Below are 72,089 nucleotides of genomic sequence, written 5' to 3'. Positions count from 1 at the left end.
ATCGCTGGTCGCGAGCGAATGCGACGATCGTGTCGCCGTGCAGGTGAACGCGAACGACGAGAACGGCGTCCTCGTGGGGAAGTGGTCGGAGAAGAACGACTACTCAGGCGGCGCCTGCCCCGACGCCTGGAGCGGCAGCGTGGAAATTCTGCGACGCTTCAAGCGCAAGCGCAGACCGGTGTCCTACGCGCAGTGCTGGGTGTTCTCCGGCACCACCACCGCCGGTGAGGTCACCGTCACACCACCAACTCCGTCACCGACATCACCACTGTCGACCGCCGGCACCGCCGCCATTACCAACGTCACCACCACCACCATACGATGGTGGTCATGGTGGTATTTTATTTTTAATTTTACTTTTATTAATTTTAATTTTTTACCTACGTGACTTTACCTAAAAAAACCTACGAATATGTCACCACCACCACCAGCGTCTCCGCCGTCACCACCAACATCGCCACCACCGTGACCACCATTCGTATCTCCATGAAGCACCGCCTATGCTGAGGTCACCAGAAGCGGTGGTCACTACCGCCACCACCACCATTGTCACCATCGTCACCATCGTCACCATCATCACCCTCACCACCAACCCCACCCTGGCACATGCGCGTGCCTATGCTGAGGTCACCAGAAGTGGTGGTCACTACCTCCACCACCATCGTCACCATCGTCACCATCACCACCCTCACCACCAACCCCACCCTGGCACATGCGCGTGCCTATGCTGAGGTCACCAGAAGTGGTGGTCACTACCTCCACCACCACTATCACCATCGTCACCATCACCACCAACCCCACCCTGCGCGCCAGTGCTCCGCTGCCTGGGGATCCCGGCCCGGACGGTCACGAACTACGCGTCGGCGCACGACACGGACGGCAACATGACGACGGACATCATCGTCGACGAGAACATGGAGGCCATCGAGAAGCTCACCAAGGACTCCGTGTGGTAAGCGCCGCCCATTCCCATGTGATCGGTCATAGGGCACCCCCAGTGCCAGCCGCCCCTGTGCGGCGCAAGGCGACTCAACACGTGACCTGCAGGAGGGCATTAGTCTGCCAGTTGAGGGGTTGATGATTGCTGTGTGGTCTAGCTCCATACAAACCCACTACACATTTAACACCCACCCCCCTCCGCAGGAATTTCCACAGCTGGAGCGACTGTTGGCTCCAGCGCCCGGATCTGCCCCGGGGCTACGGGGGCTGGCAGGCGGTGGACGCCACCCCGCAGCAGCGCAGCGAAGGTGGGGGGAGCCCACGGGTCACACAGGGGCAGCTGCCACCGTGGGGGGGGGGGTCCCCTAGGCTAAAAATAAATTGATGCCAGCTACGGGACGAGGCGTTACGTGACGTTCGCAGGATAAATCCGAGTGTTCAGGGTCGTTATTGTTAATTAGTCACGGTGGCGAGATGTTAACTACCTCGCCCGGTATACAGGAGGTCGTGGGTTCGATCCCGACCTTGACCCTTGCTGTATATTTGGAGTCTGAGTCTCTCTATCGCATCATCATCACGGGGGCTAGGAGATGTTAACTACCTTGCCCGGTCTATAGGAGGTCGTGGGTTCGATCCCGACTCTGACGCCTGCTGTAAATTTTGAGTTTTCGTGTTTCTCACTCTCTCTCTCTCCGTGGTCGCGTTGATTCTTCTCCGGGTCCTGAGGTTTTTGTTTTCACTCCACATTTCGTGTCAACATCACCGCGCGTTTAAGAGCATCTGGCTGCAATGCATTTCCACGCGACGATGATAAGCCACGATAGTCGAGCTATCGTTTGTGATGACCAGGTCTCAGTTGGCCTTACCCGGTTAAAATATGTACATATGTTGCTTAGCTTAACAGTTTCGCTTTGTCCCACCCAGGAGTCTATCGCTGTGGCCCAGCCTCGCTCAAGGCCGTCAAGATGGGCCATGTCCATCTACCGTACGACACCAAGTTCGTTTTCGCAGAGGTACGGCCACAAGATGTCCTCCTCCTTCACCTCGTCGCTGTTAAGGCTGCTGTAGGTCGGAGAGTGACAAGCGGTGATGCCACAGGTGTGGCGAGAGAGGTGCTGGACGTGGTGTTCCGGGTTTCAGTCACCCATGTGATTGATTAAACTGGGTGCAGTGAGGTGATGGTCTCAGCCTGGTCACCGGTTTTATCTCATCACTTTATCTCTCATCACTTTATCTCTCATCACTGTATCTCTCATCACTTTATCTCTCATCACTTTATCTCTCTTCACTTTATCTCTCATCGCTTTATCTCTCATCACTTTATCTCTCTTCACTTTATCTCTCATCACTTTATCCCTCATCACTTTATCTCTCGTCACTTTATCTCTCGTCGCTTTATCTCTCATCACTTTATCTCTCGTCACTTTATCTCTCGTCACTTTATCTCTCATCAATTTATCTCTCATCGCTTTATCTCTCTTTCTCTCGATGCAGCAGTCGTGTAGGGGGGTTTCAGATGCGATCAGCGGATAGCCTAAATATCCGATAGCAAGTTCGCGAATAGCGACGGAATACTGCACATCAAACCGATTATACACTGGTCAACACACTTTTTCTGGCATAAGGTATTCCAACGGGTTTAATGTAATTTTGGGGTGCTGATTCCAAATCTGGCATCATTTTTTGTCTATCACATCAGGTTTTTGAGATATCAAATTTAGCATTAAAAAAAACGGCAGAAGAGAAATATTAAATAAATGTGGATATCTACATAAAATGATATTATAAACACACTATCCTAAAAATACAGCACCATATTTTAACACTAAAGCAGTCACTGACTCGCAACAACGTGCAATCATAAGTGACAGAGGAGTTAATTTCGGGTAAAATCAATGAAAATGGGGTATGCCGAAAGCATAAAAATGAGTTGCGATAGAGCAAATCTTTGATCAGATTTGGATCAACACCCTGAAATTAGTCTAGAACAGCTGCAAAAGTCCAGGCCAGAATTTTTTTTTTGTTGACCAGTGTTATCGTTAACGCAATGAACAGAGGCTATCTTAATGGACTGGCTCACCCCCCCCTCCCCCCCCCTCTTCGGTGTCTGCCGATGAACGCGCTCGCAGGTGAACAGCGACCGCATCTTCTGGCAGCGCGGGACTGACGGTGTCCTCCGCAAGGTGAACGTGGAGAGCGACAGCATCGGCCAGTTCATCAGCACCAAGGCGGTGGGCAGCGCCAGCCGCGAGGACATCACTCACCTCTACAAGTTCCCCGAGGGTAAGGCCAGCGCCTTGGCAAGGGCGGGGCTGGGGCAGGGTGGGGTGGGGCAGGGTGGGGTGGGGTGGGGTGGGGCGGGGTGGGGCGGGGTGGGGCAGGGTGGGGTGGGGCAGGGCTGGGGCAGGGTGGGGTGGGGCGGTGTGGGGCAGGGCTGGGGCAGGGTGGTATGGGGTGGGGTGGGGCAGTTTGGGGTGGGGTGGGGCGGTGTGGGGTGGGGCAGGGCTGGGGCAGTGTGGGTTGGGGTGAGGTGGGGTGGGGTGGGGCGGTGTGGGGTAGGGCGGGGCTGGGGCAGTGTGGGGTGGGGTGGGGTTGGGCGGTGTGGGGTGGGGTGCGGCGGTGTGGGGTGGGGTGGGGCGGTGTGGGGTGGGGCGGTGTGGGGTGGGGCGGTGTGGGGTGGGGCAGTTTGGGGTGGGGCGGTGTGGGGTGGGGTGGGGCGGGGTGGGGTGGGGCGGTTGCCCTGGGCACCCGGTCCTAGAGGGAGGTGCCACACTGCACGTGCAGCCGAATTGTCGGAGCAGCGGGGGCCTTGGCGTCGTGAGTGGGCGGAGGAACTCTCCGATTGACACGTTGCCCCCGGGTGACAGAGCATCTAGCGATGGTGTCCTGTGCCCATTATTATAAATTTAGCTTCCACGCTAATCCTGCAATGGGATGTGAGGTCTGGCACGCCTCGGCATCGCCCCAGCGCTGTAGAGATGACCGCTTAGAACGAGCGGCATCGCCCGTCTTGCCCCCCCCCCATCCCCGACACGCACAGGCTCGCGGGAGGAGAGGATGGCCGTGGAGCGAGCGTTGAGGTTCGGCTCCGGAGCAGCGCTGCACGGCGACCGGAGCAGCGACCAGGACACGGCCTCAGATGACGTGGGCCCGTGCAGCGAGTCCGACGTCAACGCAGCCCCCGCGCTCGACCCGGCGACGGCCGCCGTGGCCGGAACCGCCGCCGCCGCCGATGGAGACCACGGAACGATCGCGGCCGCGGTGGAGGAGAGCGCACGCGAGGTCGCGGCCTTCGTTCGCGACGCGGGGAGGCCGGCCGCGCGCTCCGCGCTGGAGGAGCCGTCCTCGCCGAGGGCCCAAGAGACGGACGAGTCGGTGGGAGGAGGAGCGGCGGCGGCCGGCGCGCGGCAAGCCCGGCGCCCGGCGCGCGAGCTGGAAGATCGGTCGAGCAGCGGAGAAGACAACACGGATGACGACGGCGGCGAGGTCGGTGACCGTGACGATGACGAGATGAAGACAATTCGGTGCCCGGAGCCGAGAGAATACCGCTACCGGAGGTGTCTACCCATCTCTGAGATCGGTGACACTGACGACGACGACGATGACGACGACGATGACGACTGGAACACCAGCAGTTACTTCAGCAGAGCCTTCGCAGCCACTCACGCCCACGGCTCCAGAAGCACCGTCCGACACTCGGCAGCCGCCCTCGGCAAAAAGGGGTCACCGGGACACGACAGACCGCCGTGGCGCGGCGGCGGCGGCGTTCGCCAGCCCGGGGCCTTCGCCAAAACGGCTGGAGGCGTCGCCCCCTACGCCACGTTCACCGCAAGCCGCCCCACGGGACGTTACCCCGTCAAGGGCGAGGACGTCCACGCGGTCGGGGGAGCCGACCGTGAACCGGGCGAGCCGGCCGGAGGCGCCGCTTGGACGAGCGGCTGTGGACCGGCCGACTCCGCCTCCGTTGCCGCCCGCAGGAGGGGGGCCCCGGTGCCGCCCGCGGCCGCCGCCGCGGTGAACGCTCGGAGCTCCGTCGGCACCGCCACCGAGCCGGCCGCTCGGCCGCCTTACCGGCCGCAAACCTTCAAGGCCATGGGCGCCGGGTCGGGGAAGAGCGAGCCGTGGACGGCAGAGCATCGAGGTGACGAGGTCGTCATCGGAGCAGGAAGAGGGGAATGGTGCGGATCGGCCACCAGCGACTTCCGCTTTGCCAGCGCCAGGGAGTTCGTGGCCACTGGCCCCGTGGATATTGCGCCGACGCCGCCCCGGGCGGTCGGCAATGCCGGCGCCGTGCTCCGGCTCCCGGCGGAGGCGGCGGTGGTGGCTCCGGCCTCCGTGGGATTTGGGGCGCGTTCTGCGTCAGCCGGCGGGCGCTGTTGGTCCAGCCCCTACACGGCGACGGCTGCCGCGGCCGTCTCGTGCGCCCCGGCGTGCTCGTGGCGTCCTCCGCTCGGCGTCGGTGGCATCGGCGGTCAGGCCCTCGTCGCGCCGGGGCAGTCGCCGTTCGCGCCGAACCTCACGACGCAGAGAGGCCAATTTCTCGGCGGCGTGCCTGGCGCGCACGATGGCAACGTGCCGCACCCGGGCGCGCCGCTCCGGCCGTCGGGGGTGGGCAGCGGCCTTCACGAGCGCGGGGCGGGCGGCCGCGTCGGGGAGCCGTCGGCGGGGCCGCTCGCCCACGGAGGCGTGGACGAGGGGTCGCGGGCTTCGCCGGGGGTTCGGAGACGACTGTGCGAGCAGCAGGAGGAGGAGGAGGGGCGCCGCGGGGATCGGTCGGCGTACGGCGGGTGGGGCGCGATCTCCGAGGCGGCTGCGGCCGTGGCGAATGAGCGGCATGCCGGTGCCAGGGGGCCGTTCCCAGAGCCGCGTGACGGCGCCCCGGCCGTGACCGTAGTCGGGGACCGGCGGTCCTTCCCGCGCGGCGTGGCGGCCAATCCGGCGGAGAGCGACGCCTCGGGCAGCGGCGGCGGCGGTGGCGGCGCCTACGGCAGCGCCGGGCGAGCCGCAGGCCCGACGTTTTACGCGGATCGGCTGCGGTGCCTGCTGGCGGAGAACGATCGGCGCCGAGCCGACGTTGCAGCGACCCGCAGGCTGCTCTTGCGCGGCGCGGCTTCGGGCGACGAGGCGATCGTCGGCATGGCCCCAGCGGCCCCGGCGGCGTCGGCGTGGGCCGGCGACCACGTGATCGGGGCCGGGCCCGATCGGGCGCCTCTGTCGGTCAAGGCCGCTGGATCTTTGGCGCCCGTCGCCGGTGCCGAATTCGCGAAGCTGCGCCGCCAGGAAGAGACGGAGCAAACGGAACATCGGAGTCTTCTTCAGCAACAGCAGCAGCAGCAGCAACAGCATTACCATCATCACCACCATCATTACTATCACCAGCATCTGCAGCAGCAGGCCGGACAAGATCATCTCCAACATCAGCAACAGCAGCAGCAAGATCATCATCAGCAGCAGCAGCTGCAGCAACATGACCAACATGAACATGGGCAGCAGCTTCAAGAGCAGTGCCATCATCAGCAAGACCATGAGAATCAGAATCATCATCATCAGCAGCAGCAACTTGAGAAGCATCATCATCATCATCAGCAGCGGCGATGCCGGGACGTGGCGGTGGCCGTGTTCCTGCAGGAGGGGATCGTGCTGGGATCGAACTTCGCGATGCTGGTTCGGGTGACGAGTCTGAGCGACGAGGTGCGGTCGGTGAGCGTGCAGCTGCGTGGCCACGTGGTCACGCTCATGGGCAAGACTCTGGGCGTCTTCAAGGAGGAGAGCTTCGCCATCGTGCTTTGCCCCTTCGACGGTGAGCCAGGGACGAGTGTCTTTGTGCGCGAGTGGCCTGGGGTGCAGAGAAAGATTGGGGGGGGGGGGGGGGTCTCTTTCTCTCGGTCAATCACCTGCACTCGTTGCCGACTCACTCCACTCGCTCAGCCATTCACTCGCTCCCACTCGACCACCCATTCAACCCTCTTGTGCACTCACCCACTCGCTCACCCACTCGATCGCACCCACTCGACCACCCACTCAACCATCTTGCGCACTCACCCACTCGCTCACCCACTCGCTCATCCGCTAACCTACTCAATCGCCCCCACTCGACCACCCACTCAACCCTCTTGCTCACTCACCTACTCTCTCACCCACTCGCTCACCCACTCGATCGCCCCCACTCGACCACCCACTCAACCCTCTTGCTCACTCACCCACTCGCTCACCCACTCGCTCACCCACTCGATCGCCCCCACTCGACCACCCACTCAACCCTCTTGCTCACTCACCCACTCGCTCACCCGCTCACCCACTCAATTGCCCCCACTCCACCACCCACTCAACCCTCTTGCGCACTCACCCACTCGCTCACCCGCTCGCTCACCCATTCGCTCGCGCTCACTCGATCGCCCACTCACCCTCCGGTGCCACCACCCACCCACTCACCCGATCACCCACCCGCTCGTCAACCCATTCGCTAGCCCACTCGATCACCCACTCAACCTCTCGCCCATGCACCCACTCGATCACCCACTCGATAACCCGCCCGCTCGACCGCCCGCCCGCACAGAGCAAGACGCCCTCATCACGGTCACCCCGGGCGAGTACATGGACCTGCTGGCCGATCGCTTCGCCATGATGGTGATGGTGAGCGCCAGCGTGGCCGAGACCGGCCGCTCGCTCCACAAGCTGCACACCTTCCGGCTGCGCGACCCGCACTTGCTTCGCTCACGCTGGGCCTCCAACCCCGCCAGCCTCGCCGCCGTCACCACCACCACCACCACCGCCACCGCCGCCGCCACAGCCACCACTGCCGCCGCCGTCACCGCTGCCACCGCCACCACGGCCGCTGCCAAAATCGCCCACGGCCCGGTACGCTCGTTCTCCTGTGGGCAGTGTTTGTCTGTGGGTAGTGTTAGTCTGTGGGTAGTGTTAGTCCATGGGCAGTGTTGAGCTATGGGTAGTGTTAGTCTATGGGTAGTGTTGGTCTATGGGTAGTGTTGAGTCTATGGGTAATGTTGAGTCTATGGGTAATGTTGAGTCTATGGGTAGTGTTTGTCTATGGGCAGTGTTGAGTCTATGGGCAGTGTTGGTCTATGGGTAGTGTTAGTCTATGGGTAGTGTTGAGTCTGTAGGTATTGTTGAGTCTATGGGTAGTGTTGGTCTATGGGTAATGTTGGTCTATGGGTAGTGTTAGTCCATGGGCAGTGTTGAGCTGTGGGTAGTGTTAGTCTATGGGTAGTGTTGGTCTATGGGTAGTGTTGAGTCTATGGGTATTGTTGAGTCTATGGGTAATGTTGAGTCTATGGGTAATGTTGAGTCTATGGGTAGTGTTTGTCTATGGGCAGTGTTGAGTCTATGGGCAGTGTTGGTCTATGGGTAGTGTTAGTCTATGGGTAGTGTTGAGTCTGTAGGTATTGTTGAGTCTATGGGTAGTGTTGGTCTATGGGTAATGTTGGTCTATGGGTAGTGTTAGTACATGGGCAGTGTTGAGCTGTGGGTAGTGTTAGTCTATGGGTAGTGTTGGTCTATGGGTAGTGTTGGTCTATGGGTAGTGTTGGTCTATGGGTAGTGTTGGTCTATGGGTAGTGTTGGTCTATGGGTAATGTTGAGTGTATGGGTCGTGTTGAGTGTATGGGTCGTGTTGAGTGTATGGGTGATGTTGGTCTATGGGTGATGTTGGTCTATGGGTAGTGTTGAGTCTATGGGTCGTGTTGAGTGTATGGGTCGTGTTGAGTGTATGGGTCGTGTTGAGTGTATGGGTGATGTTGGTCTATGGGTAGTGTTGGTATATGGGTAGTGTTGAGTGTATGGGTCGTGTTGAGTGTATGGGTCGTGTTGAGTGTATGGGTAATTTGGTCTATGGGTAGTGTTAGTCTATGGGTAGTGTTAGTCTATGGGTAGTGTTGAGTCTATGGGTAGTGTTGAGTCTATGGGTAGTGTTAGTCTATGGGTAGTGTTAGTCTATGGGTAGTGTTAGTCTATGGGTAGTGTTGAGTCTATGGGTAATTTGGTCTATGGGTAGTGTTAGTCTATGGGTAGTGTTGAGTCTATGGGTAGTGTTTGTCTATGGGCAGTGTTGAGTCTATGGGCAGTGTTGAGTCTATGGGCAGTGTTGGTCTATGGGTAGTGTTAGTCTATGGGTAGTGTTGAGTCTGTAGGTATTGTTGAGTCTATGGGTGGTGTTGGTCTATGGGTAATGTTGGTCTATGGGTAGTGTTAGTCCATGGGCAGTGTTGAGCTGTGGGTAGTGTTAGTCTATGGGTAGTGTTGGTCTATGGGTAGTGTTGGTCTATGGGTAGTGTTGGTCTATGGGTAGTGTTGGTCTATGGGTAATGTTGAGTGTATGGGTCGTGTTGAGTGTATGGGTGATGTTGAGTGTATGGGTGATGTTGGTCTATGGGTAGTGTTGAGTCTATGGGTAGTGTTGAGTGTATGGGTCGTGTTGAGTGTATGGGTGATGTTGGTCTATGGGTAGTGTTGAGTCTATGGGTAATGTTGAGTGTATGGGTCGTGTTGAGTGTATGGGTCGTGTTGAGTGTATGGGTCGTGTTGAGTGTATGGGTCGTGTTGAGTGTATGGGTCGTGTTGAGTGTATGGGTAGTGTTGAGTGTATGGGTAGTGTTGAGTGTATGGGTCGTGTTGAGTGTATGGGTAGTGTTGAGTGTATGGGTAATTTGGTCTATGGGTAGTGTTAGTCTATGGGTAGTGTTAGTCTATGGGTAGTGTTGAGTGTATGGGTAGTGTTGAGTGTATGGGTCGTGTTGAGTGTATGGGTCGTGTTGAGTGTATGGGTCGTGTTGAGTGTATGGGTAGTGTTGAGTGTATGGGTAGTGTTGAGTGTATGGGTAGTGTTGAGTGTATGGGTCGTGTTGAGTGTATGGGTGATGTTGGTCTATGGGTAGTGTTGAGTCTATGGGTAGTGTTAGTCTATGGGTAATTTGGTCTATGGGTAGTGTTAGTCTATGGGTAGTGTTAGTCTATGGGTAGTGTTAGTCTATGGGTAGTGTTAGTCTATGGGTAGTGTTGAGTCTATGGGTAGTGTTAGTCTATGGGTAGTGTGAGTCTATGGGTAGTGTTGAGTCTATGGGTAGTGTTGAGTCTATGGGTAGTGTTAGTCTATGGGTAGTGTTAGTCTATGGGTAGTGTTAGTCTATGGGTAGTGTTGAGTCTATGGGTAATTTGGTCTATGGGTAGTGTTAGTCTATGGGTAGTGTTGAGTCTATGGGTAGTGTTTGTCTATGGGCAGTGTTGAGTCTATGGGCAGTGTTGGTCTATGGGTAGTGTTAGTCTATGGGTAGTGTTGAGTCTGTAGGTATTGTTGAGTCTATGGGTGGTGCTGGTCTATGGGTAATGTTGGTATATGGGTAGTGTTAGTCCATGGGCAGTGTTGAGCTGTGGGTAGTGTTAGTCTATGGGTAGTGTTGGTCTATGGGTAGTGTTGGTCTATGGGTAGTGTTGGTCTATGGGTAGTGTTGGTCTATGGGTAGTGTTGGTCTATGGGTAATGTTGAGTGTATGGGTCGTGTTGAGTGTATGGGTCGTGTTGAGTGTATGGGTGATGTTGGTCTATGGGTAGTGTTGAGTCTATGGGTAGTGTTGAGTGTATGGGTCGTGTTGAGTGTATGGGTCGTGTTGAGTGTATGGGTCGTGTTGAGTGTATGGGTGATGTTGGTCTATGGGTAGTGTTGAGTCTATGGGTAGTGTTGAGTGTATGGGTCGTGTTGAGTGTATGGGTGATGTTGGTCTATGGGTAGTGTTGAGTCTATGGGTAGTGTTGAGTGTATGGGTCGTGTTGAGTGTATGGGTCGTGTTGAGTGTATGGGTCGTGTTGAGTGTATGGGTAGTGTTGAGTGTATGGGTCGTGTTGAGTGTATGGGTGATGTTGGTCTATGGGTAGTGTTGAGTCTATGGGTAGTGTTGAGTGTATGGGTCGTGTTGAGTGTATGGGTCGTGTTGAGTGTATGGGTGATGTTGGTCTATGGGTAGTGTTGAGTCTATGGGTAGTGTTGAGTGTATGGGTCGTGTTGAGTGTATGGGTCGTGTTGAGTGTATGGGTCGTGTTGAGTGTATGGGTGATGTTGGTCTATGGGTAGTGTTGAGTCTATGGGTAGTGTTGAGTGTATGGGTCGTGTTGAGTGTATGGGTGATGTTGGTCTATGGGTAGTGTTGAGTCTATGGGTAGTGTTGAGTGTATGGGTCGTGTTGAGTGTATGGGTCGTGTTGAGTGTATGGGTCGTGTTGAGTGTATGGGTAGTGTTGAGTGTATGGGTCGTGTTGAGTGTATGGGTGATGTTGGTCTATGGGTAGTGTTGAGTCTATGGGTAGTGTTGAGTGTATGGGACGTGTTGAGTGTATGGGTGATGTTGGTCTATGGGTAGTGTTGAGTCTATGGGTAGTGTTGAGTGTATGGGTCGTGTTGAGTGTATGGGTCGTGTTGAGTGTATGGGTCGTGTTGAGTGTATGGGTAGTGTTGAGTGTATGGGTCGTGTTGAGTGTATGGGTAATTTGGTCTATGGGTAGTGTTGGTCTATGGGTAGTGTTGGTCTATGGGTAATTTGGTCTATGGGTAGTGTTAGTCTATGGGTAGTGTTAGTCTATGGGTAGTGTTAGTCTATTGGTAGTGTTGAGTCTATGGGTAATTTGGTCTATGGGTAGTGTTAGTCTATGGGTAGTGTTGAGTCTATGGGTAATTTGGTCTATGGGTAGTGTTAGTCTATGGGTAATGTTGGTCTATGGGTAGTGTTGGTCTATGGGTAATGTTGGTCTATGGGTAGTGTTAGTCTATGGGTAATGTTGGTCTATGGGTAGTGTTAGTCTATGGGTAATGTTGGTCTATGGGTAGTGTTAGTCTATGGGTAGTGTTGGTCTATGGGTAGTGTTAGTCTATGGGTAATGTTGGTCTATGGGTAGTGTTGGTCTATGGGTAGTGTTAGTCTATGGGTAGTCATCTTCTTGGTTCTTTTGGTAAAGTCACGTAGAAGGGAAGTAATAAAATAATAAAAATAAAACATAATAAAATAATTATCACGACGTTTCGGCCACAACGCAAGCAGCCATCCTCAGGCTTGCGTTGTGGCCGAAACGTCGTGAGAATTATTTTATTTTGTTTTATTTTTATTATTTTATTACTTCCCTTCTACGTGACTTTACCGAAAGAACCAAGAAGATGAATCCCTGCAGTCACGAAAGCTTTAAATCGAAATCTATGGGTAGTGTTGAGTCTATGGGTAGTGTTGAGTGTATGGGCAATGTTAGTCTATGTGCAGTGTTGGTCTAGGTGTAGTGTTGAGTCTATGGGTAATGTTAGTCAATGGGTAGTGTTGGTCTATGGGTAGTGTTGGTCTATGGGTAGTGTTGGTCTATGGGTAGTGTTATTATACGGGCAATGTAAGTCTATGGGCAATGTAAGTCTATGGGCAATGTTAGTCTATGGCCAATGTTAGTCTATGGGCAATGTTATTCTATGGGCAATGTTAATCTATTTATACGTACTTGTGAGCCACGCCCATTCTCAACGTCGATCACGGCCTTCCTTCCACTCAGCGCTGGGCGTGATTATTACTCAAAAGCCCTCAAATACTCGTGGAATCGACGGCCAAACATTTCCCCAAACGCAGCAGCAGCAGTAGCAGCTCGCTTGCCGAACTCGTTAAAGAGCATAAGGCATCGTTGTGCGAACTCCGGTCATCCTTGTGTAGTAGGTTCAATGAGACGTGGGCGACGTAGTCGGAGACACACTTATTCATTAAACGTTTCACTCAATACAGGCCAAGGTATACAACACTCGAAGGGGTATCGGCCCCTTCACCCGTCTAACAGGGAGACTCCACTATCTCTATCCCGGCTAGCCTACTCCCAGGTCCTCCACTCGAGAGCTAGGGGAGGCTAGCTGATCCAGCTCTGGCCAAGCTGGGATCACGGCACCCTGAGTCCCCAGACCGGCTCTTACAAAAGCATCGGCTCTGAGCTCTCGGGGCCACGCCACTGGCTTGCCCCGGTCGCTCCTTAGAAGGACGGCGATCCAGGGGAGTCCCAGGGCCTATCTAGCCGGTCTTCCTTCTTCACTGGCTTAAGCTGAACACTGAACCCCCGAGCCCACCGGCTCACCGCCTTATATAGCAACTCCCCCCCCCCCGAGGGGTGGGGCCATGGGGGATCACAGCGCCGTTTCAGCCCCCCAGGGCTAACCGATGCGGACGTGGATGTAAGCATCCTTGCGGGCATAACCACCCCTGGTGTGTTTGTTCGCCCTCCCGTAACACCTCTACACTTGCAGCAGCAGCAGCAGCAGCGGCAGCGGATTTTGGCTCAACTGTCGAGCAAAGACGGTGGTCACCGCATCGCGCGACGCCTTCAGATGCCCTGTTTTCTGCGGTCGTCTGGAACGCTCTTTCTCCCGATGTTAGGAAGCCACTGTTGATATGCACTTTGAAATCATCAAAATTGACAAACTCGTTTCTTTACAACTGCATGTTGTGTTTAGTTTTGTTGTCCTTCACCAGCACCTCCAATTAGCACGGTTGGCTACGTACTGTGCGAAAGAAGTTCAACATACACTGCACTGCATACACCCTCCTGCGCTGGAGGCCCCTGCACCAGAGGTCGCAACCGGGTACCCGATACCCGTACCCTGCCCGATACCCGGCTACCCGTACCCGGCCGGGTACGGGTACCTGTTTGCGACCCTGGTGCGGCCGGGTACGGGTAGGCCGTGAGTCACTGGTGAGTAACCGTTTGTCACTCATTTCCTAACGTCTTGTCTCTTCTCACAATTCAAGATCCTAGAATAAACCCACCCGCGCCTGCAACATGGCTTCATCCCAGAGATCGCAATCGGTATGGTAGGGTACGGGTACGGGTACCCGTTTTCGACCCTGGTGCGGCCGGGTACGGGTACGGGTAAGGAATCAAAACCCGTTTGCGACCTCTGCCCTGCACGGGTCAAATGTCAACGTTCCCTTGGGCAGGTGGCTGACCAGAGCTGCCGTGGGGAAGACGCCGGCGCGGTGAACGTGGCCTCGGCAAGGGGACACGGCGATCGGGAGGAGTTCGGTGGAGTCAACGGGTACGAATAACTCCCTCGGCGCTTTTGTCCGACCTGCAGTGGATTGTGTATGAATGTAAAAATAAATTCCACCAGATCGTTTGCAATGTTGTGAAGAAGTAAAAAAAAAAAGTTGGTCACTATTTTGTGACGGCAGTGTTTGTGAAAGTTATCAATGCGTAATGTATCTTTTCAAGTGGTACAAAAACTGCCACCTTTATACAAGGCATCATGTTTGCAATAACCACAACACAAGCAGTCAAAATGCAAACAAAAAGAAACAACTCTGATGATGATAATGATATGCACTGTCCTTGAAGTTGATTGGTACACACCCGAGACAGCTTTTCTTAGAGCCTAGTCTCCATTGGTGTTGGACCAGATGATGCCAAAAGGCGTACAACTCAAAAACAGCGCACTATAAGAGTATTGAGAGCTCGGGGTAAGCATTTACACTATGAGACCTCCTTTACCAGTGGCAAAAAATATATAAAGGTGTCAGTTTTTGTACCAGTTGAAAGGGTAAAAACCTATTACTATATTTTGCCACTGGTAAAGGATGTCTCATAGCGTAATGTATCTATCGATGTGTGACATCAATCAGGAAATGTCTACTGATCGGAAGTAAGTTATCATTAAGCAATGACGATTGTTCAATCGTGGCTGTATGGACGCTGCTACACGATCAGAATATGTATTTATGCTGCAGGAGGAATCCGATGAGTGAAAAGCTATTTTTTCACAGTTGTCCAGTAGGGGGCACGCGATCAGAACGTTGCCACAAACAGTACAAAACAATTAACCCGTAAAAACAAAGTTTTTCACTATAAATCCTTTATATGCGTGGCATCGGTTTTATTTTATTATTCATTTCTGTTTTTCTTGAATAAGAGTTTCATTTTTATCACATTGGTATTTTAAATTAAATATAAAAAATAAATTTCCTAAAAAGTGGAAAATTTTGCAAATGTTTTTTCACGAAAATAAATTGTCACGCACAACGAGTCTGTGTGCAAAATGTCAGCTCGATTGGATCGCGGGAAGTGGGATAAAAAAAACGACCGAAAGATTTGCACGGTCGTAAGCGCGCAAGCAAGTGAACTTAATATAAAGGATTTAAAAATGCCTCTCAGCTATCACGGCAAACATGGCACTTGCAGACCAGAGGCTCGCGGGTTTGATTCCATCTCCTGGCACGGAAGTTGCAACAATGCGGGGGGGGGGGAGGGGAAAAGTTTATCAAATTAATCCCACCCTCAAGCTCTTACAATAATAACAACAACAACATCGACAACAATGATAACAACAACATCCTCGCCCAATTCAATAGACCAGTTTATAAACCACCTAATCTCTGATAATTGGTTTTTTACCCTTCTATCTGGCAACAAAACTGACACCATTTTTACAAGGAGTCATGTTTGCATAGACCACAATACCTGCAGTCATAATGCAAACAAAAAACATAACTCTGATAATGTATGCACTGTCCTTGAAAAAGGGGTAAGTTTTGTTGCCAGATAGAAGGGTAAATAAACAATTCTCATCTTTTTAACTGGCAAATGAGGTTCCAATGGTGTTTAAACACCGAATCTCTTTCAACACTCCGATTTAAAGCTTTCGTGACTGCAGGGATTCATCTTCTTGGTTCTTTCGGTAAAGTCACGTAGAATGGAAATAATAAAACATTAAAAATTAAACATTATAAAATAATTCTCACGACGTTTCGGCCACAACGCAAGCAGCCGTCCTTCAGACGCTGTCTTTCTGACAGACCTGTTCTTCACCTGAGGACGGCTGCTTGCGTTGTGGCCGAAACGTCGTGAGAATTATTTTATTATGTTTTATTTTTATTGTTTGATTATTTCCATTCTACGTGACTTTAGCGAAAGAACCAAGAAGATGACTCTTTCAACGCCTTCAACGTTTGGTGCTTGTGTGCGTTGCCGGCAAACCGTGCCATTATTTTGTCGGCTTTTTTTTCTGGTGGCCTTCACTGGGCCCCTTTCCTTACTCCCCAACCCGCGTTCATCGAACCCGTGGCGTAAAGTAGTAAATAAATCGCGTCTGTGCCGCAGGCCCGGGCGTCTCCTGCTGCCGGCGTACGCCCTCTACGTGCCCCTCGTGGTACAGGGCCGAGGCGGCGGCCTCTTCGCCAGCACGGACTGCCTGTGGCAGCCGGCAGCGGTGCCGGTACGAGCCGGGGATGAGTGCGGGCAGGATCGAGACGGAATCCTCGTGTAGGGAAGGACCTCCTACCCCCCCCCCCCCCCACGGCTGCAAGAGCTCACGCAGGGACCGTCACGAGAGAGAGAGAGAGAGACGGAGAGATGTGGGCCCCTACTCTTGTCACGAGCCACGGGGAGGATGTAGATGATATCCGACGTTTCGCACCGACCCACCCACCCACAACCCAACCGCCCACCCAGCCGGCAGCTGCTGGGCTGTGCTGCGCCTGTATAATTAAAACTGCTGCTACTAAACTGCTATTTTTATTTTGGCAGGTAAGACACACCGAGCTGTACAGCGACTTGGTCACAAATGATAGCTCAACTTAGTGGCTTGTCACGTCGCAATTTGTAGCAGCAGAATGTTTCTAAATGTGGACGGAAAAACCCGGAGGACCCAGAAGAAAATCCACGCACCCTCGGGGAGAACACGCAGACTCCACATATACAGCAGGCGTCAGGACCGGGATCCAACCCACAAACTCCTGTATACCAGGCGAGGGAGTCAACATCTCGCCACGGTGGCGAGGGAGTAAACGTCTCACTGCAGCGTGCAGCAAGTGAGGGTTGGCGGAGGCCCTCAACGGTACCGGCTCTGGGTTCGAATCCAGGTTCAGCCGCCCACTCTGATTTAAACCAAGTTCCCAAGTTGAGTTGATAATCTTCTTGGTTCTTTCGATAAAGTCACGTAGAATGGAAATAATAAAATAATAAAAATAAAACATAATGAAATAATTCTCACGACGTTTCGGCAACAACGCAAGCAGCCGTTCTCAGGTGGAGAACAGGTCTGTCGAGAAGACAGAGTCTGAATGACACACCCCAGGCTTGGAGTGACTATTTAAGCTGGGATAGAGGGGGGAAGAGCGCCTTGACAAAATAATTTGTATAGAATTATTTTTATTATTTTATTATTTCCATTCTAAGTGACTTTACCGAAAGAACCAAGAAGATGAATCCCTGCAGTCACGAAAGCTTTAAATCGAAATTGAGTTGATAAGTTTAAGTCGGGTCATCAATTGACTCGCATAGAGACCCCTAGACTCGCATGCGCACCCACATAGAGTTGCATCGAGATGCACAGACTCGCACAGAACTGAGGTTGTCATTAGAACTAGGTCCTTGATATTCACCCCCTCGTGACAGACGTGGGTTTCTCCGGATAGTCCAGCTTCCCTCCGTTCGTATAGCCACTCGTTATGAATGGAGTTGGCGATTCATCCACATGTAGGACCGCAGAGCTTGGGCAACCCTTGGCGCCGGTTGCGGCCGCCTTCCTTCCCCGCTTGTCTGTGGCTTCCCGCGAGCCTTTGAATCATTCCCTGTCTGAATCATTCCCTGGTGAACGAAAGCTGCGTGCGTTTACAATGTGTTATTTTTATTGTTGTTGTTGAGATGCTCCCAGCACATGGTGCGAAGAGTCTCTCAGGACACGGAGCGAAACGTGGGACATCGTGCCATTAAAGCACCCCACAGGGCGCGTTGTTAGCTTCGATTGGTGTGGAGCGGGCATGACACAAAGCTTTATATTAGTCCATTTATATCAAATATATATAAACACATTTAAACGAATATATTTATCTAGTATGGTCTCACTAGGCACTGAGACTCTTGTATGAAGAGCGTCCTATCTTAAGATGTTTGGTCAAATCATACCCCTATTATATATCATTTATGCTTAAAGTTTTCTGGGAGGCCAATAAATCACTGCAGTTGAGAACCCAGAGCCGGTACCGTTGAGGTTCTGGGTTCGAATCCCGGTTCATCCGCCCACTGTGATTAAACCAGGTTGATGGCATCAGCCCGGTCACCAATTGACTCGTACGGAGACCCCTAGACTCGCATGCCGACCCCACATAGAATCGCATTGAGATGCACAGACTTTGCACAGAATTGAGTTGTCATTGAAACCGGTCACCAATGACTGAAAAAAATAAAACACCCCAATCACGTTACTTGTATTCCTGCACCTAATTTATCAATCGTCTTGTTCACACACTCACACGGCAGCCGACACGCTCACACGGCAGCGTACATCATTTGGGAAATTCGTTTAAAAGATAAATGTATATAGGGGAATGGTGGTACGGGCTGCAACACATTGCCGAAGGGGAAAAGGAAGGGGGTTGGGGTGAGGGTCAGATGGTGCTGTTCTATACAATGAAACGCAAACATCAATGGCTCTTAGCCACAATCGAGATTAATAACCATGAACATAAAGTGCACGGACCATAAAGTGCTGGTCTCCTAGCAGAGACGTCTCGCGTGGTAAGAGGCGGGTACAAATGATGAGCTACTTCTAGATTTGAAGTTTTCGTGACTGCAAGGATCCATACTCTTTGGTTCTTTCGGTAAAGTCACGTAGGTAAAAATAAAAAATATAAAAGTTTAAAATAACTAAATTAAATCACGACGTTTCGGAGGCAACACAAATTGGGACAACCACAGCATAAAAAAATAGAATTACTGTAGTGGGCATCAGTAGTTCAGTTTTTTTGCCCACCAGTAACTCTGTTTTTTTAATGATGTGGTTGTCCCACCTGATGACGGAAACTTGTGTTGCCTCCGAAACGTCGTGATTTAATTTAGTTTATTTTTATTTTCACCTACGTGATTTTACCGAAAGAACCAAGAAAATGTAATCCTGCGTCAAAATGTATTTGCGACCTGAAAGTGAGAGGTTTGTGTGTGGTGTATAAGATAATGATGATGCTGCTGCTGCTGCTGCTGCAGCTGCTTGATTGCTGCTGTTCAAATAAAAAGGCCCATCTGATTCGCGTTCGTCTGCTGTGTTTTATTTGGGTTTATAGAGATATAGGTTTACATGGATTTTTTCAAAGTTATATATTGAATTATAGTTTAGACAATAACAACAACAACCATCACCGTTCGTCACTCATTTATTGTTTACAGGAGGTCGTGGGTTCGATGCCGACCCTGACGCCTGCAGCTGTATATTTGGAGTTTGCGTGTCTCTCTCTCTCTCTCCGTGGCCACGTGGATTTTTCTCCGGGTCCTCCTGGTTTTCCCCCTCCACATTTAGAATCAACGTCACGCGTTTTAGAGTCTTTGCCTGCTGCAAATTTCCGCCTGATAAGCCACTTCGAGCTATCATTTATGGCCAGGTCGCTTCTGCTAAAAGAAATAGTTTTAGATGCACCAACTCTCAACTGTGCCAACTTGCTGCGTTTTAATCGCCCCCGGCGCTCCACTCGTTGTTGTGAGCGTCGCTCCTCTGCCCACCCGCTGCCAAATTGCTGCACAATAATAGACATAATGACCCCCCCACCCTCCAGCTCCTCCCACCCCCTAGCCACTAATTAATCTCAACAGGTCCAGTACTATATTCTTGGTTCTTTCGGTAAAGTCACGTAGAAGGGAAATAACAAAATAATAAAAATATAAAACAATAAAATTCTCACGACGTTTCGACTGAAATACAAGCAATCATCATCAGGTGTGAAATCCACCTGATGACGATTGCTAGAATTGTATTGTTTTATATTTTTATTATTTTATTATTTCCCTTCTACGTGACTTTACCGAAAGAACCAAGAATATGAATCCCTGCAGTCACGAAAGCTTTAAATCGAAATGTACTAGGTTTGTTTTCTCATTCATTCGTACCTGATGACGATTGCTTGTGTTGCAATCGAAACGTCGTATTCTATTATTATTTAATTTATTTCTACATAACTTTACTAACAGAAACAAAGAGTAAATTCCTGCAGTCACGAAAGCTTCGAATCGATCTTCTTGGTTCTTTCGGTAAAGTCACGTAGAAGGGAAATAATAAAATAATAAAAATATAAAACAATAAAATTCTCACGACGTTTCGACTGCAACACAAGCAATCATCATCAGGTGTGAAATCCACATGATGATGATCGCTAGAATTGTATTGTTTTATAAGTTTATTATTTTATCATTTCCCTTCTACGTGACTTTACCGAAAGAACCAAGAATATGAATCCCTGCAGTCACGAAAGCTTTTCAATCAAAGGTCCAGTACTGTTCGTGAGTGCCAATTGAGGCCGGAACAGCACACAAACGAGCAGAGTGGCCGGCAACGCGCCCGGCCGCCTTTGTCTTCCCAGTGCCCATGCATGCAAACGAATACCACACCAACCTGCCTTTGTCTCCCCCAGTGCTGCTGATTTCACACGCCGCACCAGGAACTACGAATACGCGCGCGTGCGCGTGTGCGCGTGCGTGTGATGGGGAGCGGTGGTGCAACGGTTAGCACGCTGCGCTGCGAACCCGGCCACCCGAGTTCGATTCCCGCTCGCGGCCAACCAACACCGACGGTGACGCACACCTGACTCAGCCTCGAGTGAGTACCTGTTGCGGTGTTATAGTAAACATCGGCAGTTGGGGAGACAAAGGCGGTCCGGACCGTGGTGGTGACCACGTGACACATTGGCGGCCTTCACAGGGGCTCCTACTCGTTCACGGCACTTGCCCCAACAGTCTGTCAAGGCTATACAGGGGGGATATTTGTCTTTGTGTTGCGCAACGACGCGATTGATGAACAAACATCGCCTCCTCGCGGAGGGTCGTCGAGGGTTGCCACCGAGAAGAATGGACAGGGAAGCATCGGGGGTCTCGTTAGGACGAGATCGGGGGTGGTCCTACAACATCGGGGGGTCTCGTTCGGACGAGATCGTCTCGGTAATCCGCCCGATTCGCCATCTCCCGCTGTCAAAACAAAACCCGCAGGGCGCCCGGCACCCGCCACTCTGCCAAATCAACAAACACACGAGCGAGCGAGCGAGCGCGCGCACGCACACTTCCGAATAATGAAAACAAAAGGCAAAGACAAAGATCCCCCGTATAGCCTCCACGGGCTGTTTGGAGAAAGTGCTGTTAGCCTATGAAGGCCGGAACGGTACACGAGGAGGTGGGAGGCCAGCACCACGCCTGGCCGCCTTTGTCTCCCCAGTGGCGACGTCTTTACGCACCGCACCGGGTACTAATCGTCTCACCAACAAACGACGTCACACTTCCATTGTGACGCTTCTGCGTCACGTGGGGGGTGAGGGGGCAGGGCGGTGTGGGGGGCGGGGAGCTAATCCGCGCATCTGGCGTTCCTCTCAATGGCACTGCAGTGATAATAACAATAACAGCAATGGTTGTCGCGAAACGGAACGTTCCATTTGCAGCCCCTTGTTTTCAATCCACTGCTGGATGAGTCATAATGGTGACGACGACGACGGCTCGTCACGCCGTGCCGCAACCGTCGCTCGGTGCATACGTACCATGTTGAACTTCTTTCACACCATACGTAGGCAACCGCGCCAATCTCGTCGGGAGAGGAGATAGAGAGCGAGAGAAAGGGGGGCACGACTCAGAGGCACCAGGAAGATGGTGAACCACAGACGAGTGGCAAGGGAGCAGCCACGCGGTGGTGGTGAGGAGCCGACGCTATCAACAATTGCCCAATCTCTGTGGTCCTCTATGTATGTGCGTAATGACGACATGACACACTTCTCTTGAGATGGCACTTTATTTAAGACGCGTTCGCTTGACATCAGGCAAGAGGCCTCCACTGCAACAGCCCCGAGTCTCCCGCGCCACTCCCCCTTATATACCGACACGAGGCCACGCCCCCCTTCCCGAACCTTCTCGCTGACTCTGGACGCTCGCTCCACCGGCAGACTCCACCGCCCTCTTCCGTCGCCTGACCACCCCCCCTTCTCGAACATTCCCGTGGCCACCAGTCCCTTCGCACTCGCAGCTGACTCCCCTGTCATTACCTCCCGTGGCCACCAGTCCCTTCATACTCACAGCTGACTCCCCTGTCACTACCTTCCGTGGCCACTAGTCCCTTCGCACTCGCAGCTGACTCCCCTGTCACTACCTCCCGTGGCCACTAGTCCCTTCGCACTCACAGCTGACTCCCCTGTCACTACCTTCCGTGGCCACTAGTCCCTTCGCACTCGCAGCTGACTCCCCTGTCACTACCTTCCGTGGCCACTAGTCCCTTCGCACCGCATGCAGGCTCTCTTGTCATTGCACATGCCACGGTGGTATCGGTTGATGAATGAGTGTATATACACGTGGGAGGAAACTAGAGCACCCAGAGACATCGCACGCGTGCGAGGGGGCAACACTCTATCCCCGTACAGATGGGTGGGGGGGGGGGCAGGAGGAAAGCGTGGCGTTCACACGTGTGCTGTGTTCACCTGGCGAGCAAGAAGTTCAACATACGTACATACAGTTCAACACGTGTAAGGCTTTCGCGACCAATATTATTCATAATCAACGTTTTTGGGTTTAGATCGCGTTATTTATAAATGTGTCGTAACCCTCCACCACCCGACACGGCCAATCAGTAAAAAAGTGTCACGTTGACAAACGACAAATAGTTCACTGCTTCAGCTCACCGGTGTGTTGAAGCGTGAACTATTTTGTCTTTTGTCAACGTGACACTTTTTTACTGATTGGCCGTGTCGGGTGGTGGAAGGTTACGGCACATTTATAAATAACGCGATCTAAACCCAAAAACGTTGATTATGATTACGTACATACATCTGTGCGGTGATCCACCAACCCCCGTCGTTGCCGGCGTAACCACCACCACCGTCACGGCCAGGCTGAGAAGTGTGTGTTTGTGGGTGTGAGTGAGTGTGAGGACGGGCGAGTGCTAATCCCTCCAGTTATAAGTGCCCGTGCGCGTCTTTAATCCGGCAGTCAAAGCACAGCGACGGGACGGAGTCGCAAGAGGGCTCAGGGCGAGAGCTCACTGCACGCAGCTGACGGGCGGTAGGGGGCTCACAGACACGCGGTAGGGGGCTCACAGACGGTAGGGAGCTCACAGACGCGTCGTGCACCTGGAGCCAGGGGGTGGGCAACATGCGGCTCAGGAGTCGCATGCGGCGGCTCTTTGGCTGCCCCCCCCCCCTTGTGGCTCTTTTGGCTGCCCCCCCTTACGGCTCTTTTGGCTGCCCCCCCCCCCCCCTTGTGGCTCTGTTGGCTGTCCCCCCTTGTGGCTTTTTTGGCTGCCCCCCCACCCTCCCATGCGGGCAGCCGGTTTAAAATAAAAATAACTGGAATGTTAAATGTAAATGTGTGTACGGATAATTCATTAAATATGTCGGGAAATGTGGTCACAGTTGAGTATCTTGGTGACCACAAAATGTACAGCAGTCGACCTGCAGTGCTAAAGAGCAGCAAGGGGTGGGGGAAACGACACTAAATTAGACGCCGTTTATTCCATCGCCGATTGTATTTAAAGTCGGATTGTGTAGTTTTATTTTTATTATTTTATTATTTTTCCCTTCTACGTGACTTTACCGAAAGAACCAAGAATACGAATCCCTGCAGTCACGAAAGCTTTAAATCGAAAACATTCAGATTGTGTCGTCTGCTGTGTTGCCCGCTGTGTGTTGTGCGCGCACAAGTAGCTCTGCATGTGATGCGGCTGTCCAACTATTGTTGATCAAAGACACAAAAAATGTCTCTCTGCTTCGTCTTCGAAAGGTTTTCCAACGCCTACGCTGGACAGAGCAGTGCGATGACAATTCGAAAGTTGCGTACAGCGTCCCAGACGTCAGTGTCGTGGTTATCCTGCCGCAGGCTGCATGGTCAATTGATTCCATCCACCTTCTTTGTTGACATTATGTAATCCTGGAATTCGTGTTGTAGTCGTATCGTCAATGTATCGTTATCATCATCGATGTCGTAATTATGATCACACTGCGTCGTCTTCATCGTTGCCGTCACAACGCTACGTCGTTCTCAGCATCGTTACCATCGTAACACCACACCATCGCATCATCAATAATCGCACTGCATCATCATCGTATCATTACCATCACCGCACCAACATCATGCATCGTACTACATCAGCAGCATTACCATAGTCACACCACATAATCATCACATCATCATTCATCACATCACATCATCATCTTCTTTACCATCAATGACACCACATCGTAATCAATCACACCACCACATCATCATCACCACCACATAATTATCACCACCACCCCCACCATAACACTACATCACACCACATCATCATCATCTTTACCATCAAAGACATCACATTGTAATCAATCACACCACCACACCATCATCATCATCACCACCACATGATTATCACCACCACCATAACACTACATCACACCGCATCATCATCATCACCACACCAAACTCGGCTTTTTGTTGTTGTTATTGTTGTTGTTTTGTTGTTGTTGTTGTTGTTGTTGTTCTCAGTTCATCCCGAGTCTCTGGGCTGGCGCGAGCTCTCGAAATCGTCCGCTCCAGGAGGAAGAGGGGAACGATGCTGGCGACACGCGCATTGCTGTTTGCATTGGGACTTCCCACAGCCGCATTTACCTTCACCACAGGTGAGACGGACAGAATCAGATTCTTTATTTCATAGGTAATAGAATCTTCCCACAGTCACCTTCACCTGCACCACAGTTGAGCTGAATAGAATCAGATTATTTATTTCATAGGTAATAGAATCTTCCCACAGCCACCTTCACCACAGATGGGACGAACAGAATCAGAATCTTGATTTCATAGGTAATAGAATCTTCCTAAAGCCGCAATCACCTGCACCACAGGTGAGACGGACAGAATCTGATTCTTTATTTCATAGGTAATAGAATCTTCCCAAAGCTACCTTCACGTTAACCACAGTTGAGCTGGATAGAATCAAATTATTTATTTCATAGCTCATAGAATATTCCCAAAGCCGCATTCACCTTCACTACAGGTGAGACGGACAGCATCAGCATCCTTACTTCATAGGTAATAGAATCTTCCCACAGCCACCTTCATCACAGGTGAGACGGACATAATCTTTATTTTATACTGGAGGAATCCGATTAGCTATTTTTTCACCACAGATATCTAATAGTGGGCAGGCCAGAACATTGCAACAACAAAACACGACATGAGTACAAAGTACAGGAAAGCTAAACAATTCACTTAAGTGTAAATACAACTAAACTTTTCTTTTGAATCTTAACAGGTAAAGCCCACTGAGCTATTAGCTTATTATTCACGCCGTCGCAAGTGATAGCTCAACGAAAGTGGGCTCATCACGTGGACATTTATAGCAGCAAAATCATCTGAACAATAACAGACGCACGATTCTAAATGTGCAGGGTGAAAAAATAAAACCTGAGCATGCGGAGAAAAATTCCACGTCTACCACGCATACCGTCTGCGACGACTGCCGGCGTCTATAAAGTTAGACAAATATAAAACAAACAAAAAACTAAACTTGTTTTATTTTTCTTAGAAGGGAAATAATAAAATAATAAAAATAAAACATAATAAAATAATTCTCACGACGTTTCGGCCACAACGCAAGCAGCCGTCCTCAGGTGAAAGACAGCGTCTGAATGAACACCACCAGGCTTGGCAGCGTATATTTAAGCTGGGTTGGAGGGGGGAAGGTGCGCCTTGACAAAGGAATTTGCATATCAAGAGGAATTTAGCATATTTATGGCAAATGCAGATATGGGATTAGTCACTACTTGTGGAATGCGTAGGAGGTGGGGGGGGGTTCAAAGTCATATTATGCCCGTGTATTATGCATTATGCAGGATTAGCAGCATCAAAGGGAGGGAGTAGGGTTAGCAGTAATAGAGGGAAGGAATTTTAATAGTAAGGAGCTGCAGCAGCTAAACCACCACGTAAAAAACTAAAATCGAATTTTGCCAGGTAAGGCCCACTGAGCGATGTGGCTCTTTTTAAATCCTTTATATTAAGTTCGCTTGCTTGCTTAGGACCGTGCAAATCTTTCGGTCATTTTTTAACCCACTTTCCGTGATCCAATCGAGCTGACATTTTCCACACAGACTCGTTGTGCGAGACAATTAATGTTCGTGAAAATTTTTTCCCAAAATTTTACACTTTTTAGGACAAAAATATTATATTTAATTACCAATTGCTTAATGGTGCAATGCAATCATCTGACCCATAGGTGGCAGCCATCTCAAGCCAGAGGACGAGAGGACTCTAGCCGCCACGCATATAAAGGATTTATAGTGAAAAACTTTGTATTTAAGGGGTTATACTTATTCAGAAGCCACCTCGCCATCACAAATGACAGCGCGGCGAGACGGTTTATCGTCATCATCAATCACGTGGAAAATATTAAAGCGGCAGCCGGACAGTGGAAACGCGTGACGCCGATTCGAAATGCGGAGGTGGAACAAAATCGGAAGCACTCGGAGCAAAATCCACGCGACCCACGTGGGGAGGGAAGAGAGAGCGAGAGAGAGAGCGAGAGAGTGAGTGACCGAGAGAGTGAGCGAGAGAGTGAGCGAGAGGGTGAGCGAGAGGGTGAGCGAGAGAGTGAGCGAGAGGGTGAGCGAGAGGGTGAGCGAGAGAGAGAGCGAGAGAGTGAGCGAGAGAGTGACCGAGAGAGTGACCGAGAGAGTGACCGAGAGAGTGAGCGAGAGAGTGAGCGAGAGGGTGAGCGAGAGAGAGAGCGAGAGAGTGAGCGAGAGAGTGACCGAGAGAGTGACCGAGAGAGTGAGCGAGAGAGTGAGCGAGAGGGTGAGCGAGAGAGAGAGCGAGAAAGTGAGCGAGAGAGTGAGCGAGAGGGTGAGCGAGAGAGTGAGCGAGAGAGTGACCGAGAGAGTGAGCGAAAGAGTGAGCGAGAGAGTGACCGAGAGAGTGAGCGAGAGAGTGAGCGAGAGGGTGAGCGAGAGAGTGAGCGAGAGAGTGAGCGAGAGAGTGACCGAGAGAGTGAGCGAGAGGTGGGGGTTTACATGAAGAAAAGTTTTTAAAAAAAATTACGAAATGATGAACGAAGCAAAGTGCCGACTACACCGAGCATCTTCTTGTTTCTACTGATCGTAAAAAAAAGAGCGAGAGAGAGAGAGAAACACCACAAACTCCAAATATACAGCAGCCGGGGGGGGGGAGGGGGGGCAAAGTGCACGATTGATGTCGTCCTAAATTCAAAGCAGCAGCAGCACAATTTTTTCCGACAGCCGCATGCACTTTCGTAGCTCCAAAGCTGCTGCTACAAACGTTGAATCGACGGGGAAATCCCCCCCCCCAAAAAAAAATGTTGGTCCGCCTAATGGGTTAAATGACGGTCCTGTGAGCCAACAAATCACCAGATGATCGGGGGGGGGGGGGGGGTACAGGGGGGGGGGGTTAGGGGGGTTGGGGGGGGGGGGTTAGGGGGGGGTGCGCTCCACCCGATCCACGCCCGACGTTGTATCCCACAGTGGATCTCCTCTCGCCCGACGGCGCCACGCGATGTAACGGATCGGAGGAGCGCGTCTTGGGGGGCCTCGTGGAAGGCGGATCTCTGCTGGGCCCCCCTCCAGGACGATGCCCGTTCACCCTGCGGGCGGCTCGAGATGGACAGGTGCGTGTGACCCTGACGTTTACGAGTCCAGGTTCAACCCATGGTCAGATTTGCCGGGTGGTTGTGGGGAGCGGTGGTGCTGCGGTTAGCACGCCGCGTAACGAAACCCGGGTTCGATTTTCGCTCGGGGCCACCAGCGCCAGTGACGATTGTTTATCCGAACCGGTCCTGAGCCTCACCTGGGTCGACTCGGCCTCAAAATGGGAACCTGGTGTGGTCGTGTAAACATCGCCACTGGGGAGACAAAGGCGAACCCGGGTTGTGGTGCTGGTTCGCTAACAGCACTTGCCCCAACAGTCTGTTAAGGCTGTACGGGGGGTGGGGGCGGGGACGATATTGCCAATGATGATGATGCCGATTATGAAGACGATATTGCCAATGATGATGATGATGCCGATTATGATGACGATATTGCCAATGATGATTATGATGACGATGTTGCCAATGATTATGATGATGCCGATGATGAAGACGATATTCCAATGATGATGATGATTATGATGACGATATTGCCAATGATGATGCCAATTATGATGACGATATTGCCAATTATGATGCCGATTATGATGACGATATTGCCAATGATGATGATTATGATGACGATATTGCCAATGATGATGATGATGCCGATGATGAAGACGATATTGCCATTGATGATGATGATGCCGATTATGATGACGATATTGCCAATGATGATGATGATGCCGATTATGATGACGATATTGCCAAATGATGATGCTCGTATATTCTAATGACGCTGCTGCTGCTGAGGCTGACGATGACGACGAGCCTGATGTCGATTGCAGGCCATGCTGATTCTGCTGCGACGTTTCGTCGTGGACCCGGACAACTGCACGCAGAACGCGCTCGAGATCTACGAAGGGCGAGCCGACAGCGGTAACTGCTCCTTGATGCATGCACGTCGCGAGTGGTGGGCTGAAGGAGTAGGGGTGCGCGGCAAAACTCTTCCGACTCTAAAATGTTGAACGAATCATGGGACCTCCTTTGCCAGTACCAAAATATACTAATAGGGCTTTTCCCCTTATTTTTCTGGCAACAAAACTGACACCTTTTGCAAGGAATCATGCTTACATGTACCACAATACTTGCAGTCAAATGCAAACCCCGAGCTCTCATTACTCTGGTAGTGCGCTGTCTTTGAACTGTGCGCCTTTTGGCGTCATCTGGTCGAACACCATATGAGACTCGGCTCTAAAGAAAGCTGTCTCTGGTGTGGACCAATCAGTTTCAAAGACAATGCATAAATTATCAGAGTATTGTTTTTTGTTTGCATTTGACTGCAAGTATTGTGGTTAATGTAAGCATGATTCCTTGCAAAAGGTGTCAGTTTTGTTGCCAGAAAAAGGGGGAAAACCCTATTAGTATGTTGAACGAACTTTTATTTTATTTTAGTGAACCAGGCAACGCCAACTGAGCTGCATCGGCTCTTCATTTTTTTTGTCAGAAGCGATCTGACCATCGCAAATGATAGTTCGACGAAAGTGGGATCACCGTCACGTTGAAATGTGCAGCAGGCAAATGACTCCGAACGTGTGACGTTATTTTTCTAAAATGTGGAGTGAGAAACACGAAGGACACGGAGAAAAATCTATGCGAACACTGGGAGAGAAAGAGAGACGCAGACTCCAAATATACAGCAGGCGTCAGGGTCGGGATCGAACCCACTACCTCCTGTAGACCAGGCGAGGTAGTTAACATCTCACCACAGAAAGAGAGACACCGCAAACTCCAAAAATACACCAGGCGTCAGGGTCGGGATCGAACCCACGACCTCCTGTAGACCAGGCGAGGTAGTTCACATCTCCTAGCCACCGTGTCGCCTACACTTCTGGCCAGCGTATTGGAAGAGGAGGCCAAACACCTCTCGCTAGCGCGGCCTCTGGTGGAGCCCCCTTCCGACAGCACTTGCAGGGCTGCGCCTTCGTTTTTATCTGAGAAACGAGGGAAAATGTTTAACACGTTAGCGCGTCCCAATCAGTGCATCGATTACAAACATTCCAATTGGTAGCCCGACGTGATCTCACACACACAGACCCACACAGCCCCACGTGCTCGCACACACACACATAGACCCACACAGCCCACGTGATCACACACACACATAGACACATACAGCCCACGTGATCACACACACACATAGACCCATACAGCCCCACGTGCTCGCACACACACACATAGACCCACACAGCCCACGTGATCACACACACACATAGACCCATACAGCCCACGTGATCACACACACACATAGACCCATACAGCCCACGTGATCACACACACACATAGACCCATACAGCCCACGTGATCACACACACACATAGACACATACAGCCCACGTGATCACACACACACATAGACCCATACAGCCCACGTGATCACACACACACATAGACACATACAGCCCACGTGATCACACACACACATAGACCCATACAGCCCACGTGATCACACACACACATAGACCCATACAGCCCACGTGATCACACACACACATAGACCCATACAGCCCCACGTGCTCACACACACACACATAGACCCACACAGCCCACGTGATCTCACACACATAGACCCATACAGCCCCACGTGCTCACACACACACACATACACCTACACAGCCCCACGTGCTCACACACACACACATAGACCCATACAGCCCCACGTGCTCACACACACACACATACACCTACACAGCCCCACGTGCAACAACAACAACAACCGCCATTCGCCACTAAGTGGCGGTGACGTCACCACGACGCTTGTGCCAGGCCACGTGCACCTTGAGGCCACGTGAAGTGTCGAACGCCCGCTGGCAGGAGGTCACGGGGCAGACCCAGCAGGTGCCACGGGTCGACTGACCGAGATGACCGAGATGACTCCACGTGCTCACACACACCACGTGATCACACACACACAGACCTTTACTGCCCCACGTGCTGTTACAGGCAGCAGCAACAGCAGCGGCCTTCTGGCGCGCGTCTGCAGCGAGCACGTGGGAGGAGCGGCCACCCCCAGGACCATCATTGCGTCGAGCGGCCGCGAGCTCACGGTCTCGCTGCTGTTGATGAGCGGCAACGCCACGAACCTCAACCTCAGCGTGGCCTTCAGCGCCTTCACGGCCGGTACGGTGCAAGTGTCGTGCAACGTTGCCATGATGGGGGGGTGGGGGGGTGGTGGTGGTCACGGCAGACGGACAAGATCGACGGCGTTAAACACATTCCTGCGGAGGGAGCTGGTAGGAACGTTGGGTTGCTCGGTCAATGGCCCGGGTCAACGGCGGCGTGGTGTATTCTGCAAATATGCCCGACTGTGAGGGCGGGCACAAGCCGGCGTGAGTAGGTTAAACGTTGAGTTTTATAAGGGCACCACGGGGTGACCAGCCCCTCCCCACCCAGCCCCACCCGTCTGGGTCGCGATCGAACCCACGACCTTCTGTGAACCAGGCGAGGTAGTTAACATCTCACCACGGGGAGAGAGAGAGACACGCAAACTCCAAATAGACAGCAGGCGTCAGGGTTGGGCTCGAACCCACGACCTCCTACATACCAGGCGAGGTAGTCAACATCTCACCACGGGGAGAGAGAGACACGCAAACTCCAAATACACAGCAAGCACCATTGAAACCTCATTTGCCAGTAAAAAATATGATAATTGGTTTTTTACCCTTCTATCTGGCAACAAAACTGACACCTTTTTACAAGGAGTCATGTTTGTGTAATAACAGCCACAGAGGGTTCACGTGGGGATTGGCTTGCCGGTCCTGCTTGTAGCCAATAAGGGTTGAGATAGGGACCATGGCCCATGCGTCATCATGACAGGCCATCAGGGGGATGGGCTTAGCCATTCGGGGCCCCAGCTAATGGGGAGCCGGATGAGGGGCGTGGTCCCGGGATTGACAGGGAACCATCGAGAATGGTCGGAGCTGTCCATGGATGATTGGCTGGGGGAACCACGTGACGAAGGTGTTAAGAGCGAGGGGAGGAGAACGATCGAGAGCAGACTGGAGCAGGAGGAGAGCAGGGTCACGCGCGGACGGGGCCGGGGGTTGCCACGTGCGCGGCGGGGACTTAGTGGGTGGTCTGTCCTCTCTCCGTTGTCTGCCAGCAACGGAGAGTGAGTGAGCAAGGTGTATCGTGAAGTGAAAATAAAAAGGACCGATTCCGAAGCCGTCTCCTGAAGGATTATTACATTTGCATAGACCACAATACCTGCAGTCATAATGCAAACAAAAAACATAACTCAGGACAGTGCATACAGAGTTATGTTTTTGTTTGCATTATGACTGCAGGTATTGTGGTCTATGCAAACATGACTCCTTGTAAAAAGGTATCAGTTTTGTTGCCAGATAGAAGGGTAAAAAAACAATTATTACACAGCAGGCGTAAAGGTTGGGCTCGAACCCACGACCTCCTGTACACCAGGCGAGGTAGTCAACATCTCACATGTGCACGTGCATGGGTGACGATTCCTTGCAGGCGTTGGCTGCCTGGCGGATGAGTTTGCGTGCACCAACGGGCGATGCGTGAGCGTGACGCTGCTCTGCGCCGGGGTCGACTTCTGTGGGGACGACTCCAACAATGCGGCCCCGTCCTGCCATGTCAATGCCTCCATGGGAGGCAGCAGCAGCAGCAGCAGCATGGGTAGACGACACACGCCTTCACTCCTGCCTCACGGCACACTATACACTACATTATACACTACACTATACACTACACACTACACTACACACTAGACTAAACACTACACAACACACTACACTATACACTACACTATACACTACACTATACACTACAATATACACTACACTATACACTACACTATACACTACACTATACACTAGACTATACACTACACTATACACTAGACACTACAATATACACTAGACTATACACTACACTATACACTAGACTACTACAAACTACACTATACACTACAATATACACTACACTATACACTAGACTATACACTACACTATACACTAGACACTACACTATACACTAGACTATACACTACACTATACACTAGACTACTACAAACTACACTATACACTAGACTATACACTACACTATACACTAGACTACACAATACACTACATTACTACAAACTACACTATACACTAGACTATACACTAGACTACGCAATACACTACACTATACACTACACTATACACTACACTACTACAAAATACACTATTCACTAGACTACGCAATACACTACTACAAACTAATAAAATAAAAATCACGACGTTTCGGAGGCAACACAAGCTTCCGTCTTCAGGTGGAACCGTCACAGCCACGACAGCTGTATCAAGTAAATTATTTTTTATTTTATTTTACTTTTATTAATTTTAATGTTTTACCTACGTGACTTTACCGAAAACACCTGAGAAGTCTGATGATGATAATGATATGCACTGTCCTTGAAGTTGATTGGTCCACACCCGAGACAGCTTTTCTTAGAGCCTAGCCTCCATTGGTGTTGGACCAGATGACGCCAAAAGGAGACTAGGCTCTAAGAAAAGCTGTCTCGGGTGTGGACCAATCAACTTCAACGACAGTGCATATCATTATCATCATCATCATCAGAGTTGTTTCTTTTTGTTTGCATTTTGACTGCTTGTGTTTTGATTATTGCAAACATGATGCCTTGTATAAAGGTGTCAGTTTTTGTACCAGTTGAAAGAGTAAAAACCTATTACTATATTTTGCCACTGGTAAAGGAGATGTCTCATAGTGTTAAAAGTCGTGTTTATTGTTGCTACGCAGCCCACCCAGCCCACCCAGCCCACCCAGCCCGGTCAGCCAATCCAACCAGCCCGACGATTTGAAATAATGATGACAATAACAACAACAACAGCACATCATAATAATGATATACCGCATCGTCTTGGTTCTTTCGGTAAAGTCACGTGGAAGGGAAATAATAAAATATAACAATAAAACATTATAAAATAATAATATTATATTATTTTATTACTTTATTATATTATGTTATTTTATTATGTGTTATTTTTATTATTTCATCATTTCCCTCCTACGTGACTTTACCGAAAGAACCAAGAAGACGAATCCCTGCAGTCACGGAAGCTTTAAATCGAGAAAAAATATACCGCATCTCAATGTACGAATCGCGCCGTGCGTTCCTGCAGCTCCCGTTGGCTCCGTGGGCTCCACCGCACCCTCATCGAGTCTCCTGCTGCCTCTGGGCGTGACGCTCGCCCTGCTGCTGCTCCTGCTGCTGCTGCTGGCTGGGCTGCTGTGCCGCAGCAGTTGCGGCTGCCTGGCTACCCGCCTGTGTCGCTGCTGCTGCAGCGGCTGCGTAGCCGGCACCGCGAGCCTCTGCCTCGCCGGGCCGCTCTGCGTGGCGCGGGGTCGGATCAGGAGGAGACGGAGCGTGAGTTCGGCCCGGAGCGGTGGCGGTGGTGGTGGGGGTGGTGGTGGTGCCACAGCGGGGCCTGCACACGTGTAGATGGAGAAGGATGGGTCGTGCTTGTTGTTGGGTTTGATTGACTCATGATTCATAATCAAGGTTTTTGGGTCAGATCGCGTTATTTATAAATGTGTCGTAACCCTCCACCACGCGACACGGCCAAACAGTAAAAAATGTTTTTCACGTTTTTCAAAGGACAAATCATTCACTTATTTAGCCCACCTGTGTGCTGTAGAGAGAATCAACAGCATTTAAAAATTTGAGCCCACGTGTTAAATTGACTCATGATTGATTATGACACAGATGGAAATGGGTGGTGGTGATGGTTGTGGGGAGCGGTAGTGTAGTGGTTAGCGCTATGCTGCGCTAACGAACCTGGCAACCCGGGTTCGATTCCCGCTCACGGCCAACACCGGTGACGCTTATCTGAACCGGTCCTGGGCCTCCCCTAGGTCGACTCGGCCTCAAATGAGTACCTGGTGCGGTGTGTAAACATCGGCGGCCGGGCGTGGTGTGTTGGCCACCCACCCCCTCGTGTGCCGTGCCGACCTTCATAGGTGCTCGCTAACAGCACTTGCCCCTACAGTCTGTTATGCGGGGGATCTTAATATTTTATCATCATGATGATGTGGTGACTGGATTATGATGGTGAGGGTGGTGACGATAGGGTTCGTTTGATGGTGACGATGATGTGTGACGACGACGATGATGATGATGATGATGGGGGTGATTCCACACCTGCCAACCCACACAGTTTACCCCGTATTCTTGTGCAGGGGAATTGAGTTTTCAGATTGTCAATCATGAGCGTGGTAACCGTCTCGTGATGCCACACGTGGCAATCGATGCCTTGCGATTTGAGAGTGGCCCGGTGGGTGCCTGACGACTCGACACGAGCGAAACCAGCAGGCGTCGCTGTTATACAACACAAACCCCATTATCCCCCCCCCCCACAACTCAGGCAGGGGAACTTTCATCCGCTCCACCTCATTTGTGTTGTGGTTGTTGTCCCCCTCCCCTCCCCCACCACCGAGTTATGCTCTTGCTTTTAGCTTTAAACGTGAATAAAAATTACACGATGTTTTTGTTTTTTCCAGGTAAAGCCCACTGAGCAGTGTAGCTCTTTTCAGAAGCGACCTGGCCACCGAAAATGGGGTCAAATCCAAAAAACAATTTGAGTCTTCTTGGTTCTTTCGGTAAAGTCACGTAGAAGGGAAGTAATAAAATAATAATAATAATAAAACATAATAAAATAATTCTCACGACGTTTCGGCCACAACGCAAGCAGCCGTCCTCAGGTGAAGACCAGGTCTGTCGGGGAGAATTATTTTATTATGTTTTATTTTTATTATTTTATTACTTCCCTTCTACGTGACTTTACCGAAAGAACCAAGAAGATGAATCCCTGCAGTCACGAAAGAAGCTTTACATCGAAATTTGATTGTTTAATTTTTATTATTTTATTTCTTCCCTTCTACGTGACTTTACCGAAAGAATCAAGAAGATGAATCCCTGCAGTCACGAAAGAAGCTTTACATCGAAATTTGACAATTTGAGTGTCTTATCGTCACGTGGACATTTAGAGGAGCCAAATACTCAAGAAATGTAACACGAGGTTGTTTAAAGATCGACGTGAGTGGAGTGGTTCCCGATTTTGCGACGAAAAAAAAATCTCAAAATCAGCCCTAAATAAATGAATTTAGGACGATCCTGAATCAATATAGTTTTTTATCGCTCCGAAAGCGGAAGTGACGTCACTAATATGGCCTAAGATTGTGACGTCACACCGGGCGTCCTTCCTTCTGTCAGCAGACACGTGGTTTTTATTTCATAACAAGGCAATTGATCCGAAAATCTGAATTCAACTGAAAAATCTGAGACCTCAAATGCTTTAATCCGAAACTGGCCCCGAGTTTGTGTCCATCGCGCAGAAGTGTAAAGGAGTCTTTGGATTCGGTGTGGCTTTCCTGGATGAATACATAATTAGAATTATTATTATTAAAGCACGAATTGTCAAACAAAATGCTGCTTCTTGTTATTTCAGTGTGTAGCCAATCGGCGACCGGGGTGATCATAGGCTGTGGTGGGGTCACTGGGTGGTTGAGTGCCTGGATGGGTAGCTGGTTTGTTGGGTTGTTGTTTGGTTTGGTGGCTGGGTGGCCAGGTGGTCGGTGGTGTGTAGTTGCGTGGTTGGATGATTGGGTGGCTTGGTGGTTGGTTGGGTGGCTGAGTGGATGGGTGGCTGGCTGGGTGGTTGGGTGGCTGAGTGGTTGGGTGGCTGGGTGGATGGGTGGTTGGGTGGCTGGGTGGATGGATGGCTGGCTGGGTGGTTGGGTGGCTGAGTGGATGGGTGGTTGGGTGGCTGAGTGGCTGGGTGGTTGGGTGGATGGGTGGTTGGGTGGCTGGGTGGATGGGTGGTTGGGTGGCTGGGTGGATGGATGGCTGGCTGGGTGGTTGGGTGGCTGAGTGGATGGGTGGTTGGGTGGCTGAGTGGCTGGGTGGTTGGGTGGATGGGTGGTTGGGTGGCTGGGTGGATAGGTGGCTGGCTGGGTGGTTGGGTGGCTGAGTGGATGGGTGGTTGGGTGGCTGAGTGGTTGGGTGGTTGGGTGGATGGGTGGTTGGGTGGCTGGGCGGATGGATGGCTGGCGGGTGGTTGGGTGGCTGAGTGGTTGGGTGGTTGGGTGGCTGAGTGGCTGGGTGGTTGAGTGATTGGGTGGTTGGGTGGCTGAGTGGCTGGGTGGTTGAGTGATTGGGTGGTTGGGTGGCTGAGTGGTTGGGTGGCTTGGTGGTTGGGTGGTTGGGTGGCTGAGTGGCTGAGTGGTTGGGTGGTTGGGTGGTTGAGTGGCTGGGTGGTTGAGTGATTGTGTGGTTGGGTGGCTGAGTGGTTGGGTGGCTTGGTGGTTGAGTGGTTGGGTGGCTGAGTGGTTGGGTGGTTGGGTGGTTGGGTGGCTGAGTGGTTGGGTGGCTGAGTGGCTGGGTGGTTGGGTGGCTGAGTGGCTGAGTGGATGGGTGGTTGGGTGGTTGGGTGGCTGAGTGGATGGGTGGCTGAGTGGCTTGGTGGTTGGGTGGCTGAGTGGCTGGGTGGTTGGGTGGTTGGGTGGCTGAGTGGATGGGTGGTTGGGTGGTTGGGTGGCTGAGTGGCTGGGTGGTTGGGTGGTTGGGTGGCTGAGTGGATGGGTGGTTGGGTGGTTGGGTGGCTGAGTGGATGGGTGGCTGAGTGGCTGGGTGGTTGGGTGGCTGAGTGGCTGGGTGGTTGGGTGGTTGGGTGGCTGAGTGGATGGGTGGTTGGGTGGTTGGGTGGATGGATGGGTGGTCTAGGGGTCAGCCACACTGAGCCGGAACCACAGAGCATCTAGGTCCGAATCCAGACAGCGGGAGCAAATTCAGGACCGTATTGTGGGGAAGTCAACAATGGTTGTCCTATGGGGTGTCTCGTCGACCCCGCTCCCCGCCCCACCCCCCCGGCATTCACCACGCCCCTGCCATAAGAATGTGGAATTTCCACCACTGCCTTTGCCGAACTGTAAACAAGACACGAGCACTAATATCTCACTGTTCATTTGAGCAAGGACATCGCTTTAATAATAACAACAATTCTAAAAAAAACGCAAATCACTTTCAATAAAAATAAAATCCGTAAACCTCATTAATTAGTTCTTTTTTTTTTGCAATGCACTGGGGCGATAATGAATTTTAGTCCGAGCCTCATCCCACCCCTCGCCGTCAGTTAAATGGGTTGTGAAGACACCGGAGTGCCACCAGCGCCACCGCCGATGCAACTCCCGCAGCAGCTAAGGGGCCGTCCATAAATGACGTCACGCACCTAGGGGAGGGGGGGGGGCGGGGTCAGACATTTGTGACGATGTGTGACGAGGGAGGGGGGCGTTGAGAAATGTGACGTCACATCAAAATGCGCAACTTTATATAAATATAGACAGCACGTTCTACTTAATTAATTATACTTTTTAATAAATGTTTTCTCCTACAACATCAGAGTGCAGCGCCGCATTAAATACGCACTACAATGACAATAGTTTAAAGCGATTTGAAGCATGTTTTATTTTTTGGGGGGGGGGTGGGGGCAGAGCTTTGTGACGTCATATTTGAGGGGGGGTCTGACTTTTTGTGACGATGGGGGGGGAGTGGGTAAAAAAATCGTCCAAAATCGCGTGACGTCATTTATGGACGGCCCCTAAATCCGAGACGTTGAACCTACAAAGCGGGCCAGGCCAGACCGAGAGGGGGACGTGGATTATCTTGGTCGCGATTTCGATGATTCTGCTGCTGCGTTGGCAGTGGTGCACACAAGCGCAATTAACCACAACAACGATCAACACATCAGTCAATAATAATAACGTGTGGACTTTATGTAAAAATAATTGAATCATGTAAAAATTAGTTAAAAACTTTTATTTCATTATATATCACGGAGAGCCACCGCTGCGTCGTGTGACTCTTGATCAGCCGCGTTCTGCTGCCACATTGGGGCGACACGCTGGCGAGCTGTTGACTACCTCGCCGGGTTCACAGGAGGTCGTGGGTTCGATCCCAACCCTGACGCCTGCTGTGTATTTGGGGGTGTGCGTGTCTCTCTCTCTCCCTGTGGCGAGATGTTAACTACCTCGCCGGGTTCACATGAGGTCGTGGGTTCGATCCCAACCCTGACGCCTGCTTTGTATTTGGGGTTTGCGTGTCTCTCTCTCTCACCGTGGTGAGATGTTGACTACCTCGCCTGGTTCACAAGAGGTCGTGGGTTCGATCCCAACCCTGACACCTACTGCTGTGTATTTGGTGTTTGCGTGTCTCTCTCTCTCCGCGTGGTCGCGTGGATTTTTGCTCTGGGTCCTCCGGGTTTTCCCCTCCACATGTATCATCAAAGTGCGATGCATTTCCACGCTATAAGCCACTTCATTGGGCTATCGTTTGTGGTGGCCAGGTCGGTGCGTGATCCACCAAACCCCTGCTGCTGCCTCCTCCACAGTACTGGATTGCAGGCAGTCACGTGCGTAGCCACCAACCGCCCGACGTTTCGGGCGATGGTCCTTCTTCAAAGCAACATAAACAGAGAGGATCGATACCAGTCGGGACGCTGTAACTTGTTGACGACGCGTGGTGCGTGTTTAGAATTACACACAATTACGTACAATAACAACGTTCGCTTTGAACAGCAATAGCATGTGTTAAGTCAGTTAAGTAAAGGAAAAACAAATATATAAAAATATGAAGAAGGGTCATTGTCCGAAACGTCTCCTGTTATATATTTCTACGTATGTCTGTTGGACGTCCTTGGCGCCGGTCGTAGTAATGTCGAGGCGACACATACAGAGTTGTTATTGACGGTCGTGATGGCTTCTTTGTTCTCAGTCCATGATGCAGGGAGACAAAATGTCTAGCCACAGCAAGGAGGAGGCATGCGAGTAAGAGGGGGGTGAGGGGGGGGGGTGAGGGGGGGTGAGGGGTGAGGGGGGTGGGGGGTGAGGGGGGGACACAGATCCCAGCACCTCTGAGATAAGCAGCCAAAACGATTTCTCGCCAAAACCAGCACTGAGCCATTTGCGCAGAACCGGTGGTGGATATTCCACGTTCCTATGGCGGGAGTGCGAGATGGAGAGAAGCCACTGTTGTCTTTGCCTACATTAAGTGGTATTCATTGTATCGACCCCTTTGAAGGGATGATGATGAGCTGAGTCAAGCTCCTGCCCCACACCACCCTAACCAGGTGTCGAACCCGAGACACTGCCTCGGCCGAGTACAAAACCAGACCTGGATTTGACCCCTGACCTGTGACCCGGCGCAGACAGCCCCGCCCCTCCCCATCCCCCCGCCCCCTAGCCCCCCCCCCCCACGCCTAGCCCCCCCCCCCCCACCGACGCAAAGGCCTCTTCGCCGCTCTGCATGCATGAGCGCAATTAAACTCGGGGAATATTAATTAAGGGGCTCATTACCATAATACCCACCACTCCCCCCTTCCCCCCCGCCTTTCCGCCACACCACCCAGGGCCCCCCACGTCATTTCGAATGCAGAGCACGGGGCAATTAAGTCGACGGCGGCGCTGAGCGATGGGCCAGAGAGCGAGCGAGTGCCGTGCGAAGTCTGCGCTGCGTGCGCGCTTGATGAGCGTTGCGAGGAATGACGCAAATGTCGAGGGCAAATAATGATAGTGAGGCTCTGGCAAACGGGTTTGGCCAGCATGGGAAGAGTAGGCCAAATACCCTCTGATGCAGGGGTGGAGCGAAACGCCCCCAAAAGTCAGGAGACGTAGGTTTGTTGTTAGTGTAGTGACCTCGAATTAGCTGTGCAGCAGCATAGCGCTGGCTGCTGGCTGGGGAGGGGATATTAATTCTAGATTTGAAGCTTTCGTGACTGCAAGGATTCATACTCTTAGTTCTTTCGGTAAAGTCACGTAGGTAAAAAATGAAATAAAAATTAATAAAAATAAAACAATAAACTCACGACGTTTCGGAGGCAACACAAGTCTCCGTCATCAGGTGGGACCGTCACAGCCAGATTAGCTGCATCACTTCGTGCCTTCTTTTAGCCCCGCCCCCCTCCCTCCCTCCCTCCCGATACGTTCCATTCATTGGCTACCACATTCTGATGAGCTCCCCCCCCTCTCCTCCCCCCCTCAACTTGCTTATAAGGGATTACATCTTGAATCAATGCCTCACTTGATGCAGCAAATCTGGCTGTGACGGTCCCACCTGATGACGGAGACTTGTGTTGCCTCCGAAACGTCGTGATTTATTTGTTTAATTTTTATTAATTTTCATTTCATTTTTTACCTACGTGACTTCACCGAAAGAACTAAGAGTATGGGGAGGGGGTGGCAGCCCTGACGTCATCAGGCCACGTGACCCACCAGAGGGGATATCTGGGGGAAAGGTTACAGAAGGGGCACGTGGGGGAAGCCCGGGAAGCCGCTGGTAGGTGCCTCGCTCCGCCCCGGCCACGCCGGGAGCATAAAAGGGGCCCCTGAGAGAGAGCTCGGGGCTGTCGTTTGGAATGGGATCTCCGTCGTGCTGTTGAAGATCGTCGCCATCGTCGCCGTCGATATTGCGCTGCTAGACGGTAGTTGGCTGTCTCGGTTCAGCGCCGCCAGTGTTAAGACGGCTAGCGCTGTGTAGAGGCTATCAAGCCACGTACAGTTGTGCAGAAGCGAGCGAGAGAAGAGTGTTTGCCAGCGTAGGGTGTGTATTGCGGAAAAAGTGCTCGGTTAAATAACACATTCCTGCGGAGGGAGCTGGTAGAAACGTTGGGTTGCTCGGTCAATGGCCAGGGTTAATGGCGGCGTGGTGTATTCCGCAAATATGGCCGACTGTGAGGGCGGTAAAGTCACGTAGGTAAAAAATGAAATAAAAATTAATAAAAATTAAAATCAAATAAAGTAATAAAAAAATATTTTATTATTTTTTTATTTTTCATTTTTTTCTTTTTTATTATTTTTTATTTCATTTTTAATTAAAAAAAAATATAATATAATAATAAAAAAGAACAATAAAATATTTTATTATTATTTTATTTTTCATTACTTTATTTTTTTATTAATTTTAATTTAATTTTTTACCTACGTGACTTTACCGAAAGAACTAAGAGTAATTAAACTACACTTTTTTTTATCCACCACTTGCCCCGAAACGCCTGTGAATGCTATATGGGGGTTCTTTGCCTTTAGTGGGAGGGGGGGGTGGCAGGCGCAGTGGATGCCACGGGACGACGTCTGTGTCACGGCCATCTGTGCGTGTCACTGCGATTAGAAGGGCGCGGCGAGCCGTAAGGTGGGACGGGAAGATCGCAGCCTGCACGGAGTCAGCTGTCGGTCACGATCACGGCCACGTGGCAGCCACGCTCCGGGCCGCGGCGCCTCCAGCCTCGTGAGCGACGGACGAGCGGGTGGGAGAGAGAGGGAGGGAGAGGGAGGGGGAGGGAGGGAGGGAGAGGGTGAGAGAGGGAGGGGGAGGGAGAGGGTGGGAGAGGGAGGGAGGGAGAGGGTAGAGAGAGAGGGAGGGAGAGGGTGGGAGAGGGGGTAGAGAGAGAGAGAGGGGGTAGAGAGACAGTGGGTAGAGAGAGAGGGGGGTAGAGTGAGGGGGGGGTAGAGAGAGTTGGTAGAGAGAGAGGGGGTAGAGAGAGAGGGGGTAGAGAGAGGGGGTAGAGAGAGGGGTAGAGAGACAGGGGGTAGAGAGAGAGAGAGTAGAGAGAGGGGGTAGAGAGAGAGGGTGTAGAGAGAGAGGGTAGAGAGAGAGGGGGTAGAGAGAGGGGGTAGAGAGAGGGGGGGGGTAGAGAGAGAGGGGGTAGAGAGGGGGATAGAGCGAGAGGGAGTAGAGAGAGGGGTAGAGAGAGAGGGGGTAGAGAGAGAGAGAGGGGGGTAGAGAGAGGGGGGGGTAGAGAGAGAGAGGGGGGTAGAGAGAGGGGTAGAGAGACAGGTGGTAGAGAGATAGGGGAAAGGGTGAGGAGGAGGATGTTTTTGTCTACGAAGAAAGAAGCACAGCTTGATTTTGTTTCACAATGGGAAAATACGCAAAATATTTCAATTAAAAAAAGGGGGGGGGGGCATATAAAGGAAAGCAATGAAAAAAAAAACGACATGATGAACGAAGCAAAGTGCCGACTACACCGATAATCTTCTTGTTTCATCTGATCGTAAATAAAAATTAAAGAGAGGGAGAGGAAGGGAGGGTGGGAGGGAGGGTTCGAGGCAGAGTTAAATGAAGTGTTGCTGGAGCGTGTGTGGTGGCCAGGGTAGTGAAATATAAAACTCTTTAAACTCCATACTCTTTGGTTCTTTCGGTAAAGTCACGTATGTATGAAATAAAATAAAATCACGACGTTTCGGGCACAACACAAGCGTCCGTCATCAGGTGGGAAAGCATGGTCTGCTGCTGATGCAGACTGTTTTAAAAGGTTTGAAATGGGTGGAGCCCCAATGGTCATAAAAGAAGTGGCCGGGGCTAGCTGATGTTAATGTGAGAAATTAGCGTGATGTTAATACTAGTAGGAACCTCCTGGTTTACACCAGCCCACAGGGGATTATTGTGTCCGTCGTGCAGGGAGGGGCTGGGGTGCGGGGGAGGGGCTGGGTGGGGAGGGGAGGGTGGGGGAGGGGCTGGGTGGGGAGGGTGGGGAGGGTGGGGGTGTGGGAGGGGTGGGGCAGGGTGGGGAGGGGCTGGTCACCCCGTGGTGCCCTTATAAAACTCAACGTTTAACCTACTCACGCCGGCTTGTACCCGCCCTCACAGTCGGCCATATTTGCGGAATACACCACGCCGCCGTTGACCCTGGCCATTGACCGAGCAACCCGACGTTCCTACCAGCTCCCTCCGCAGGAATGTGTTTGACGCCGTCGATGTTGTCCGTCTGCCGTGACCACCACCCACCCCCCACCCATTGCAACGTTGCACGGCACTTGCCCTTTTGCCTGATGACGACCGCTTGTGTTGCGATCGAAACGTCGTGATTTATTTTATTTTATTTTCTTCTACCCCACGTGACTTTACCGAAAGAACCAAAGAGTATGGATTCCTGCAGTCACGAAAGCTTCAAATCATCGACATCTGGCGCGTTTACCGTCTTGTTATTCTGATATGATGCAATTTGGCTGGCTACTTTGTGTGTGTGTGTGTGCCACACAAACGACCTCAAGAGACGACGATTATTTCGATGCCGATAGAACAACAGCAAAAGTCGTCTGTTGCAAAACGTCGACATTTTCATCGACGTTCGCCAAATTTTTTAAAGGCGACGTCAAGATGTGAGACATTTGTTTTTTTCTTTTCAAGTTTGTTAAGTTGCATCGGTTTTCTCAAATAACAATGAAATAATACTAAAATTATAATAATACGTATTTTATAAATAAATCGCGTGCCTGAGCAGCCCAGCGCAGGAAAGGCCACTTGTTTATATTGAGTGTCACGTGCCGAGCTGAGCGCGCGGCTGCGTCTCCAGGGCAACGGCGCTGCTGCGTCTCCGTGGCAACGGCGCTGCTGCGTCTCCACGGCAACGGCGGAGCGGGTCAAGCACCAGGGGTGACACTGAGTGTTGAGTAGGCACTGTTGTGTTCGTGATTAATGCATTTAAATTTAGATTTGAAGGCATAATGACTTTGAAACCCCCCGCCCACCTCCTACGCATTCCACAAGTAGTGACTAATCCCATATCTGCATTTGCCATAAATATGCTAAATTCCTCTTGATATGCAAATTCATTTGTCAAGGCGCTCTTCCCCCTCCAACCCGGCTTAAATATACGCTGCCAAACGTGGTGGTGTTCATTCAGACGCTGTCTTTCCGACAGACCTGTTCTTCACCTTAGGACGGCTGCTTGCGTTGTGGCCGAAACGTCGTGAGAATTATTTTATTATGTTATTATTTCCCTTCTCCGTGACTTTACCGAAAGAACCAAGAAGAAGCATTTAAATTGTTAGACAATGGTAAGATGCAAAACAATATTATTTGGTTTAATTTGTATCGATCTGTTAAAAGTGATTTGCTTGTCTTTCCTATACTTTGCGCGCCTGCCGTGTTTTTGTAATTGTCTGTGTGTTGTTGTAAGAGTTTTGACCCCGTGCTCCATACTGGACATCTGTGAAAAAAATTGCTTCATAGTTCATCGGATTCCTCCTGTAAATATTCTGATTCACAAATGTTGAGCCTCCATGTCCGACCCATCATCACATTCGCTGAACGTATTTTTTTTTTAAATCTATAATTTTCGCGTTAAAGCTTTCGTGACCGCAGGGATTCATATTCTTGGTTCTTTCGGTAAAGTCTTAATTTTCAGACGCTGTCTTTCCGACAGCTCTGTTTCTTCACCTGAGGACGGCTGCTTGCGTTGTGGCCGAAACGTCGTGAGAATTGTATTATATTGTTTTATTTGTATTAATTTATGATTTCCCTTCTACGTGACTTACCGAAAGAACCAATAATACATCTATAATTATTACGATTCATGAAAGACTGGGCACACAAATGACAAACGTGGAGCGCGTGGATTCGAAGACACGCGGGCTGATGCCGACATCATCCGAACTGCGAAGAGAAGCGATTGTGACGACAGGAAGATGACCCATGGTCGAGACTAAGAACCGAGGGACAGCCCAGCAATGGAACGCGTCCGTAAGGACCTCCGCCCAGGAGATGGAGCGGAGGTGACATGACCTGGTGTGCAGGTGGCTTGCGGAGGCGTTCATCGAGCAGTGGATAGACCAAGGCTGGTGATGGAGATGGTGGAGACGCCTTGGGGAGATGTTCATCCAGCAGTGGATAGACCAAGGCTGGTGATGAGGATGGTGGAGACGCCTTGGGGAGATGTTCATCCAGCAGTGGATAGACCAAGGCTGGTGATGATGGTGGAGACGCCTTGGGGAGATGTTCATCCAGCAGTGGATAGACCAAGGCTGGTGATGATGGTGGAGACGCCTTGGGGAGATGTTCATCCAGCAGTGGATAGACCAAGGCTGGTGATGAGGATGGTGGAGACGCCTTGGGGAGATGTTCATCCAGCAGTGGATAGACCAAGGCTGGTGATGAGGATGGTGGAGACGCCTTGGGGAGATGTTCATCCAGCAGTGGATAGACCAAGGCTGGTGATGAGGATGGTGGAGACGCCTTGGGGAGATGTTCATCCAGCAGTGGATAGACCAAGGCTGGTGATGAGGTTGTAAGTGAGGAGACACAAAAAAGAATTCCACAACCAACGGCGGGTGCGTTCAATTAAAAGTGTTTATTCGAATCACGTCCATTGTATTCCTTCGATTCAAGGCTTTTTTTTTCCTTCGCGATCAGTTTCGCCACGATTAGAACGATCACGGTCAATCTCGTGCAAGAGATTTATTCAATAAATAAATGCACATCGTCTTCCACCGATGGAAGATGTTCGAAAATTAACAATCGGAATGCCACGAGACTTCTTGTGCAACGTCACGTAAAATGTCTTCCTCCCCACCAATCCTCTCTCTGTAAAATCGTCATCGATACAATTCCAACAACAACCCCCCCCCCCCAACGTTTTGTAATTACTTATCCGCTTAATCATCTTTTCAAAATTGTAACACGTAATAAAGGTGTTTGGGTTAGATCGCGTAAGTATAAATGTTGTGTCGTAACCCTCCACCACCCGACACAGCCAATTAGTAAGGGGTTTGTCACGTAAACAAAACGCCAATTAGTTACTAGTATAGTGTAGACTAGTGTATAGTAGTGTATAGTGTAGTGTACAGTAGTGTATAGTGTCGTGTACAGTAGTGTAGTGTATAGTGTATAGTATAGTGTATAGTAGTGTTTAGTTTAGTGTACAGTGTTTTGTATATTAGTGTGTAGTGTAGTGTGTAGTGTATATCAGTGTGTAGTGTAGTGTAAAGACTACACTACACACTATACACGACACTATACACGACACTACTACACTAGTGTATAGTGTAGTGTATATCAGTGTGTAGTGTGTAGTGTATACACTACACACTGTACACGACACTATACACGACACTACTACAATAAACTATACTAAACTATACAATACACTATACACTACACTACTATACACTACACTACTGTACAGGTTTAAAAACTACTCTCGTTTTTATCAAACGATCTAAGTAACCACCCCTCCACCCCTCCACCTATCGGACTATCGGGGACGAGTGCTGCGAACGGCCTCGCATCGAGGCCGGAACGTCGGGCGATTCCCTGGTGTGGCTTACATCCTAATGCCTGCACCAGTGCAGTCCCACACCAGCGTATCGAGGCGCGTTCCATTTAAGGCCGAGTTGACCTAGGGGAGGTCCAAGTTCAGATAAATCGCCACCGATGTTGGGTTAGCCATGGCCGAGAAAATCGAACAGGATTCGTTGTGAAGCACGCTAACCACTGCGCTACAACCTTCCAAAGACAAATATCCCCCACACCCGGTATAGCCTTCGACAGACTGTCGGGGCAAGTGCTGCGATTGGTCGCGTGCGGGAATCGAACTCGGTACTCTTTGGCTCTTTCGGTAAAGTCACGTAGATGAAAAATAAAAATTTAAATAATAAAATGAAATTAACTAAATTAAGTGATTTAATTTAGTTATTTTTATTATTTTATTTTTCACCTGCGTGACTTTACCGAAAGAGTATGGGGGTCCTCGCAGTCACGAAAACTTCAAATCTAGAATTAATCGAACTCGGGTTTCGTAGCGCAGTGCCGCTGACCACCACACGACCCCCACTACACACACACACCACCACACACACACGCGCACCAATAAATATGCAACAGCAGAAACCACTCAACGCTAACAGTTGGAGGCACCGTCGTCATCATCATCACGAACACCTGTGCCAGGCACGGTGCCAGTTTTGGCAGCTGGCACAAGCAAGTGCAGGGGGGGGGTTTCCCAACTTCACTCTTCGCGACTCCCACCACCACCACGACGCTCCATCTGTCCTCGTTCACCAATCTACAACAACCGCCATTCGCCATTCGCCACTAAGTGGCGGTGACGTCACCACGACGCTTGTGCCAGGCCACGTGCACCTTGAGGCTATCACGTGAAGTGTCGAACGCCCGCTGGCAGGAGGTCACGGGGCAGACCCAGCAGGTGCCACGGGTCGACTGACTGAGATGACCGAGATGACTGGCTGATGCACCACCTGTGCCCCCTGCTGTGCCAATCTACTCCTCCCCATCCACGTACACAGGTTCCACGTCGCACTCGCCCGATGATTGACGCGCCGAGCAATTACGTTTGTACAGCCGATTCATATTAAGATTCAGATATTGGTGTGTGTGTGTGTGTTTCACGCGTTCCGTGTGTGTGTGTTTCACATGTTCCGTGTGTGTGCGCGCGTTCTGTGTGTGTGCACGCGTTCCGTGTGTATTTCACACGTTCCGTGTGTGTGTTTCACACGTTCCGTGTGTGTGTATTTCACATGTTCCGTGTGTGTGTATTTCACATGTTCCGTGTGTGTGTGCGCGTTCCGTGTGTGTGCACGCGTCCGTGTGTGTGTGTTTCACGTGTTCCGTGTGTGTGTTTCACGTGTTCCGTGTGTGTGTTCACGCGTTCCGTGTGCGCACGTGTTCTGTGTGTGTGTGCACGTGTGTGCGTGTGTGTGTACGTGTTCTGTGTGTGTGCGCGTGTTCCTTGTGTGTGTGTGTGTGTGCACGTGTGTGCGCGCGTTCCGTGTGTGTGCACGTGTGTGTGTGTGTGTTTCACGTGTTCCGTGTGTGTGCACGTGTGTGTGTGCACGTGTTCTGTGTGTGTGTGTTTCACGTGTTCTGTGTGTGTGTGTGCACGCGTTCCACGTGACGAAGGCAGCGCTAACCGCTTCACGACGAGGAAACGCGCTCGACAAAAATCGCGCGCGTGCAGCGTGGAACGAGTTAATTTGCATTCGAGTGTGGGGAGGAGCAACTTGGCAAACGCGGCATAGAGAGAGAGACACGGAGCGTGGTGGTGGTGGTGGTGGTGGTCGAGAGTCCTGGAGTTTGTAAAAAAATAAAAACTTTATATAGTGCAACATTCAAGACCGTGGAGGGCAATTCGTCGGACAAACTACGATTGGCTGAGCCAACGACGACGTCACAAAGGGCCTTCATTTGAATGCCCCGGTCTCTGCGCGGTAAGTGCTTGGGCGTTCACGGGAACGCAAACCCTGCGCCGTGGTTGTCCCACACGCGGGGAGGGGGATAAATGGTCTCCACGAGTCCGGAAACTAACAGAGAAGACCAGTGGCTTGCAGATGTCAACTACCTCGCCTGGTACACAGGAGGTCGTGGGTTCGATCCCGACCCTGACGCCTGTTGCTGTATTTCTCAGAATCAGAACATTGATTCTAGATTTGAAGCTTTCGTGACTGCAAGGATTCATACTCTTAGGTTGATACAGTAAATCTAGCTGTGATGGTCCCACTTGATGACTTGTGTTGCCTCCGAAACGTCGTGATTTGTTATTTTATTTATATTATTACTTTTATTAATTTTCTTTTTTTACCTACGTGACTTTACCGAAAAAACCTAAGAGTATAGTCAGAACATTGATTCATACCGGAAGAATCCGATGAGCCATGAAGCTCTTTCCCCCCTCTTCCCGTTTCTCTCTCTCTCTCTGCCCATCCATTAATAACATCCTTGCTTCTAATCCCCCCACCCACCCACCACAACCAGCCCCCCACCAAAGACGTGGAGCCGCCGAATGCGCCCCTCCGCCGTCACGGGAAGAACTTCTTCAGCAGGTCCTTCTTGTTCACCTTGCCCATGGCGTTCCTGGGCAGCTCGTCCATGAGGATCATCTCCGACGGGATTGTGTAGGCCACCATCCTCTCCCTGCGCACGCACGGCAATCGCGAACTTTATCCATCATGCGGGGAAATCCGATGACTTACGGAGGCTGTTTTTTCACGCATGTCGGGGCATGATAATAACCAACGGTTTTTCAAGACTACAACTACCACCACGTGGCATAACAAAACAAAAACTAAACTAAACATCATTGGAACCTCATTTGCCGGTAAAAAATATGATAATTGGTTTTTTTACCCTTCTATCTGAAAACAAAACTGACACCTTTTTTTACAAGGAGTCATGTTTACATAGACCACAATACCTGCGGTCATAATGCAAACAAAAAACACAACTCTGATAATGTGCACTGTCCTTGAAGTTGATTGGTCCACACCCGAGACGCCTTTTGGCGTCATCTGGTCCAACACCAATGGAGACTATGCTCTAAGGAAAGCTGTCTCGGGTGTGGACCAATCAACTTCAAGGGCAGTGCATACATTATCAGAGTTATGTTTTTTGTTTGCATTATGACCGCAGGTATTGTGGTCTATGTAAACATGACTCCTTGTAAAAAAGGTGTCAGTTTTGTTGCCAGATAGAAGGGTAAAAAACCAATAATTAAATTAAACATTTTTGACTATTTATTTTACCAGTTCCCCCCCCCCCCCGTATAGCCTCAACACTGTCGGGGCAAGTGCTGTTAGCGAGCACCTACGAAGGCCGGCACGGCACACGACGAGGCGGGTGGTCCAGCACCACGCCCGGCCGCCTTCATCTCCCCAATGTTTACGCACCGCACCAGGTTATCATTTGAGGACGAGTCGACCTAGGGGAGGCCCCGCTGGAAGTCGTCACAGCCGGTGACCCACGGCTCACGGAGCGCATGGGCCATGCCCGCACTGAGCGCCACTCCGGCGGAGAGCGCCGAAATTCATCCCACGGGCACAACCACAACCACAACCGCTGCCTCCCCGCCGTGGTGGCCACGAGGTCGCCGGGAAGTGGACGAGGGCGGTGGTGGTGGTGGGTCGATGGAGAGACCAGGTTCGGGTTTCGGTGGTGGCGGTGATCGCGAGGCTGCACATTTCGCTGGGGGCGGTGAGCTGTCGTGGCGAGGGGAGGGGGGGCGGTGCGGGGGACAAGAGTGGGGGGGAGGGGCGGTGGGGGAAGACGCAGCGGAGTGGAAAGGGTCGGGGTTCGTGGTGGTGGTGGGGGGGTGGTGGGGGGGGTGGTGGTGGGGGGGGTGGTGGTCTCCGTGTCTTACAGGAGAGCGTAGGGTGGCCATGGGCGATCTGGCAGATTGGAGGCTCGCGACGGGGGGAGGGGGGGGGGAGTGGTCGGGGGTTGCTTGGGGTGGAGGGGGTTGAGAGTTGAGAGGGGGGCCTGGGGGGCAAGGGGGGCGAGGTGTTTATTTGCTTGTGAGTTGCTTTGCCCTACTTCTCGGGAGTTGGGAGCGCAATGACACCCAGCGATGTGAAGTGACAACGGACAATAGCTGGGCCCAGTGGTGGTTGGTGGTGGTGGTTGGTGGTTGGTGGTGGTTGGTGGTGGTGGTTGGTGGTGGTGGTTGGTGGTGGCTACGCTGCTGCTGCTGCACGTGGCCTGCCCGTGGATCCAGCCGCGGGCGTACCAGAGGTCGCAAACGGGTTTTGATTCCTTACCCGTACCCGTACCTGGCCGCACCAGGGTCACAAACGGCTACCCGTACCCGTACCTAGCCGGGTACGGGTACCCGGGTATCGGGTAGGGTACGGGTATCGGGTACCCGGTTGCGACCTCTGCCTGGAACTGAAATCGCCCAGATTGACTAACGGATTCATCTAGAACCGCTCTACTCCCACCCTTTGTTGCTGCTAATCCTGCATAATACACGGGCATAATATGACTTTGAAAACCCCCCGCCCACCTCCTACGCATTCCACAAGTAATGACTAATCCCATATCTGCATTTCCCATAAATATGCTAAATTCCTCTTGAAATGCAAATTCCTTTGTCAAGGCGTTCTTCCCCCTCCAACCCAGCTCAAATATACGCTGCCAAGCCTGGTGGTGTTCATTCAGACGCTGTCTTCCCGACAGACCTGATCTTCACTTGAGGACGGCTGCTTGCGTTGTGGCCGAAACGTCGTGAGAATTATTTTATTATGTTTTATTTTAAAATACAATTTTATTATGTTATATTTTTATTATTTTATTATTTCCCCTCTACGTGACTTTACCGAAAGAACCAAGAAGATGAATCCCTGCAGTCACGGAAGCTTTAAATCTAAACACGTACGTGTGTTGGACTTCTTTCGGTAAAGTCACGTAGAAGGGAAATAATAGAATAATAAAAATAAAACATAATAAAATAAAAATTCTCATGACGTTTCGGCCACGACACAAGCAGCCGTCCTCAGGTGAGGATTCACGTCGTGAGAATTGTATTATTTTATTATGTTTTATTTTTATTATTTTATTATTTCCCTTCTACGTGATGACTTTACCAAAAGAACCAAGAAGATGAACCGCTCGTTGTCGTGCCGAGTCTGATGTCCTTCCCACCGCGGTTGGCTACAAACGGCGGCACGAAAGAAGTTCAGCACAATGCGCACACGTACACGCTCAGACCACCGGTACGGACGCTTGCGCGCTCCGCTTTCCCGACGGACGGAAGCGAGCACACGGTGGCGGCCGCGAAACCAAGACGGCAACGTCCGCCAAAATCCCTGGTGAGGTACCGGCCGCGGTTTGCATTGGTGCTCTCGGTGAGGGCGTTAGAATTTTCTTTTGTAAAGTTCCTCACCAAACGCGGCGATATTGTCAAGACGCCCCCCTCCCGGCGTGACACTCGCTGCCGTAAAACGCGACGTGAGCCGACTGACGCCGCAAGCAGCAAAAAGAAAAAGATTATAAAATCGAAATATAAAATAATATTATTATATAAATTAATCTAATACATAAAAGACATTCAATTTTTTTCAGTATCCCGGGAGCGTGTTTCGCAGCGCGTTTAAAAAAAAAATGATTATACAATCGAAATATAAAATAATATTATTATATAAATAAATCTAATACATAAAAGACATTACATTTTTTTCAATATACCGGGAGCGTGTTTCGCAGCGCGTTTAAAAATTTATATATTTTTTTTTTCCGCGACAATTAAAAAAATAATTGACAATTAAAATGGCATTTTCGCACCGCAGCGGAAAAAACCCCCCAAAAAACGCTCGCCAACTCATTAACGGAGACGCCCGGCCGTTCACACACCCCACTCTCCCCGTTTGTTGTCCACGATGCAATACGGTGGCCGAGTTTTTTTTTTGTTGCTTAAATTTATAATCCGTCATCGTCGTGAAATGATACGCCCGCCGCCGTTCCTCCAGTTACCCCCCGCCCCCCCCCCCCCCCTACTGCAGCGAGGTGATAATTTAAATTTTAGCACCACTACTACCACCGCCCGCTCGCAACGTCGCGCGTTAATTTGCGCAACGCCGCTACGAGAGAGCGATGCGCATCCACGCGGGTTTTTAACGTTTCATTAATTATTTAATTAGGGCCCTCACTTTCGTCGGCCCGCCTCCGCATGTCACCGCTCGCCCCCCCCACCCGCCCCCGCCCGGCCGCCTTTGTCTCCCCAATGCCGATGATTGGGGCGCCACGGTGGCTAGGAGATGTTAACTACCTTGGCCTGGTATGCAGGAGGTCGTCGGTACGATCCCGACCCTGACACCTGCTGTGTATTTGGAGTTTGCGTGTCTCTCTCTCTCTCATCATCATCACGGTGGCTAGGAGATGTTAACTACCTCGCCTGCTGTACAGGAGGTCGTGGGTACGATCCCAAACCTGATGCCTGCTGCTGTATATGTGGAGTTTGCGGTGTCTTTCTCCCCGTGGTCACGTGGATTTCTTTCCTCCGGGGTCCTCCGCTTTTTTCCCCTTCGCATTTAGAATCAACGTCGCGCGTTTTGGGAGTATTTCCTTGGCCGCTGCCGCGAATTTACAGGCGACGATGCTGGGCCTGCCGTCGCCGAGCCCACCACTTACGAGGGCCAGCCCCGCTTCTGAAAAAGTGCTTCATTATAGCTCAATGGGCCTTACCAGGGGTGTAGTAAATAAGTAAAAAAAAGTAAAAAAAAGTTTAAAAAAAAGTAAAAAAAAGTAACAAAAAAAGTAAAAAATAGTTTTTAAAAAATGTGTTTACCTGGCCGCTCGGTGGGCCGGCCAGCCACCTAACCGGCCAGGCGAGCACGAATCCAAGCAGGAAGGCCAGCCAGCGAAACTTGCAGGGCCCCGCACAGAGGAGGCGGTGGCTCAGGCTTACCTTGCCCACTCCTTGATCTGCTTGAGGGTGAGCGTCGCTCCCCGCCGCAGCACCACCAGCGCCGTCACTCGCTGGCCCCACAGCGAGTCGGGGGCCCCGATCACCGCCACGTCTGCGCGGGGGGGCGGGAGGGTAGGAAAGCGGGTGGGCGGGCGGGTGGGTGGTTGGGTAAGTGGGGGGTGGGTGTTTGGGTGGGCGGGTGGGTTGGTGTGTCGGCGGTTAGGCGGGTGGGCGAGCGGTTTGGTGGATGGGACGGCAGGCGGGTGGGTGGGTGGGCGGGTGGGCCGGCGGTTGGGCGGGTGGGTGTTTGGGTGGGCGGGTGGGTGGGCGGGTTGGTGGATGGGTCGGCAGGCGGGTGGGTGGGTGGGTGGGTGGGTGGGTGGGTGGGCGGGTGGGTCGGCGATTGGGCAGGTGGGTGGGTGGGTGTTTGGGTGGGAGGGTGGGTGGGCGGGTGGGTTGGTGGGTCGGCAGTTGGGTGGGTGTGTGGGTGTGTGGGTGGGTGGAGCAGGAACACGTGGGGGCAAGTGCCGTTCTTGGCCAAGACCCTACGAAGGAACAGCGGGCACGACGCACGGGGCCGCTGGGCGGCACGGGTGCCGCGCCCCAATGCTCATTGGAACAGGAACTCGATTTGTTTGACTTTTGGACCATGGGAATTTCTCACGCAGTGTTAGCCTGTGGCGGGGAGGGGAGGGGGGGCGCGGTGGGGGGGGGGTGTGGGGGGTGTGGGGGGGATGGCGGAGCTACCGGTGACGTCGGGGTGAGACAGGAGATTCCACTCCACCTCCAGCGCGCTGATCTTGTACCCGCCGCTCTTGATGATGTCGGCCGACGTGCGCCCCAGCAGGCGGAACGTGCCGTCACGGTACACGGCCGTGTCGCCTGCGCACCGCGGGAGGGAGGGGGTGCACAGAAACAAAGGTAAAGATCTCCCCCCCCGCCGTAGCTTACGCAGGCCGCAGGGGCAAGTGCTGTTTTAGCGAGCACCTCCTGTGAAGGCTCGCATGGAGCTGGTGTTTCACACACCGTACCAGGCGCAAACTATTCTTTGTCTTGCCAGGTGAGGCCCACTTTAGGGACCTGGCTATCACGAATGAAAGCGCAACGAAGAGGCTTCTAGACATCGCGTGGAAATGCAGAGCAGCAGAAAATGAAGCTTTCGTGACTGCAAGGATTCATATTCGTAGGTTTTTTCGGTAAAGTCACGTAGGTAAAAAATTTATAAGAGTAAAATTAAAATAAAATAAAAATCACGACGTTTCGGAGGCAACACAAGCTTCCGTCTTCGTGCTGTGACGGTTCCACCTGAAGACGGAAGCTTGTGTTGCCTCCGAAACGTCGTGATTTTTATTTTATTTTTATTTTACTTTTATTAATTTAATTTTTTTACCTACGTGACTTTACCGAAAAAACCTACGAATAGAGCAGAAAATGCTCAAAACGCCCGACGTCCATTCTGAATGTGGAGGGGAGAAAAATTCACGTGACCACGGAGAGAGACACGCAAACTCCAAGGGTACAACAGGCGTCAACGCGTGGTGCATTTGCGCCGATTATTTGACGCCATAGCGCAAAGAACCTGTCGCGACAGAGGCCACGGCCTACGATTAGCAGGCGCCAAGCTGTGCCACACGCCCTGCCGCGTGGCCTTGTGGGAGCCTCGGCACCGATAAAGTTGTCTGATTTCTATTTAAAGCTTTCGTGACTGCAGGGATTCATCTTCTTGGTTCTTTCGGTAAAGTAAGGTAGAAGGTAAATAATAAAATAATAAAAATAAAACAATAAAATACAATTCTCACGACGTTTCGGCCACAACGCAAGCAGCCGTCCTCAGGTGAAGAACAGGTCTGTCGGAAAGGCGCCCTTCCTCCTCCAACCCAGCTTAAATCTACGCTGCCAAGCTTGATGGTGTTCATTCAGACGCTGTCTTTCCGACATACCTGTTCTTCACCTGAGGACGGCTGCTTGCGTTGTGGCCGAAACGTCGTGAGAATTGTATTTTATTATGTTTTATTTGTATTATTTTATTATTTACCTTCTACGTGACTTTACCAAAAGAACCAAGAAGTTGTCTGATTTCGTTTTTTTTTTCTTCCGGTTCCGTTGGTGTATGTCACGGGGCAGGCCCGCGAAAGGCCACGAGTACCTGTCAGCACGTGGACGTCGTGGGAATCGGAATCGGAAGAAAAACTGCAACGGCAAAAGGGTTGATTCCATTCCAGAGGGAGCGGGCAGGTGTCTTGGGATTTTTTTCGGACGCGGAAAACGGTTTCCGCTCGGCGGAATTGAACGGTGAAGAGATCGTGGCTGTTATTTTTAGTAAAAAAATAAAATAAAATTTGTAAAAAAAATTGCTTTGATTTTCATGTCTTGCGTCACGCGAATGCAAGTGTTTTTTTTTTACTAAGGGAAGGGGGGGGGGGCTCCAATCGAAATGCAACGCCACTTGACGCCAACACCGGCGCGACTACCTGAAACAAATTAACTCCCTCCCACGCGCCAAAATTTGCGTTCAAATAATAATGATGATGATGATGATGGTGCCGATGCCCTTGTTAGCGTTGAATCGCTAGGCCGGTGTACTAACGATGCGGGCCTAATTATCGCGACGGGGACAACGGTTGTTTGTCGCCGGCGTGGGATTGCGCTACATGCGATGTTTTAATTAACGCGGCGATGGTGACGTGAACGGGAAAGCGAGGCGGGCGTGGGGGGGATGGCCGGGAGGAGACTGTGGCATTTTTGTTTCATCGAGTTGCAGATGATTGGTCATCGCAGCAGCAGCCTCCTCCACAGAGGCCGATCTTGACACCGCTGGTACCAGTCATCGGCAAGTCCACTCAGCCTCCTGTACCACATCACTCCATCTCTTCTCTAGCCAGTGTCGCGCCCGTTTAGCCCCCTTCAATCCGGCTGTTTAGGCATGCGGTGGCTGGGCATGTGGGCTACATGTCCCAGCCAACGCAGCCTTGCCTGCCGGAGGAGCTCACCGATGGGACGTTGTCCAGATCTTTCAAGGATATGTGAGCTTCTCACACAATCCAGCCTGGTTAAACCCAGGACGGATCGTAGACAGGCCAGCCTAAATGTTTATAATCGGCGAAGATGTTCCATTAGTGGGGGGTCCACGTTTCGCAAGCGTAGAGAAAGGAGGGCATGACCGTGGCCGAGAAGACCCGACTGATTCGGAGTGAGACCTCTCTGCTGTCAAACCGGAGCCGGTCACTCACACACACACACACTCATACTATACAGAATAGGGGGAAGAACATACTGACTTCACACACTCACTCACTCATACACACGCACTCACTCACACTCTACAGAACACGGGGAAGAGAGAATGCACAAACTCCACACACAGAAATACACCCGAGTCGGGAATCGAACCCCGACCCCTGCCCACTGCGAGGCCACGCAAACGAGGGCCGCCACCACCGCACCCACCACCGCACCACCGCACCACCGCCACCACCGCCACAACCGCCACCACCACAACCGCACGTACCCGTCTTGAACCAGCCGTCCGACGTGAACGCCTCCTTGGTCTCAAGAGGCCGCCGCCAGTACTCCTTGAAGACGGAGGGGCCGGACACCTGCAGCTCGCCCTCCTTGCCCTCGAAGCCCGGCGTCACCTGCGAACCGGCGACGATACGACACGACACGAGACAAATAATAACAATAGTTAAATTTGTAACGCGCGCAAATTTGCAGACGTAGTGGCCGCAACTCAGAGGCGCGGAGCCAAGCTCAGAGTCGCTCGAAAGCACGTGGCTGTAGAGGTGAGTTAGTAAGTCTCTCTTGAAGGAGGCGATTGAGGCGACGCTGCGAATGTGCAGAGGGATGTCGTTCCAGACTGTTGGGGCTGCCACCGAGAAGCGGCGCGTAGACACGATGACCATCCTGGATCTTGGTATCAAGAGGAGGTCGTGAGTCGCGCTGCGCAGGCATCTGCCGTGTGCTGAGCTGCAAGTTGTCAATAATGAAGAACGGTACGGCGGGCAGGCGGATGTGAAGGCACTGTGGCAGAGGCAGGCGGTCTTGCACGTGACCCTACTGGCGACGGGCAGCCAGTCAGTTGAGAGCACGGAGACAAGCTAGTGAGTCGAGACGGGGATGAGTGTGGGCAAACAAAGAGGCCCCCCCCCCACCCCCCCGTGTGGAACTCTGGCAGACCGTGGGGGGCAAGGGCTGCGTGCCCGGGGGGGGGGGGTGGGGGGGGGGGTGGTCAAGAGGCGCGCACGGCCACCTTTGTCTCCCCAGATTCCTGCCTCGAAATATTCTGATGGGGTCCCAGGTGCGTGCTCTCCACTCGTTTACACTCTCCACCCCCCCCCCCCAAAAGACAAAGATCCCCCCTATAGCCTTAACAGACTGTCGGGGCAAGTGCTGTTAGCGAGCAGCACCTATGAAGGGCAACACGGGCAACACATCTCCTAGCCACTATGGATGAGAGAGAGAGACACGCAAACTCCAAATATACAGCAGGTGTCAGGGTCAGGATCGAACCCACGACCTCCTGTACACCAGGCGAGGTAGTTAACATCTCCTAGCCACCGTGATGATGATGAGAGAGAGAGACACGCAAACTCCAAATATACAGCAGGCGTCAGGGTCGGGATCGAACCTACGACCTCCTGCGTACCATGCGAGGTAGTTAACATCTCCTAGCCACCGTGGATGAGCGAGCGAGCGCATGGTGAGCGAGCGAGCGGTGGAGTCACTCACCCTCGTGGACTTGCTGTCTGCCTGGACGATCGCCTTGCACGACTCGCCCCCCCCACTCACAGCCTCCATGACGATCCTCACCTCCACGCCCGGCAGCGGTGACCCCACCGTGCCTACGGCAACAACAACCATGGTGGCACCACAAAGACAAAGGTCCCCCCCTCCCCGTATAGCCTCGAACAGGCCGCCGGGGCAAGAGCTGTTGGCGAGTAGCACCGATGAAGGCCGGCACCACGCCCGACCCGCCCTTTGTCTCCCAACCGGCGACGTTTACACACCGCACCAGGTACTCATTTGAGGCCGAGTCGACCTAGGGGAGGCCCAGCTTCGGTTCGGGTAAGCGTCACAGGTGTCGGCCCATGAGCGGGGAATCGAACCCGGCTTGAGCAGTTTTTTTGTTTCGTTTAAACGACATCACGAGGGTTATTTATTTATAACGGCTCCCTCGGCTAATATCATCGCCGCGGTACCAACCAGGGCGGCCGTGCGGTACCGGCTGACTGGCGGGGGGGGGGGGGGGGAGCGTTGTTCCGAATCGTGAATCTATTCTTGTTATTTTCTTATGACCAGGTCAGGCCCACCGTAGCCATGTAAGCTCGTGGGTCGTCGCAAACGACGGGCCAAAAAAAAAAAAAGGCGGGGGGGGCTCTTTGCCACGTGCAAATTTATTCGCAGCCACAAATCGCCGTCAAACGCGAGCCGTCAATTCTAAACGAGGAGGGAAAAACCCGGAGGACCCGGAGAAAAATCCACGCGACCACCACGGGAGAGAGAGAGAGACACCGCAAGCTTCAAATACGCAGCAAAATACATTAAATGCATGTTTTAGAGACTCGTAAAGACTCACAGAAACTCATAGAGATCCACAGAGACCCATAGGAACCTATAGAGAGACCCATACGGAAACAAAACATTTTTTATTCTACCAGGTACCACTAAGCTATATAGCTCTATTTCAGAAGCGTCCTGTCTGTCATAAATGATAGCGCAACAAATCGGCTTATCTTCTTGGTTCTTTCGGTAAAGTCACGTAGAAGGGAAATAATAAAATAATAAAAATAAAACATTATAAAATAATTCTCACGACGTTTCGGCCACAACACAAGCAGCCGTCCTCAGGTGAAGACCAGGTCTGTCATTCAGACGCTGTCGCCTCGACAGACCTGGTTTTCACCTAAGGACGGCTACTTGCGTTGTGGCCGAAACGTCGTGAGAATAATTTTATTATGTTTTATTTTTATTATTTTATTACTTCCCTTCTACGTGACTTTACCGAAAGAACCAAGAAGATGAATCCCTGCAGTCACGAAAGCTTTAAATCGAAACAACGTGGACATTTATAACAGCCAGATGCTCTAAACGCGTGACGTTGATCAGTGTCGGGGATCGAACCCACGAACCTCCCGCGTACCCAGCTAGACAATTAACACCTCCCAGCCAGCGGCAAGTACGCGCCCAATCCTCACCGGGAATCCTATCCCCGCGCAGTGGGTTTGAGAGCACCATGCCCAGCTCGGTCATGCCGTAGCGCTCCAGCAGGCGGTGGCCCGTGATCTCCTCCCAGCGCTCCAGAACCGGCGTGGGCAGCGCCGCAGAGCCCGACACCATGAGGCTGCCGCGGCACGAAGGGGAGAGTGGCGTTCACTACCCGTACAAAGACAAAGATTCCCCCGTATGGCCTCTAACAGGCTGTTGGGGCGAGTGCTGTTAGCGAGCGTCTGTGAAGGCTACCTGCACGGCGGCACACGAGGGGGTGGGTGGGCGGCACCACGACATTTTGGGTGGCGAGGTTTTCACACCGCAACTGGTACTGATTTGAGGCTGAGTCGACCTAGGGGAGGCTCAGGGACGGTTCAGATAATCGTCACTGTTGGCCGTGAGTAGGAATTGAACCCGGGTCGCCGGGTTCCGAGCGCAGCATAGCACTAAACCGCTACACTACCGCTCCCCACGATACACACGCACACACAAAGACAAAGATCCCCTGTATAGCCTTAACAGACTGTTCGGGCAAGTGCTGTTAGCGAGCACCTATGAAGGCCAGAACGGCACACAAGGGGCGCGCGCACACACGCACACACACACACGCGCACGCACACACGTGCACGCACACGCACGCACGCGCGCGCACGCACGCGCACACACACGCACGCGCACACACGCACGCGCACACACGCACACACGCACGCACACACGTACACACACACACACGCACGCACACGCACACACACACACACGTACCGGATGTGCTCCTTGCACATGCCGCGCACGAAGTCGCGGACGCGAGGCCGCGTGTAGTGCTCGTCGTAGTAGTCGATGAGCCGCGCGTACACCGTGGGCACCGCCATGAACACGTTCACCCGCGGTGACGCCTCGCCACTCAACAGGTGCTCCCACACCTGGGCGGGGGGGGGGGGACAGCGACGGCGATGCGTTGGCAGTGGTGATGCACGAGCAGGGTCAGCGGCGGCGGCTGTAGCAGTAGCAGCAGCAACTCGACACGTTTCGTGTCACCAAAAAGGCTCGCGGTCGTTACCCCTTTCAAGTTCTGATGACGTACGTGTAGACGGAACGGAACCGGTGAGTGGGAGAGTGGGTGGGTGAGTGAGTGAGTGGGTGGGTGAGTGGGTGGGTGAGTGAACAGGTGAGTGAATGGGCGAGTGGGTCAATGATGAAGTGGGTGAGTGAATGGGCGAGTGGGTGGGTGAGTGAGCAGGTGAGTGAATGGGCGAGTGGGTCAGTGAGTGAGTGGGTGGGTGGGTGGGTGGGTGAGTGAGTGAGTGGGTGAGTGAGTGAGTGGGTGAGTGAGTGGGTGAGTGAGTGGGTAAGTGAATGAGTGAATTAGTGAGTCAGTGAGTGAGTGAGCAGGTGAGTGGGTGGGTGGGTGAGTGAGCGATTGAGTGGGTGAGTGAATGGGTGAGTGAATGAGTGAATGGGTGAGTGATTGAGTGAGTGGGTGAGTGCATGAGTGATTGGGTGGGTGAGTGGGTGAGTGAAAGAGTGAATTAGTGAGTGGGTGAGTGAATGGGTGATTGAGTGGGCGGGTGAGTAAACGTGTGCTTTTTTTCCAGTGACCCTCCGTACGTACGGTGGGTGAACACAGCGGCGAGCGAACGAGCCGGCGAGAATTAGCGATTTAATCCGTCAACGAGTGAGCGGGTGAGTCAGTGGGCGAATTAGTGAATGAGCAAACGAGAGGGTGAGTGAACGGGTGAGTGGGCGAGTGAACGAGCGGGTGGGCGAGTGAGTGGGCGAGAGACTTAATTAATGAGTGGGTGAGTGAACGGGTGAGTGGGCGAATGAATGAGTGAGTAGGTGAGTGAGTGGGTGAGAGACTTAACGAATGAGTGGGTGAGTGAACGGGTGAGTGGGCGAGTGAACGAGCGAGTAGGCGAGTGAGCGGGCGAGAGACTTAATTAATGAGTGGGTGAGTGAACGGGTGAGTGGGCGAGTGAACGAGCGAGTAGGCGAGTGAGCGGGCGAGAGACTTAATGAATGAGTGGGTGAGTGAACGGGTGAGTGGGCGAGTGAACGAGCGGGTGGGCGAGTGAGTGGGCGAGAGACTTAATTAATGAGTGGGTGAGTGAACGGGTGAGTGGGCGAGTGAACGAGCGAGTAGGCGAGTGAGCGGGCGAGAGACTTAATGAATGAGTGGGTGAGTGAACGGGTGAGTGGGCGAGTGAACGAGCGGGTGGGCGAGTGAGTGGGCGAGAGACTTAATTAATGAGTGGGTGAGTGAACGGGTGAGTGGGCGAATGAATGAGTGAGTAGGTGAGTGAGTGGGTGAGAGACTTAACGAATGAGTGGGTGAGTGAACGGGTGAGTGGGCGAGTGAACGAGCGAGTAGGCGAGTGAGCGGGCGAGAGACTTAATTAATGAGTGGGTGAGTGAACGGGTGAGTGGGCGAATGAATGAGTGAGTGGGTGAGTGAATGAGCGGGTGGGCGAGTGAGCGGGTGAGAGACTTAACGAATGAGTGGGTGAGTGAACGGGTGAGTGGGCGAGTGAACGAGCGGGTGGGCGAGTGAACGAGCGAGAGACTTAATGAATGAGTGGGCGAATGAATGAGTGAGTGGGTGAGTGAATGAGCGGGTGGGCGAGTGAGCGGGCGAGAGACTTAAAGAATGAGTGGGCGAGTGAACGAGCGGGTGAGCGAGTGAGTGGGCTAGAGACTTAACAAATGAGTGGGTGAGTGAACGGGTGAGTGGGCGAGTGAACGAGTGAGTGGGCGAGTGAATGAGCGGGTGGGCGAGTGAGCGGGCGAGAGACTTAACGAATGAGTGGGTGAGTGAATGGGTGAGTGGGCGAGTGAACGAGCGGGTGGGCGAGTGAATGAGTGGGTGAGTGAGTGGGCGAGAGACTTAACGAATGAGTGGGTGAGTGAACGGGTGAGTGGGCGAGTGAACGAGCGGGTGGGCGAGTGAATGGGCGAGAGACTTAATGAATGAGTGGGTGAGTGAACGGGTGAGTGGGCGAGTGAATGAGTGGGTGGGCGAGTGAGCGGGCGAGGGACTTAATTAATGAGTGGGTGAGTGAACGGGTGAGTGGGCGAGTGAATGAGTGGGTGGGCGAGTGAGCGGGCGAGGGACTTAATTAATGAGTGGGTGAGTGAACGGGTGAGTGGGCGAGTGAATGAGTGGGTGGGCGAGTGAGGGGGCGAGGGACTTAATTAATGAGTGGGTCAGTGAACGGGTGAGTGGGTGAGTGAATGAGTGGGTGGGCGAGTGAGCGGGCGAGGGACTTAATTAATGAGTGGGTGAGTGAACGGGTAAGTGGGCGAGTGAACGAGCGGGTGGGCGAGTGAGCGGGCGAGACTTAATTAATGAGTGGGTGAGTGAACGGGTGAGTGGGTGAGTGAGTGGGCGAGAGACTTAATTAATGAGTGGGTGAGTGAACGGGTGAGTGGGCGAGTGAATGAGTGGGTGGGTGAGTGAACGAGCGGGTTGGCGAGTGAACGAGCGACAGACTTAATTAATGAGTGGGTGAGTGAACGGGTGAGTGGGCGAATGAACGAGCGAGTGGACGACTGAACGGACAGGCGTGGCGACTCTTCATTCCCCGCCACCACCAACCTGCCGGGCATCGAATTCGGGGAGCATGACACACGAGGCCCCCACGGCGAGAGGGCACAGAAGCTTGTTGACGATGCCGTGCGTGTGGTGAAGGGGCAGCGTGTGGAGGATGACGTCATCGCAGCTCCACTCCCAAGCCTCCAGCAGGCAGGAGACCTGTCGGCCGGGCACGGGAACGGGCGCGTGCCGGGCGTTTAAAAATGCAAATCAGAATCAGAAAGGGTTTTATTCGCCATGAAAGTTTGCACAGACAAGGAATTTACTATGGCAGGAAGGTGGGTGCATTCAACGTGTAGGAATCTTAAAACTTAAATAAGTGGTATACATCTTCTTGGTTCTTTCGGTAAAGTCACGTAGAAGGGAAATAATAAAATAATAAAAATAAAACATAATAAAATAATAAAAATATACGCTCTAAGCGTGGTGGTGTTTCATTCAGACGCTGTCTCCCCAACAGACCTGGTCTTCACCTGAGGACGGCTGCTTGCGTTGTGGCCGAAACGTTGTGAGAATAATTTTATTATGTTTCATTTTATTATTTTATTATTTCCATTCTACGTGACTTTACCGAAAGAACCAAGAAGATTACTAATTTGTGTTTTAATATTTGCGTGTTTTTTTTTAACTTAGCGCCCCTTCGTAGCGTCATGCTACAGGCCCCGCACCCGCTTCATGCACCTGCGCGTGGAGATTGCCGTGCGTGCTCAGGACTCCCTTGGGTCTCCCGGTCGTGCCGCTGGTGTAGACGATCATCGCCGGGCGGTCTCGCCAGTCACCGCCGGCGGTCGCCCCGTCCCCGTCCCCGTCATCGCCACCCCCCCCCACCGTACACGTCGCTGTGCATCACCGTGACGTGCGGCACGCCCATCTCGCGGGCGACACCCGCGGCCGTCTCGGCGAACTCCTCCGTCGAGAGGACGACGCGGGCGCCGCAGTCGCCCGCCACGTAGTGGAGCTCGCGCCGCGGGTGACGGTGGTAGAGCGGCACGGCCACCGAGCCTCGTAGCCACGTGGCCCACTGGGCCGCCACGTAGCGCGCGTCGTTGGGGCACAGGAACGCCACCGCCTCCGACGCCGGATTCCCTGGGAGGCGGACGGCAGAGGTCGCAAACGGGTTTTAATTCCTTACCCGTACCCGTACCCGGCCACACCAGGGTCGCAAATGGGTACCCGTACCCGGCCGGGTACGGTTAGCCGGGTATCGGGTAGGGTACGGGTATCGGGTACCCGGTTGCGACCTCTGGCGGACGGGGAGGCGAGGTGGGGGGTGGGGGGGGGTGAGGGAGGGGGCCAGCGGACAGAAAGTCCACCAGGGCGAGCGAATCCACCGCTCGCTCGCTCGCCAGCGAAGAGACTGTGGTCGTCACCGCGTCGCGCGGCGCTTTCGGATGCGCTTCTGCGGCCGTCTGGAACGCTCTTCCTTCACGATGTTAGGAAGCCACCGGAGCGACGCACTTTTAAGTCTGGTGAGGTTGACGAACGAATTTGTTTAAGAACTGCTCGTTGTCGTGGTTAGTCTGCTCCGATTAGCGCGGTTGGCTACGTACGGTGGCGCGAAAGAAGTCCGACACACAAACGTTGAGGAAAGGGAGCGAAGCGTGGAGCGTGGGGGGTGTGGGCACCAGGCGCCTGCCATCCGTGGACAACGCGGAAGGAAGACGCAGAGAGATGACTCGCGACGACGACTCACAACAACGACGACTCACAACAACAACTCACAACAACGACGACTCACAACAACAACAACGACGACTCACAACAACGACTCACAACAACAACAACGACTCACAACAACGACTCACAACAACAACTCACAACAACTCACAACAACAACAACGACTCACAACAACGACTCACAACAACAACTCACAACAACAACAACAACGACTCACAACAACGACTCACAACAACAACTCACAACAACAACAACAACGACTCACAACAACAACAACTCACAACAATTCACAACAACAAAAACTCACAACAACGACTCACAACAACAACGACTCACAACAACAACTCACAACAATGACGACTCAAAACAACAACAACAACGACTCACAACAACAACTCACAACAACGACTCACAACGACTCACAACAACAACAACGACTCACAATAACAACAACTAACAACTCACAACAACAACTCCCAACAACAACTCACAACAAAACAACAACTCACAACAACAACAAAACAACAACAACTCCCAACAACAACTCACAACACAACAACAACTCCCAACAACAACAAAACAACAACGACTCACAACAACAACAACTCACAACAACAACAACAACATCGCCCCCCCTTACCGCCGTCATCTCCCCCGAGCGCCCGCTGGATGCGCCGCGCGACGCGCCCCGCGGCCCGCAGCAGGACCCCGTACGTCGCCGTGCCGTGCCGGTCCGAGATGGCCAGGCGCTCTCCAAACGCGGCGGCGCGCGACGACACGGGGGACAGGCACCCGGCGGATGAGGCGGAGGAGGTGGTGGAGGTGGAGGAGGAGGAGGTGGTGGCCGACGGACGGAAGGCCCGGCGGTGAACGAAGGCCCCGGCGCCGGCGGGAGAGGCGGCGTTGACGCCCGCCGGTAGCGCCCGGCTGGCGCGAACGAGCGCCAATGTCAGCATGACGGCGTCGCGGCGCTGGTGAGACGGGGGGGGCGGTGAGACGGGTGGGGAAGGATCAGAGGTCGCAAACGGGTTTTGATTCCTTACCCGTATCCGTACCCGGCCGCACAGAGTCGCAAACGGGTACCCGTACCCGTACCCGGCCGTACCCGTACCCTACCCGTACCCGACCGGGTACGGGTAGGGTAAGGGTATCGGGTACCTGATTGCGACCTCTGGGATGAAGCCATGTTGCAGGCGCGGGTGGGTTGATTCTAGCAACTTGAATTGTGAGAAGAGACAAGACGTTGGGAAATGAGTGACAAACGGTCACTCATTTCACCAGTGACTCACTTCGCCGTATGGAACCCGTAAAAGATCAATTATCCGGTACAAATAACACCACGTGGTAAACCACGTGGGTTGACACGGCTGTGGCTTTACCATCGTTCAGAGGGGGATTCCACTGTTGAAATCTACCCACGTGTTCACGACAAACGGGAACACGTGACCAGTCACCTTGGGGTGGCCGGGGGGGGGAGATCACGCAATCCACGATACAGGCAAAGATCCCCCGTGTAGCCTTCAACAGACTGCCGGGGCAAGTGCTGTTAGTAGCGAGCAGCACCTACGAAGGCCGGCACGGGTTCAACAAACAAAGATCCCCCGTGTAGCCTTCAACAGACTGCCGGGACAAGTGCTGTTAGTAGCGAGCAGCACCGATGAAGTCCGTCAACCCGTACCACCACGAAGAGCTGTAGATGTGGGTGACCCAACAGCACCACGCCCGACCGCCTTTGTCTCCCCGGCAGGTACTCGTGTCGAGGCTGAGTCGACCTAGGGGAGGCCCACCACACACGCGTGGAGGGCAAGGGCACGCCGGCGGCTTGAGCGACTGTTTCCGTGACGCTGAGTTGACGCCCCTCCTCAACTCGGATGTAGTTGTCAGATTTTAGAGGGTTTACCTCCTCCACCCCCACCTCTCTCTCTCTCTTCGCCCCCATCTTTCTAAAACTAAACAAAATTATTGCTATTTTAGAGTGTTTCTTTATACTGCAGGAGGAATCCGATGAGGTATTGAAGCGCTTTTTGTCACGGGTGTCCAGCACCTACTCACTCACCTACTCACTCACTTACCTACTCACTCACCTACTCACTCACATAATCACCTACTCACTCACCTACTCACTCACCCACTCACTCACATAATCACCTACTCACTCACCTACTCACTCACCTACTCACTCACTCACCTACTCACTCACCTTCTCACTCAGCTACTCACTCACCTACTCACCTACTCACTCACCTACTCACTCACCTACTCACTCACATACTCACTCACCTACTCACTCACTTACCTACTCACTCACATACTCACTCACCTACTCACTCACCTACTCACTCACTCACCTACTCACTCACCTACTCACTCACATACTCACTCATATACTCACCTACTCACTCACATACTCACCTACTCACTCACCTACTCATTCACTCACCTACTCACTCACATACTCACTCACCTACTCACTCATATACTCACCTACTCACTCACATACTCACCTACTCACTCACCTACTCATTCACTCACCTACTCACTCACATACTCACTCACCTACTCACTCACATACTCACCCACTCACTCACATACTCACCCACTCACTCACCTACTCACTCACATATTCCCACATAGTGGTGATGGTAGTGGTGATGGTCGTGGTGGTGGTGGTGATGGTGGTGGTGATGGTAGTGGTGATGGTAGTGGTGATGGTGGTGGTGATGGTAGTGGTGATGGTGGTGGTGATGGTAGTGGTGATGGTGGTGGTGATGGTAGTGGTGATGGTGGTGGTGATGGTGGTGGTGATGGTAGTGGTGATGGTAGTGGTGATGGTCGTGGTGATGGTGGTGATGGTGGTGGTAGTGGTGATGGTAGTGGTGATGGTGGTGGTGATGGTGATGGTAGTGGTGATGGTCGTGGTGATGGTGGATGATGGTGGGTGGGGAGGGTGGGGCTGGGTGGGGAGGGGCTGGTCACCCCGTGGTGCCCTTATAAAACTCAACGTTTAACCTACTCACGCCGGCTTGTGCCCGCCCTCACAGTCGGCCATATTTGCGGAATACACCACGCCGCCGTTGACCCTGGCCATTGACCGAGCAACCCAACGTTCCTACCAGCTCCCTCCGCAGGAAATGTGTTCATCGTGTTCCAGTGTTATTACCCGTTCAATCTTGATTTGAAGATTTCGTGTCTGCAGGAATCCATACCATTATCCGTTCTTTTCCCATTCGAAAACGATAGTTCCATGTAAGTGTTCACATTTTTAGTTTTTAAGCACCCTGTGTATATATAGATACAATCGCCACGTGAGGAATTCACAACGTGATGGCAATGAACTCCCACCACCCACCCACAACCCCCCCCCACACCCCACGTAACTCACTCAGCCCACCTCACTGCCGTTGCAAAACCATCAAGCGCTGCCAGTCGCAATTATTTGATATTTGTCCGCGGGCGAGACTTTAAAAAAAACCCATCGCATCCGCTGCCCACAGGCGACGGGCACCACTGCATCATTAAGATCCGCCGCGCTCATTACGCAAAAATAAAAGACAAAGATCCCCCGTGTAGCCTTAACAGACTGTAGGGGCAAGTGCTGTTAGCGAGCACCTATGAAGGCCGGAACGGTACACGAGGGGGTGGGTGGCCAGCAACCACGCCCGATCACCTTTGTTTCCCCAGTGGCGATGTTTACATATCGCACCAGGTACTCATTTGAGGCTGAGTCGACCTAGGGGATGCCCAGGAGCGGTTCAGATAATCGTCACTGGCGTTGGCCGTGAGCGGGAATCGAACTCGGGTCGCCGAGTTCGTAGCGCAGCGTAGCGCTAACCGCTACACTACCGCTCCCCATTTTACACACACTGACACACAGACACAAAGATAAAGATCCCCCGTGTAGCCTTAACAGACTGTAGGGGCAAATGCCGTTAGCGAGCACCTATGAAGGCCGGAACGGTACACGAGGGGGTGGGTGGCCAGCACCACGCCCGACCGCCTTTGTCTCCCCAGTGGCGTTGCTTACACACCGCACCAGGTACTCATTTCAGGCTGAGTCGACCTAGGGGAGGCCCAGAACCGGTTCAGATAATCGTCACTGGGTGTTGGCCGTGAGCGGGAATCGAACCCCGGTCGCCAGGTTCATAGTGCAGCGCGCTAACCGCTACACTACCGCTCGCCACTAAGTGGCGGTGACGTCACCACGACGCTTGTGCCAGGCCATGTGCACTTTGAGGCCACGTGAAGTGTTGAACGCCCGCTGGCAGGAGGTCACGGGGCAGACCCAAGGGCCATGGGTCGACTGACTGAGATGACACACACATACACGTACACAACCACAGTATTTACCAGGGCGGCCGCTGCCGAGGTTTTAGAAACGCGGAACCTCTTGCGAAGGAGCGCCCGACGCGCCGATGAACAAGCGCATGGCAAGGGGCAGTCTCGTCATGGAGAATCCATGAAAGCTGCGCGGTGGTGGATGGTTCGTTAATTTGCATGCAGCCCGAACGCTTGATTAACTGCACAGATCAGATCATTTGTATTCCCAGACAATAGCAGCAGCGACGCTGCATCGGTAATTGACGTGAATTGTCTATTCTGAAAGACACTGTAATATATATAGCATATGCTTTAGAGGTGTGTGTGTGTATATATGTAATCTGATTGCCCTGAGCATGGGAAATTTGACGGCATATTTGCAGTGAGCCGTTGAGTGCATTGCTCGAAACTGTTGTGAAAAAAAACGCTATTTGCGTTTATGCCAGAATTAAAAACGATGAAAAATAAGAATGGGCTTTTACCCTTTCTGGCAATGAAACAGGTGTTGAGATTTTGATTTAAAGCTTTCGTGACTGCAGGGGTTCATATTCTTGGTTCTTTCGGTAAAGTCACGTAGAAGGGAAACAATAAAATAATAAAAATAAAGCAATAAAATTCTCACGACATTGCGGTTATTTTTTGCTTGACCGAGCGTGACACAGCAAATCAAATTAAAGCGAGAAGCATTGTTCTATATTTTATTGTTTTTGAGATATTTCGGAGTCAAGCGGTTCTGAACGAAAAAAATATGCATTTTACGATGTTTAAATCCGAGTAATTCGAAAACGGTTAACGATAGGAGAACTTCCTGTCATAGAGTATGACGTTCATACATTCCTCTTATTTTTCATGAAAAAATAACGGAATCTTTAGATTGAGCGGTGTCCGGTGGGTACGTCTTTACATATAAGAAGTTATTCTTGGTTCTTTCGGTAAAGTCACGTAGCAGTTACATTGGAGAAACCAAACGACATGTCTCGGACCGCATCCGTGAACACAAAGCAGACCTAAACCACGGTAGGACTAACACCTCAGCCGTGGCAGATCACTGTTACAATTCAGTAGGCTCACATGACATTGACTTCTCCAAGACAGAGGTTCTCTGCAAGCCATCTGGCTACCGTGAGAGATTCGTTCATGAGGCTATCCACACATACAAACACGGAGACAATTTCAACCGAGAAGATGGATTCTGGCTTAGCAATCATTGGAAGGATTTGATCAACCATTTCGGGTCTTAATTGATTGTGTTCACGCTTACGGTGACTTTCAGACCACATTCCATTCTCATTCTCTCCCCCCTCCTCCGTTCAAGTCGCTGTCCGTGGTGCTGACTTTAAGAAAAAACCGCCACTTTTTCAAATCCTTTATATTAAGTTCACTTTCTTGCTTGCTTGCGCGCTTACAACCGTGCAAATCTTTCGGTCGTTTTTTAACCCACTTCCCGTGATCCAATCGAGCTGACATTTTACACACCGACTCGTTGTGCGTGACAATTTATTTTCGTGAAAATTTTTTTCCAAAATGTTACACATTTTAGGAAAAAATTAATTATATTTCATTACCAATTGCTTAATGGTGGCAGGCAATCATCTGACCCATAGGTGGCAGCCATCTCAAGCCAGAGGACGAGAGGACTCTAGCCGCCACGCATATAAAGGATTTATAGTGAAAAACTTTGTTTTTACGGGTTAATTTTTTTCAAATGTTCTTGCTGTGGTTTTCACACCTGATGATGATTGCTTGTGTTGCAATCGAAACGTCGTGAGAATTTTATTGTGTTTTATGTTTTTATTTTTTTATTATTTCCCTTCTACGTGATTTTACCGAAAGAACCAAGAATATGAATCTCTGCAGTCACGAAAGTTTAAATCGAAATATAAGAAGTTGTTAGCATCAAGGCGTCAACAATTTAAGTGTTTCTTTTGTGGTAAAATACAAATGTTTGGAGTCGTTGTTAGTGGTCCGATCGTAGATTAACTTTTGTTGTTATATATAATTTCAGTTTAATAATTTTTTGTTGAAAACTTTTGCCTGCCAAAGACGGGCTTAATGACCAAGAATATTTATATTTTGAATGCTATCCTAAACTCTTATAGGCTTCATGCTTTTTGGGTTTTTTTCGGTAAAGTCACGTAGGTAAAAAAATAAAATAAAATAAATGAAAACAACTAAATTGAATCACGATGTTTCGGGCGCAACACACTTAAGCGGTTGTGCTTTAGCTACGTTCTCCCCATCTGAAGAAGGACGCTTGTGTTGCGCCCGAAACGTCGTGATTTAATTGAGTTGTTTTCATTTATTTTATTAGATTTTTTACCTACGTGACTTTACCGAAAAAAAAAACAGAGTATGAATCCTTGCAGTCACGAAAGCTTCAAATCTTTAATAGGCATCTGCTATAATTCATGAAAGTCCAGCACCCCAACCCCAACCCACACGCTTTGGACACGTGTTCCAAAAAAAAAATGTGCAATATCTACTCTTGCAAGGGGCTTGCCTGTAACACCCGCGCAGCTAATACATTAATAATGTCGGAACCTCCACGAAGCGGAGAAAACACGTGTGGCTCTAAGCGTGTGGCAGGGCTGTCTCGGTTCAAGACTCCTCTTGTGAGGATGAAGGTGTTATATGGGGTGCGAAGGGAATTGGATATTAAGTGAAAGCGATGTTTTCTCTTCCTTGCTGGCAGATAAACACGGAGCGTCACGCGCGCGCACATTCGTAGCGAGCGGTGCAGACGC

General features: G+C 51.8%; 1 protein-coding gene across 1 annotated transcript; it reads right to left on the bottom strand.

The window, feature by feature from the left end:
- Positions 1-49,159: 49,159 nt before the first annotated feature.
- On the bottom strand, positions 49,160-66,869 carry ACSF3 (acyl-CoA synthetase family member 3). Its single transcript, XM_078881916.1, is given in 12 exon segments — positions 49,160-49,290; positions 53,555-53,666; positions 54,302-54,436; positions 57,063-57,189; positions 58,283-58,395; positions 59,749-59,894; positions 60,524-60,681; positions 63,354-63,509; positions 64,032-64,173; positions 64,175-64,436; positions 65,669-65,999; positions 66,707-66,869. Coding segments are annotated over 11 exon segments (1,782 nt in total). The 5' UTR covers positions 65,985-65,999; positions 66,707-66,869; the 3' UTR covers positions 49,160-49,175.
- Positions 66,870-72,089: the final 5,220 nt, after the last annotated feature.

This window comes from Lampetra fluviatilis, chromosome 63 (genome assembly GCF_964198595.1).
Source record: "Lampetra fluviatilis chromosome 63, kcLamFluv1.1, whole genome shotgun sequence".
Taxonomy (NCBI): Eukaryota; Metazoa; Chordata; class Hyperoartia; order Petromyzontiformes; family Petromyzontidae; genus Lampetra; species Lampetra fluviatilis.
The sequence above is the reverse complement of the archived record's forward strand: the minus strand, read 5'-3'. Positions and strand labels throughout refer to the sequence as shown.